At 49.4% G+C, this 69,410-nt stretch overlaps 3 protein-coding genes and 1 long non-coding RNA gene across 7 annotated transcripts in view; 2 read left to right on the forward strand and 2 right to left on the reverse strand.

The window, feature by feature from the left end:
• The first annotated feature begins 3,019 nt into the window (after positions 1 to 3,019).
• LOC111144582 lies at positions 3,020 to 6,734 on the forward strand. The gene is made up of 3 exons (XR_002640414.1): positions 3,020 to 3,157; positions 4,959 to 5,057; positions 6,028 to 6,734. It is a non-coding gene; the product is annotated as an uncharacterized LOC111144582 (long non-coding RNA).
• A 3,317-nt stretch (positions 6,735 to 10,051) lies between these two features.
• On the forward strand, positions 10,052 to 44,775 carry LOC111144426 (glycerol-3-phosphate acyltransferase 4). Of its 2 annotated transcripts, none has more exons than XM_022498722.1 (13): positions 10,052 to 10,132; positions 23,226 to 24,228; positions 33,059 to 33,128; positions 33,501 to 33,801; positions 34,617 to 34,691; positions 35,770 to 35,859; positions 36,037 to 36,130; positions 36,730 to 36,845; positions 37,661 to 37,716; positions 38,251 to 38,336; positions 41,692 to 41,820; positions 41,914 to 41,993; positions 43,739 to 44,775. In XM_022498722.1, the coding sequence occupies exons 2-13, from the start codon at positions 24,064 to 24,066 to the stop codon at positions 43,845 to 43,847; spliced, it is 1,371 nt and encodes a 456-aa protein (XP_022354430.1). In that variant the 5' UTR covers positions 10,052 to 10,132; positions 23,226 to 24,063; the 3' UTR covers positions 43,848 to 44,775. The 2 variants fall into 2 exon arrangements, with proteins under 2 accessions (XP_022354430.1, XP_022354429.1); XM_022498721.1 differs by having other exon boundaries at positions 42,680 to 43,806.
• A 16,589-nt stretch (positions 44,776 to 61,364) lies between these two features.
• On the reverse strand, positions 61,365 to 65,472 carry LOC111144379 (NK6 homeobox 3). The gene is made up of 3 exons (XM_022498655.1): positions 65,091 to 65,472; positions 62,961 to 63,130; positions 61,365 to 61,604 (listed from the first exon to the last, which is right to left on the reverse strand). The coding sequence occupies exons 1-3, from the start codon at positions 65,470 to 65,472 to the stop codon at positions 61,365 to 61,367; spliced, it is 792 nt and encodes a 263-aa protein (XP_022354363.1).
• Positions 65,473 to 69,309: 3,837 nt separating this feature from the next.
• Positions 69,310 to 69,410, reverse strand: part of LOC111144640 (ankyrin 1) — a 204,951-nt gene continuing 204,850 nt past the window's right edge. For all 3 annotated transcript variants that reach the window (XM_022499035.1, XM_022499038.1, XM_022499036.1), the window contains one exon: positions 69,310 to 69,410. This exon is cut by the window's right edge and continues 1,215 nt beyond it. The gene's annotated coding sequence lies outside the window, so the exon portion shown is untranslated.

Genomic DNA, 69,410 nt, shown 5'->3' on the forward strand with positions numbered 1-69,410 from the left:
TATGGTGGACCCTAATGCTAGAATACCATGCCCCATGGGTGAAAAATGAGCCACGTTTATAATACGAAATGATGTTCACTGCTGTATGTATTAAGTGTAAAATACATATTGACTTTATACATATTCATTCTGAGGCCATTTTTGTAAGAATAAAATCTCCAAACCCCTATATAATTAACAATTTTACCTCCTTGCTGTTTTTTTTTCTTTATTTTTAAAAGATTTTATTTATTTATTTGACACAGAGAGAGAGATCACAAGTAAGCAGAGAGGCAGGGGGGGTAGAGGAAGCAGGCTCCCTGCTGAGCAGAGAGCCTGATGTGGGGCTCGGTTCCAGGACCCTGAGACCATGACCTGAGCCGAAGGCAGAGATTTAACCCTCTGAGCCACCCCGGTGCCCCTTCTTTATTTTTTAAAAGATTTTATTTATTTGAGAGAGAGAAAAAGAGAGTGAGAGGGGAAGGGAGAAACAGGCTCCCCACTGAGCTGGGGCTCCAACCAAGACCCTAGGATTACAACCTGAGCCAAAGGCAGATGCTTAGATGCTGAACCACCCAGAGCGGCCCAGGTTTTTTTCCTTGAAATAAACCTTTGATTAATTGAAGACAAAATTACAAAGTGAACTCACCTGTGGTACCACCACCCAGGTCAAGAAGTAGAGCCATTATCTAGGAGTCTGGGGTGCAATGAGAGAAAGGTCTAATCTAGACCCAGATGTGCAAGTCAGCATATGAAAGTAATTGAATAATTGTCAAAATTGGATCAGGATCTCCAAGGAAAAGGTCTAAAGTGAAAAATTCAGAGTGCTGAGGACTTGGGGTACATTAAGATTGAAGGGATTGCGGGGCGCCTGGGTGGCTCAGTGGGTTAAAGTCTCTGCCTTCAGCTCAGGTCATGATCCTGGGTTCCTGGGATAGAGCCCCACATCTGCTCTCTGGTCAGCAGGGAGCCTGCTTCCCCCCCACCTCTGTCTGCCTCTCTGCCTACTTGTGATCTCTGTCTGTCAAGTAAATAAATAAAATCCTTGAAAAAAAAAAAAAGATTGAAGGGATGGAGAGAATACAGCGGTCGGCAGAGGAGGCTGGAGAAGGATGCCAGAAGTGAGAACACAGGGGAAGTTGTCCAGCCCCTGAGGCAATCTGATCTGATCATGTCTGGCACAGGTGTGCCATGCCTGCCTGCCTGGTGGGATTCCTTATAGAGGGACTTTGTAGCCTGTGACCCTGTCACTCGGGCCACAACTGACTGAACCAGAAATCCAAGCCCCAGGCCCTATAGGAGTGATATTGGTCAATGAGTGCCTCACCCAGTGACCTTCCTCTCTTCTTTAGATCACACCCACATACACACCAAGGGGTACAGAGTAATAAATCGTCGCAGAAACAGAAACACAGAAAGAAGGCAGTGGCGAGAGTGATTGGGAAGAAACCCTGAGGTGGAGAGAAGGGCAGCCAAAAAGTGGGCAACAGGTCACTGCACAGGGAAGCGTGGCAAAGCAGACTCTGTCAAGGGAAGAGGCAGAGAAAAGTCTGTCTTGTCTCCCTGGGGGAAACCAGACGCAGTGCGCTGGAAACCTCCTCCCTGGAAGCCTGGGCCCGTGTCCTCGCCCTGCCTCTCCTCGCCCTCGACCACAGCCATGGATAACCCCAGAGTGACCCCTCGGGCTGTCTGGTCAGGGGTGGAGTTCTGGCGGCCCCCGGCAAAGAGTCTGAGTCACACTCTCGTCACATCCTTTCGCTTCCCCAAGCGGTTCGGACGCGAAAGGCCTTTCTGATTGGCCGCCTCCAGGGGCCAGTGTCCCGCAGCGGCTGGCCGGCTGGGGGTCCGGAGCGCATAAGTACTTCCCGCTGGGGAGGGCGGTCCCAGACGTCTGGAGCTGCAGCTGCCGGGAGCCGCGGGGGGTAAGTGCTCCAGCCTTCGGGAACCGACGGGCTCCCCCGTGGCGCCCGGCCCACAGCCCACGCTTGCCTGTAACTTCCTTTTACCCAGTTTCATCAGACATTTGCGGGCAGGGGACACCAGGTAGGAGAAGTGCAGCGATGGGGCAGGGAAGAGGGGCAGGCTGGGCTCCCGTGGGGAATGCCAGGTCCTTCCCCCCCGTCCTCAGAATGTCCCTGCCTTCTTGTTGAAGGTTCCTAGTGCTGCCGGCCTGTCTTCTGTGCCTCGCCCCATGCACCTCTGCCTCGGCCACAGCCGGTCCCCGCAGCAGATCCCGCGATCCGGCCAAGCCCAGCTGCGGCCCCTGCGGCCCTCGCGCTCCTGCCTGGCACGACCTCCTAACCCCCAGGGCCCCAAGAAGCAGGTGGTGTTTGCAGACACCAAGGGGCTCTCGCTGACATCTGTGCACATGTTTGAGGACGCTGTGGGCAGAGACTCCGAGGAGGGCTCGTGTCACCCGTCCAACTTGCCGCGCCTCCCACCACCGCCATCCCCCTGCGCCCCCTGCCTCCCCGCACCTGGGCGGGACTCGGGGTTTCCGGGGACGCCCGCAGATCCGGAGAGGGTGCCCCGAGCTGAGCGCGGGGCAAGAGGGCTCCCTGCGAGGCACCCTGCGGGCGCGCACTCTGGCTTTTCAGAAGGCCATGCAGGTGCGCACCGCCTTTGATGCCCACGCCTCGTTCCAAGAAGCGCCGCGTTCACACCTCCCGTCCTTGCAAAGGCGAGACTGACAGCTTCGGCTTACAGATGTTGGGGCCACCTAGAGTCCCGCGCCCTGGGGACGCCATCCGGCTCTGCTCCTCTTTAGGGTGTGCTCAGCAGCTTTGCGTGGTGCGCAGCTCACAGTCCCGCTCCTCAGACTGAAACTGAACTGTCTTGAGGGCCCACCCGCTGCGCCCTGTGCAATGACTTTTTCTGCACAGGCAGAGCTTGATTTTCTTGCCCAGGTGGTGCGTGTTTCCTCTCTCTCCAGGAGCTTCACCCAGACTGTTTGTACCCGCGAATTCACACTAGGGTGGGGGGGGGGTCGGCTTGGAGGCAACTCCAGCCGCGCCCCTCTTCTCGGGCCCTTACCCTTGAATGCCTCGCGCTCTTCTTTCTAGGGGGACAGGCTCACTTCCCGACCGAATGGATGAGATTTCCTTCCGGAAGATGCTCGGAAGGGCACCCTTTACCCTTCGCAGGGAAGGAAGCCTTGGGAATGTGGAACAGAAAGACCGTAAATAAAGTTTTTACATGTAATTCTGTAAAAGGCCTGGCAGAGAGGGTCTCCCAGGGCGGGTGGGTGAGTGGGAGAGGTCGGGAGGAGTTCCTTACCTCGAAGATAAAGATGCAGCACAGAAATGTGCTCTTTTACCTTCCTCTCTATCCTGAAAGGGCTAGTTTTCTGGTAACTCAAAATCGTCTTGCCTCTTCAATGTGTGCCAATAAATAAATCACAAATAAATAAATTAAAGCATCTTCAGGAGTTCATCTTGTATCGTCTACCAACACCAGACCCAGTAAGAGTCTGGGAAAACTCTACCTTAAAATAAATGTACTTTACAAACAAGCATTTTTAACCGCTTAGAACATTCTTTGAAGTGTAATTTACCTAGACCCAGAAGCCAGACCTTGGTTCCTAGTTCCCTGTCCCTCCCCCACACACTTTCCCTCTTGTATTTATCCCCCATAAATACAATTATCTTGTATTAAACTGACTGAAACTGCTTATTGAACTGTTTGCTCCCCTAAGGCCCTGGGAAGCCTGGGACAGTCCCCACCATGTACATTGCTGGCCCACAGGCTGGCCACACCTGGGACACTCAAGACATTTGGGTTCAAATCATGCAGGAGTATTCAATATATAATATTCTGAGACCCTTGGTCTTTGGAAGAGTTTAACCTCTTTTCAGAGGTTGTTCATTCTCTCAGATTCTCGTTCATTAGATGACAAATTTTTAACATTAAGTGTTTTGTTTTGTTTTTTGAAATCTTTATCTCCTCCGATCCTTGACTTCTTGGGCTACATTTGTTGAGCAAGCAACATTTGCTTTATTTATTTATTTATTTTTGTCCCTTAGAGGGCCTACCCCTGGGTCACTCGCTCTGTGGTAAGACACTCAGGTGGTTAACAGGGCAAAGATAGGAGTCTACCATGCAAGCTTCCAGCTGCAGCTTCCTCATCTGATAAGGGATCCTACAGTACCTCCACTGTTTCCTCCCCATCCCCCACCTGGAGCTTCTAGTCTTGACTCCTTTTTTTTTTTTTTTAAGATTTTATTTATTTATTTGACATCGAGAGAGATCACAAGTAGGCAGAGGCAGGCAGAGAGAGAGAGAGAGAGAGAGCGACTCAGGCTCCCCGCTGAGCAGAGAGTCCCATGTGGGGCTCGATCCCAGGACCCTGAGATCAGGACCTGAGCAGAAGGCAGAGGCTTAACCCACTGAGCCATCCAGGCGTCCCTCTAGTCTTGACTCCTTAAGAGATGATCGAGAATAGGGTGGGCAGTCCCCACAGGGTATGCTGTTAGGATTGGGAGTCAGTCTCCGAAATTAAAGCTGGTAAGAATCAACAGAAAAAATGAGCAGTCAGTTGTAAAGTGACTTACCCCTAGGATATGTTGTGATACAGTTCTCATGAGACTAGGGTCTTCTGCAATCTCCCTGATGAGCTTTTCAGAAAACAAAGTTGAGGTCAGGGCCCACCACTGGAGATGGGAAGTCTTGGAAGACCATGTAGGACAGGTCTCACAGTTTAGGGGGGGTTGAGGAATCTAGACTTAAGATATTATCTCCAGCGAGTGCTCCTACAACCACAGAGAGAGCTAACAGGATTGAAAAGAGATGCTGCTCCTTAGTCAGCTTTGAATTCCACATGTTTCAATGCCAGATCACAAAGTATATCATTGAATTAATATTTGATATTTTTATAAAGACTTAGTTTATAAATAGCATAACAGTGTTTGTAAATTTTGGAAAGACACACATAAACTGTATGCCGCAGTTGTAATCCTCTAATTCTTTTTTCTCTTTTATAGTGATAATCTCGGAAAAACAAAAGTGGCCCAGGACTCTTGACCTCTCAAAAGTCAGACTAAGACAAGCTGGCTTAATTTATAACGACCTTTCCTATGCAGGTAATTTTTCCATTCTGTGACCCCTTTTACTGTCTTTCCCCCACACGCCCTGTATTGTCTACCAAATTTCATGCATTAGGTACTAGTTCATTCATGACTTTATTAAATACATGCATACTTTGTCAAGTTTCTGGTAGTCATCATGTAGTTTTAAGTCATTCAACAAATATTTTCTGAGCAACCATGATGTGCCAGACATCATGTTAACTGTTGGGGCTAGAAAGAGGAATAAAACAAAATTCACAGTCTGGTGAAAGGAGCCATACATATAGATGATAAAAATAATGTGAGAGACACATGGAAAGGAGAAAAAAAGGGGGGGGGGAAGAAGAAGAAAAACAATAGAGAATGAATGAGCACTTAAGAAGAAATCAGAGAAAATGTCTTATTGGAGTTGACCCCCTCCCCCCCCCCCGAAGTGAGTGCCTAAAAGATGAGTAGGTGTTTGCCAAAATTACATTTCAATTAGTTTAAGTAGACTTACTTATATATGTGATTTCCACAAGACTTGAATTGTTGTTACACTAATTAGAAACTTCCCTTTTCTTCCCCTGAGGATCCCAGAAAGGCAGCCATTGTGTTAATGGGGGTGATAATGGCAGGCAGGAGTGAATTTTGGAAAATAGAGAGCTGGGCAAAGAGGAGGGGATGGCCGTATTCATCCAAGAGGACATTCTGCTCAGCCAGATGTTTTTGGTTGTTTGGCAGGTAGAACCCCACACAAGCACAACTCCTGGGGTGTATCAAATTGCCAGATTCTTTAGAGTTAAATATTTCCTTTCCTTTCCTTCTCTTTCTTTCTTTCTTTCCTTTTTTTCTAATTTTATCATCAACGTATTGATATTGATTTGGCTTCCCAAGGAGACATTGCCATAAGGGTATGAACTGACTAACGGATTCTAGTATTCCAGTTAATTTTGCATTTTCAATTATCCACCTAATTTAATTTTTCAAAAGCCCCCTTTATCAGTGTCTCCTGCAGATTTGATTACTACAAATCAGTCCCCAGAAACAGAGAATCATCTTGCTGTGAATTGACAAATTTGGATCTGTGAATTTTCAAGTTGAGGACCACCGTGTGGATGCAGTCAGAAAACCTGCCTTCTTCAGTTTGCTCTCAACCACGTCTCTGCTTCTTAAGTCAGAGTGTGCTTGTATTGATCTGACCCAACACGTGTATCGGCCATATTCTGATGACTCTCAGATTTAAATCACTGGAGCTCTCCTCCCAACTTCAGACTCCTACATCAAAGAAGAGCATCACAAATGGTGGTTCCCCCAAAATTAAATACAGAATTACAACATGATCTGGCAATCCCACTTTGGGGAATAGATCCAAAAGAATTGAAGGCAGCAGCTCAGATATTTGCATATTCATGTTTGCAGCAGCATTATTCATAACAACCGACAGGTGGAAACAACTCCGATGCACATCGGGGGATGAGTGGGTAAAGTAAACATGGGTACACTTACAGCACAACATTATTCAGCCTTCAGGAGGAAGGAAATGCTGACGCCTTACCACATGGATGAACCTGGAAGGCATTAGGCTAAGTGAAATATACCAGCCCTGAAGAGACAAATATTCTATGATTTCACTAGATGAAAGAGGTATGAGTAATTAAACTCCAAAACAGAAGTAGAATGGTGGTTGCCTAGGGCTAGGGGAGAGGGAATGGGTAGTTTTTGTTTAATGGGTACAAGTTTTTGTTTTTCAAGATGAAAACTTGTAAAGATTGATCACATAATAATGTAAATATACTTAACACTACTGAACGGTACACTTAGAAATGGTTAAGATGGTAAATTTTATGTATATTTTGCCACAATTAAAAAAATTTTTATCAAGAACATGGCTTGGGATGCCTAGGTGGCTGTCAGTTAAGTATCTGCCTTCAGCTTGGGTCATGATCCCAGGGTCCTGGTATAGAGCCCCATCTAGAGCTCCCTGCTCAGTGGGGGTGTCTGCTTCTTCCTCTCCCTCTGTCCCTACCCCTGCTTGTACTCTCTGCCAAATAAATAAATAAAATCCTTAAAAAATAAAAATAAAATTAAAAGAATACACCTTTGCTTAATTTGTCTTTTTCTCTTGGTACTTAGAAATGAACATTGGTCTTGATAGTTGTTCAATAAATAGTTGTGGTTCACCTCTTAATGTCAAAGACTTTACACATGAAGAGATATCTGTGGAAGACAGGGAAGTTATGCAGCACACTTATGGGATTATTCTACTGGGGGAGGGAGTATCTTTTAAAAGGAGTATCTTCCCAGGTTCATAGCACCATTTGCCATACGCACAGCAAAAACAATGATTACAGGAAGCACATTTTGGGATATTAGCTCAAAGTGGGGGTTTGTCAACACTGTGATCCCCTTTTTACATTTATTTATTTATTTTAAAAGATTTATTTCTTTGAGAGAGAGTGTGTGCATGCACAGGGTTTGGTGGGGGAGGGGCAGAGGGAGAGAGAGAATCTCAAGCAGACTCCTGCTGATTGCAGTGCTCAGGCGGGGCTCCATCTCATGACCCGGAGATTATAACCTGAGCTCAGATCAAGAGCCAGACCCTTGACCGAATAAGCCAGCCAGGTGCCCCAAGATCCCCCTTTCTTAATCACTATCCTTCATCAGGTTTTTAAGATTACTCCCACAGTTTTTGTATTAAAAGAGCATTTTCATTCTAAAATGTGGGAATACCTCAACAACAATCTAAAGACAGTCCAAATTCAGAGTGACAAGGAATTTCACATTGAAGGTAAGACTAGTTGTGCTATATATAGGCAGTGGGCTATATAAACGTACTTTGTGTCTAACTTTTTAAGCATTACTTACTCATCTTCTCTCTCCTGTTTGTATTTCTCTGCCTAGAAGTGGATATGACACCGATGTGCCCAGATCATTGACCTTTGCAAACAAAATTCTGGAGCCAGAGGGAACCATTCTGGCTCCCTCTTCAAAAGGAAGTTCCATTGCCTTCCTGCACTAAAGAAGTTTAGAGAATGCATCAAGGAGTGTGCGTGTGTGTGTGTGTGTGTGTGTGTGTGTGTGTTTATACCCAACAACTGAGTCTACTATTTGGCTGGGCAAAGAATCAATTAGTGTCATTTGTGTTGAGTCTCTAAAATGTGTGAAACACTTTTTAATTTCAAAATTATCGTCCCGAAAGAATGGTAATATATGGTGAGAATTGTAAGAAAATGTAAACACGGGGAGCCTGGGTGGCTCAGGGGGTTAAGTCTCTGCCTTCGGCTCAGGTCATGATCTCTGGGTCCTGGGATCAAGCCCCACATCCAGCTCTCTGCTCAGCGGGAAGCCTGCCTCCTGCCCCCTCTCTGCCGACTTGAGATCTCTGTATGTCAAACAAATAAATAAATCTTAAAAAAGAAAAGAAAATGTAAACACGAATACACAAAAGCAGAGCAGCAGGAAAGGAGACCAGATATCCAAATCCAAAAAGCATTTAAGATGGTGGTGACCACTTCAAAACTCTAGCCCTAGCACTGAGTAGGACATAAAAATGTACGATGTCCACTTTCCTTTATGGAATTTAATCTAGTTGAAGATTTCCCATGGCCATGCATTATTCAACTTTGTATTGTCATTGGGACAATGGCAAAAACTGGCCACATGGGAAGGACTCCGTGAAGATTTGTTAAATGAATAGATAAATGATTGAGCTTAAAATATGGGGTAAGTCCCAAGCAGGTGTGGTGATGAGTAGGGATGAGTGGCCCAGTGCTCTGGAACAGAGCCATCATTCTTTTTTCTTTTTAAGATTTCATTTATGACACACAGAGAGGGATCATAAGTAGGCAGAGAAGCAGGCAGAGAGACAGGGAAGCAGGCTCCCTGCCCAGCAGAGAGCCCGATGTGGGGCTGGATCCCAGGCCCCTGAAATCAGGACCTGAGTTGAAGGCAGAAGCTTAACCCACTGAGCCACCCAGGCGCCCCCAGAGCCATCATTCTTATAGTTAGATTTTGAGGCCTAAGAATGTGGACCTTACCCTGAAGATTTATTATCAAGTTATTTAGCATGGAATGGCAATCTGACACTAGCACGCAGAATAAACTGGGGGTTGGGTGGGAAGGCTTGGTATTGGAGGTAAAAATGTCTTTTGAGAACAAGGGGAAGGGCTGATTTTTTTCCTAAGGAGAATCCATTTGAGGGAAGATGATAAACTTGGGTTCATGGGTTAGGCATTTGAAGTCTGAAGTGCTGGTGAGAAATACACAGGCAAACTCCGGCAGACACCAGCTGGACTTTAGCAGAGATCCCTTCCGAGTTGAGGTGGACATTGGAAAGTTCCAGCTGGGAGGGAACACGGAGGTACACAAACCCCTAGCACTCCCTGGCTTCATTAGCAAGACCAATGAGACTCGGGGATGGTGACGGTGGTGTCAGCGACGGTGATGTGATGGCAGCTAATGTTTCTTGAACGTGCCAGGCCTTGAGCTAGGTTCTTTACGTGCAGAACTGTATCTCACTGCGTACTCACAACTGCCCCAAGATGACAAGATAATTTAGGGACTCAAGCCTTTCTCGCTGATCCGGACTGATCTCACCCTCTCTAGAACCTACACGAGTGTACGCTGGAGGAAGTAACCAGTATTCGGGCCCGGGCACAGCTCAGAAACGTGGAGACCCCTCTTTAGGGAGCGCCCCCCTTATCAGAGCGGGAATCCCCGGGAACGCGCGCCACGGTGAGGGGCAGGGGCCCAGTGCCCTGGAAGCACAGTATCAGCCTCTGCGGCGCCCCGCCTACCCGAGGTAACGGCTCCTCGCCCGCCAGGGGGCGCCTCGGTCCGTCCTAGGCGCGTCCGACCGTGGGCAGGTGACGCAGCGCCCCGCCCCTCGGGGAGGAGGGGGGGGGGGTCCCCGCCCGGCGCGCGCCCGGCGCCGGGTGAAAGATTAAACGGCGGGAGGGGTGGGGATGGGACGCGAGGGGTCACGTCAAAGCGGCGTAGACAAAGGGCGGGCGCGCGCACGTCTTTACGCACGCCTCGGCCGGCGGCGGCGGCCAAGGGCGGGAGGGATTGTCCGCGGAGGGATTGGGAGATTCGAAGCCTCACGGCCGGTGAGTATGATCGGGTTCCCGCCGGCCTGAAGGTCACTGGCCCCAGGGAAGCCGACTGCGGGCCGGGGGGTTCGGGGCCAGGCACCCCGCGAGCGGCCTGCGGGCTGGGAACCCCCTCCCTACGCCGCTCCGGCGTCAGGAGACACCATCTCCGCTTCCCGGGGTTTCCCGGCCTGTCGGAGCGGTCCGCCCCTCGGCCGCAGTGGAACCGTCCGCGCCCCTCCCCGGCGAGCGTTAGCCGCTCCGCGCTCCGGTCCCGCTGCAGCGGCCGGAGCCCCGCGCCCCGCACTCCCGGAGGCCGGTGCCGGGCGGCTCCTGCCACTCCCTGCTCCGTCTGGCCCCGCGCCGGACGGGCCCCGCGCTTCTCTCGCATCCCGGGTGCTCCGCCGCCCGTCGTCCCCGAGCGTGGAGGCGGGGAGCTTCGGACGGCCGAGGGAGCACCGGAGATCACGAGGAGGTGCTTCACCTGTAATTAATTTCTGTCCTTCGGCTTCCCTGGGATGTAGATGGGCCTCGCTGCTTCTCCAGAGGAACCCATTTTTCTTTCTTGAATTTAACCCCGAAATCCTTCGCCTTCCCGTTTCGATACCGCGCCCTGCAAGGCGTCCTTCCAGAGGGTCTTGTTGATGTTCTCCCTTCTGGTTCATGTAGGGTTTTAACTTTCGCAGTTTCGAAGTTAGGGAAAATAGACTCCGCGGAACACATGGTATCGCTCTAGAAATAAGCTCCATACTGCACCGCTCCTGCCGGCAGGGCCACGGATCTTCCCAGCGATAACCTCCTTGAGAGCATTTCCTTTTTGGTTCATTTTCCTTAATTTTGACTGAACTCTGCGTGCCTCTGCTCAGTTTCATCTCCTGTAGACACTGTCTCAACCCAAGGGAAATGGTGGGAAAGCGGTTATCTCTGTGCCAGAGACTGTAGAAAGGAGTCCTGTCATAAATGCCAGTCTGGTATTCTCTTCTCACTTGATAGTGGGTTTTTTTTTCCCCCCCTTTCTGCCAACTGTGTATTATGGAGACTTTCAGATATACAAAAAGAGATAAAATAGTAAGCCAGCATGTAGCCAGCATCCAGCCTCAACGACTGATTTTCAGGTTAAGCCTGTCCCATCCATTTCCCCCTCTCCTAAGCTCTGGGATAAATCCTTCATGTCAACAGTTGCTTGAGATTCAAAATAAAAATCGTACTGTTCTATAAAGTCATAACGTACTTTTTTGGGACACGAATTTCTTTAAGAAATACGTAATAGCATTGGAGAAGGGCCAGAAGAGAGCACCTAAAATGATCAAGGTGCTGGAGGACAGGTTGAAAGAAAAAGTCTATCAGATGTGAATGAGAACTTGCAGGTCATCTTTCTTTTTCACTTTTGATGCACCCTCAGGGTCCTAATGGTTCGGTGACTTGTCCAGATCAACTAGGAGTAAGAGTCCAACTGAGGCTGGAAACCTTTCCCAACTCCACATTCAGTCTTCTTTCTCCTAATACTGCGTTTATGTTGTTTCTTTCAGGAAAGGGAAATGTGTGGAAGGGTTATAACAATGAAAGGTTTGGATGGGTTAATAGGAACTTTTCCATCAATTTCTGGAATAATGAAACTAGGGGAGATGTCTTAAAATATTTCTTATGTCAGATATGGGACAAATGAGAAATTCTAATCACAGTTTTAGTAAACATGGGAAAAGTGTGACCTTAGACGGGGAATACCAGCTGAGAATAATTACAAACTTTAAAAGATGTTGATAACATTCACAGCTATTTCAGAAGGAGCAGCTAAGGGAAACGAATGATTTGGCATATACTCCTGGTTTTGCTCTTGATAGCAGAACAATAGAACCTTTCTATGAAACATACTTTCTTGACATTAAAAGATAAAAATCCTCAGCTAGATGTAACATGGATTAGGTGTTTGCTTTCTTTTCTTTTTCTTTTTTTTGTTTTCGTTTTTAACAAAACTATAGTATGTATTTCTTAGCACACTTTGTGTTGTGAAGTTTCCTTATCTCAGGAAAGATGGGTAAATTCAGTACTTGTACCTCAGTCTTCACCCTTAAAATTGGAGAGGATATTTTACCTCCAAGGAATACTGTGAGCAAAGGAATCTCTGTATATAGAGTTCATTGAGTTTGCTTTTAAGTTGCGTTTATATGATGTGACATAGTGTTTATAAATTATTTTCAAGATTTACTTTTGTTAGCTTGTGATTTAAATACAGTGGTCGTCACATGCATTCAGCTTATGAAACTAAGTGCTGAGAGAACAGCGTCGGGGTGTCTTGGTAAATCATTACCCTAAAGATATGGATGCAGGGAGAACTTTTATGTTTTTGTGTGGGTTTTGTGGGGTTTTTGTTTTTATTTGTTTTTTTTAGAGAGGGAGGGTAGGGAGAGGGAAGAGGGAGGGGGAGGGAAAGAATCTTAAGCAGGCTCCACACAAAGTGCAGAGCCTTACAGTCAGGACCCTGAGATCATGACCTGAGCCAAAAATCAAGAGTCAGCACTTAACCGACTAAGTCACCCGGGTGCCCCTAGTGTGGGTTTGTGTGTGTGTTTGTGGTATCAGAAAGAGTGCAGTGGTTAGCTAGGATTCTAGCCTTGTAATTAGTTTCTGCTGAAGAATAAACCACTTTTCATACTGTATGAACATCACAAAATGTTACCTTTTATTAAAAATCTTTCTGGAGATAGAAGCCAGAGATTGTCTGATCCTGATTGAACTGTACTACAAAATTGTTTCTTCAAGTAAAGTAGAACCTCATTATGGCTTGGCATTTACTTCTTTCTTTCTTTCTTTCTTTCTTTTTTTAAGCTTTTATTTATTTATTTTAGAGAGAGATAGGAAGCATGATCAGGGAGAAGGGCAAAGGGAGAGGGGGAGAGAGAATCATAAGCAGACTCCGTACCAAATGTGGAGCCCGACATGGGGCTCGATCCCAGCACCCTGAGATCATGACCTGAGCCTAAATCAAGAGTCAGTCACTTAACTGACTGAGCTACCCAGGTGCCCCCATTTACTTCTTTCTATATCATTGTGCTCAAGGGAGGACTTGATCAAATATCATCAATTCCATGTATCACTAAACTACAGAATACTTAGGATAGCTTGAAGAACGCTTTTTTAAAAAAGCACTGAATTTTAGAATTTGTAGGAATGTTCTAAAGCTTGCAGTTTTTCCTAACTCCTTTAAGGGTACTCTCTCTCCTTTAAAATATGCATACCCATGCACCTGCCACCCAGTCACGGCCTTGTCTTGTTTCTTTGGGCACTCTTTGAGTGTGCATTGCACCTCCTTTTAAACTATAAGCCCAAGATCTGCAATATTAGAATGATACTTTGTAAAAAGGAGGAACATAATAAGTTTTTGTTGACCTTTTGAATTAAAATTCCAAAAAAACTCGTGAGGAAATTGAAACCCAGGGAAGCTGAATGACGTACAGACCAGGTAGTAACAAATTTGTGCTTGAGCTCTTAGCTGAGGAGACTCCTGAGTTCCAATTCTAAGCTCCTCTATGGGACCATTTTCTTGACACAGCAGAGGAATGGGGAGGGAAAAAATATTTATGTTTATGTTATTTATGCACATATTTTATTTTCAGGGTCTTCTTTAAACGTTTCAGATCTGGGGCGCCTGGGTGGCTTAGTTGGTTAAGCATCCGACTCTTGATCTCAGGATCCTGAGTTTGAACCCTGCATTGGTCTCTGCTCTGGGTGTGGAGCCTATTTAAATAAAAATAAATAGGGACGCCTGGGTGGCTCCATCTTTAAGCAGCTGCCTTCAGCTCAGGTCATGATCCCAGGGTCCTGGAATCGGAGCCCTGCATTGGGCTCTCTGCTCAGTGGGAAGCTTGCTTCTCCCTGTCCCGCTCCCCCTGCTTGTGTTCCCTCTCTCGCTGTGTCTCTCTGTCAAATAAATAAAATATTTAAAAATAAATAAATAAAAAATAAACATATTTGATTAGTGTTAACTAATAGAAATAGAGAACACATCGTATATATAATTTTACATTTTGTAATAGCTACTTTTTAAAAAAAATTTCTTTTCCTGAAAGATTTTATTTATTTGTCAGAGAGAGAGAGAGAGCACACGCAAGTGCTCGCATGGGCACAAGCAGAGGGAGTGGCAGGCAGAGAAAGAAGCCGGTTCCTTGCTGAGCAAGGAGCCTGATGGTGGGACTGGATCCCAGAATGGTGGGACCATGACCTGAGCTGAAGGCAGACGCTTAACCAGCTGAGCCACCCAGGCATCCCATGTAAGAGCCACTTTTAAAAAAGTGCAAAGAAACATGAAAATAATTTTAATCATGTATTTTATTTAACCCAAATTATCCAGAATGTCACTTAAACATGTAATCAAGATACAGATTATTAATGAGGTCTTTTACATTTAGTTTTTCATAGAACATTTAAATACAGTGTGTATCTTATTTACATTTACAACATATTTCAATTTGGACTACCCACATTTCAGGTGCTCAAGAGTTATATGTGATCAGTGGCTGCTGTGTTGGACAACACAGAATCACTGTCAGCTGAGCATAAAGATAAAGGAGGATTTTAGGTTCTTAGTAATACTCAATTCTGAGGTTAAAATAGTTTGTGGTTGTGATCATTGGTTTTTTTGTTTAATGTCTTAGTGATTTTTCGCTGCATAATTAGGATTGTTTCAAGTTTGTAGCAAGTTGAATAGAGAAGTCTGATGGTCCACAAATTTTGTACCTTTGTGATGAAATGCTTTCTTGTCCTTTTTTTTTTTTTTTTTTTTTTTTGGTCTGTGGGATCAATCTTCTCTCTCTCTCTCTCTCTTTTTAACCATCTTGACTATTTTAAAGTGTATAGGCCAGGAATAATGCTCTCTCATTTTAAAATAACACTATTTAGTTGGGGGTGGGTTGGGGAGCTTGATTTTTAAAAAACAGCCAGTGGCAAAACTAATAAAATAACCTAATAAAAAATGGGTAAAGATTTGAACGCTTGAATGATGGTACAACCCTTTAGAAAGCAGTTTGGCGGGATGCCTTGGAGGCTCCCTTAAGTCTGCCTTAGGCTCAGTTCACCACCCTGGGCTCCTTGCTCAACAGGAAGCCCACTTCTCCCTCTGCCTGCCACTCCCCTGGCTTCTGCTCTTTCTCTGACAGATATATAAAATCGTTAAAAGAAGGGAAGAAAGAAAAGAAATCAAGCAAGCAGTTTGGCAGGTAAGCATATACGTGCTTTAGACTCCATCAGTACACTCCTAGGTATTTATTTACCCAAGAGAAATTAAACTGTTTGTCCGTGTAAAGACTTGTGGATAGCAGCTTTATTGGTAACAGTTCCAAACCGAACAGTCCAGTTGTTGGTCAGTAGGTGAATGCGTAAGCGAATGTGGTGTGCGCATACATTGGACTCCCACTCAGCAGTAAAAAGGAATGAACTCGTGACATGTGCAGCAACATGAAGGACTCTCAGAATAATTATGCTGAGTGAAATAAGCCAGACATAAAAAAGTTAAAAAGTAAATAAATAAAAGTCCAGGAAGTTGCTTCCAATTACATATATGGAGCTCTCAGAGCAGCGCTCAGGTCAGGTAATGAAATGTCGTGAGTCCTAAAACTCCAGCAAGTCAAATTGTCCTTTCTTAGGCTGATTGACCCCAGATACCAAATATCCTGTGTCCTTTGTCTGTTTTTTTCTTTTCCAGCTCCAGAGACTTCATGTTGCTTTGGGGGATCTTGGTACCAGGTTTCTTATTACCCAGTTCCAAGTCGGGTTAGTTCTTTGTAGGCAAGGGGAAAGTTATGTAAGGTCAGTGACTTAGTTAAGACCAAGACCTCAGAACTGACCGTATTACTACTGTCTTCTTTCTGGTGAGTTGAGTTATCCTTTAGCTTACTGTATCTTGACTTGGTCTTGAACCATTTATTTTATCTAGGATCGATGTCAGTTCTGTCTTTAGTTTTGGTTTTTTTAGCACTTCAGATTCACTTCAGCCTAGTAGCTCTGAGTGCTGCCTTGTTCCCTTGGAAACACTGTATACTTCCCTCCGAAACAGAAAGCACGAGCTTTCCATTCAAGCAGATTTCTTCTTCTACACTACTCTGATACACTTGACATTCAGTTCACTCAGCACTGTTACCTATTCAAAATGGTAAACAAGATTTTAAAGGTAGCAAAAAGATAAAGTGCCCTCTCCCTTACACCCCTAGAGGCAGCAACTATAGCTGTTTTTTGTATCTTTCCAGAGATCTGTATCTTTGCAAATACATATAAACTGTATATATTTTTCCTTTTCCTCTCTCTCAGTTGGTATTTACTGGGGGCATTGTTTGGCATCTAACTGGTAGATTGTTTATCAGTGCACAAGTAAATGTCTTTTTTCATTTAACAGATGAATAGCATTCCATTGTATCTTCTGTTGATTGTGGCGGGTGATGTTTCCTTGGCTATTATAGACAGTGCTGCAGTCAGTAACTGCACACACATCATCTTGTATATGCATCGGTACAGGGTTTCTCAGTCTCAGCACCCTTGTCATTTGGGGCCGAGTAATTCTTCGCTGCCAGAGGTGACCTACGTATTACAGGATGTTTAGCAATATCCGTGTCGTCTTTGTACTCATTGCCGGTAGCTCCCCATCCCAAGTCCTGACAACTAAAAAGGTCTGCAGACATTGCCAAATGGTGGGGAGAGTGTTGAGGGAGAGGTTAGGGAGCAAATGGCCCCTGGTTGAAAACTACTGCTCTAATTTATGGGTTTTTTGGTTGGTTTCTTTGTTTTTTGTTTAGAGAGAGAGTATGCAAGCAGGAAGGGGCCTAGAGAGAAGGAGAGAGAGAATCTTAAGCAGGCTCCACGCCCATGGTGGAGATCATGACCCTGAGATCATGACCTGAGCCAAAATCAGGAGTTGAATGGTCAGCTGACTAAGCCATCCAGGCACCCAGCTAATTTATCTTTTTTTTATCTAATTTAAGATACATTTTTAGAGGTAGAATTGCTGGAGCTGAGGTTGTGTGCATTTAAAATTCTGATGGCCGAGGCACCTGGGTGGCTCAGTTGTTAAGCAGCTGCCTTTGGCTCAGGTCATGGTTGTCCCAGGGTTCTAGGATCCAGCACCTGCATTGGGCTTCCTGCTCAGTGGGAGGCCTGCTTCTCCCTCTCCCATTCCCCCTGCTTATGTTCCCTCTCTCACTGTCAAATAAATAAAATCTTAAAATAAAATTTAAAAATTCTGGTGGCCTTTACTGAGTTCTCTAAAGAGGTTGTACCATGTTTACACTCCAACCAGCAGGATTTGAGAATATTTTCTCATCATCACCATTATGGTGGTTCATAACATAATTTTTTTTTTTTTTTTTTTTGCCATCTCACTAGTTAAGTCACATTTCTGTGCCTTATAGCTAACCTTTTTATTGTTTTATTGAGCACCTAGTGCTTGTTAGGCATGTAGTATTTTTTGGTGGGTGAGTTTTATGACATACTTTGAAATGCTTTCCTCCCTCTCTTAAGATTTGGTATTTATAACTGAAGACAGGGGTGCCTGGGTGACTCAGTCAGTTAAGCAGCCCACTCTTGATTTTGGTTCAGGTCATGATCTCAGGGTCCTGGGATCGAGCCCCATGTTGGACTCTGGGCTCAGCAGAGAGCCTGCTTGGAGTTCTTTCACTCTCCCTCCCTCTCCCTCTGCCCTCCCCCCCAACTCACACATGTGCTCTTGCTCTCTCTAAAGTAAATAAATGCTCGTGTGCTCTCTCTAAATAAATCGTTAAAAAAAAAAAAAAACTTAAGACAATACCCTGGGTTTCTTCTGATCCTAATGGATTGATGGGACATACCATTTATTGAAATCTAATACGTGACAGACATTGTGCCTTGTGTGCTTAAAAAATGCATTATCCCTGTGTTGCCTAACTTTTATATTTAAGAAAATTGTGTATTTCCTTCCTTTGAGTTGGTATGTGGCATCTCTCTGATCATATTTTGGTAGTTTTGGTCTCCTGAAGTAGGGTGCATCTCAGAGAGGTAACAGAAGAAATGCAGTTGGCCCTTTAACAACATGGTTCTTAAAAACACCAACTCCCTATACAGTCGAAAATCTGCATGTAACTTTTAATCCTCCTAAAACTTAACAGCCTACTGACTGGAAGCTTTACTGATATAGTCGGTTAGATTAGCACATACTTTGTATATGTACCATATGCTGTGTTCTTATAAAAAAGGAAGCTAGAAAAAGAAAATGTTACTAAGAAAATCATAACGAGGGGAGCCTGGGTGGCTCATTTGGTTTGTTAAGTGTCCATCTTTTAGTTTCTTTTTTTTTTTTTTTTTAAGATTGTATTTATTTATTTGACAGAGGGAATACAAGCAGGGGGAGTGGGAGAAGGAGAAGCAGGCAGAAGGAGCAGGAGAAGGAGCCTGATGTGGGGCTTGATCCCAGGACCCTGGGATCATGACACAAGCCAAAGGCAGACACCCAATGACTGAGCCACCCAGGCACCCCACCGCCCGCCCCCAGCTCTTGGTTTACGCTTGCTCGGGTAATGATCTCAGGGTTGTAAGATCTAGCCTTGCTCTGGGCTCTACCCTGAGCATGGAGTCTGCTTGAGATTCTCTCCCTTTTCTTCTCCCTCCCCCTCTGCTCTCTCTCTTGCGTGTGCATGCACAGATTCTGTCTCACATAAATAACATTTTTAAAAAATCATAAGGAAGTTGGGGGGGGGTGCTCAGTGGGTTAAGCCTCTGCCTTTGGCTCAGGTCATGATCTCAGGGTCTTGGGATTGAGCCCTGCATCTGGGTCTCTGCTCAGCAGGGAGCCTGCTCCCTGCCCCACCCCCACCGCCTGCCTCTCTGTCTACTTGTGATCTCTCTGTCAAATAAATAAATAAAATCTTTAAAAAAAATCACAAGGAAGAGAAAATACATTTATGGCGCTATATTTTTCCAAAAAATCCATATGTAAGTGGACCTGCACAATTCAGACCTGTATTGCTGTTCAAGGGTCAGCTATATTTGGTTCTGTAGTTAGAATCGTAATAGTCCTTATCTTGTGATTGGGTCAGAACTGGTTTAAATGAGCTGATATAAATGAAGTTCCCTCTGTTATTTTCTCTTCCAGGATCCTCTTTTTCTTGCTAACAATCATCAAAGTGTGAAATTTTGCATATGCTTATTTGCTTAACACCTGTCTTTAGGCATATTTGTTCACCTCTAAATACCACCTGACCTAATGTGTGGCATAAATTATGTGCCCAGTGAATATATGTTGAATGAATGAACTTGTCACTCTGAGAACTGAGGAACACTGGAAATTGGGTCATTTGGCGGCCTAAAGGCCCCATTTGCCATTCAGTGGGCTAAAGAGTTTAGCTAGTGGTGGGTTGTGTCTTCTAAGAGGCTCATAACTACTTGGTTCTTAGGTTTTTCTCTGGACCCTTTGGGCCGTTAGGGGTACTTTGGTGCAAATAACTTTCTGTGAGTTTGGCTGAAAGCTGTGGAAATTAAGAGAAATGAGCAAATACTACCTCATGGTTATGGAGTCATAGTTATATTTAGTTGAAGCAAAGGGATATCCTTTCCTAAGTGAGATTATTCTCCTAAGTGAAATTATCCAGATAATTTATCCACAATTATCTGGAAATTGTGGCATGGTAGAGCTCTGCCATGACTCATTTTCTGATATTATTTCCAGATATCAAAGTTTGTGTTAAGGGGGCCTAAGACAGCAGTCTTCTGGTTTCAGTGGCTGCTCTGCTAATCCAGCAAGATGTTGGAAACTCTGTTTGATAACTGCAGTTTGCTTGCTTTTTCTCTTTACTTCTAAGAATTTATGTGAGGATTGTTCAGTGTGGGCCAGATAACTTGTTTGGCTAGGTGACTGTTCTCTTTGTTTTGTTCTGGAGTCTGGCACTACAAACATGAACTCAAGGGGTGGGGCAGGACCATAGAGGGGAGTTCAGTGCCCCTGGGTCAGGGGGAAAAGAGTGGCTGGGCCATGGGTTGGCAAACTGTAGGGTCAGATAGTAAGTATTTTAGGCTTTGCTGGCCATGGTCTCTGTCACAAATTATTCTTTGTTTTTTTACAATTCTTTGAGGATATAAAAACCATTCCTAGCTTGCAAGTCTTAGGAAAACAGGCCAAAGCCAGATTTGGCCCACAGGCCCTGGTTCTTCAGGGGTTCTCCAACCCCTGAACTAAGTGAAGAAATTAGTTTATTGCTAAATATGTTTAATGTTTGGGGACATGAACCAAGAATAACCTTGGGAATTGTCAGTTGATTGTGATTCAAAGAAAAGAGATCTAAACTCTTGGATGGGAAGTCACAGTGACCCCAGTGTCTGTCACCTTGTGTCCATGAAACTCAGGGTAATCATGGCCAGTGGGACTGAGGGATTTTGCTGCTGCTTTCCCAGGGGAATGCTGGACGAGGGAGACAGAGACCGAAGAGTGGAAGACATGTGGCCCTAGAATTAGGCAGGAATTAGGTTTAAAGAATACAGTGACTCAGCAAATTAATCAGGAATATTTCTAATTTCCTCAACCTCTGTTGGGTTGTTGTTAGAAATCTGGCATGTGGAGTCAGTTTGGCCAGTTTATATAAAAGAGCAGGTTTGTACCTGGGATTCTGAGAACACCAAATTCTGATACGTGAATCCAGATTGGCCTTGTGGTTTTTCCCTGACCACAGAAAGTTCTGTGCAGTCCTGGCACAAAGGAAGTGTTCATTTATTCCAGGGTAGTTTGGGAGCTAGGAGGGCATACCAGTTAAAGAGCATGGGCTGAGAGACAGATCCCCTGCTCCAGATTCCTGCTCTGCTACTTGGTAGCTGTGTCATTCTGGGTAACGTACTTAATCCTCTAAGCCTCAGTTTCGTGCTGTGTCAGATAGCAGTGGTAGTAAAACTCCACCATAGGGTTGTGAGACTTAGGTGAGGGTCAGATATGGAAAATGTTTGCCGTGTGAGCTCAGGCGCTGTCGTGTTGTTAGCATGCAGTAAAAGTTAGCAGTGGTGATGACCGTGTGAAAGTGGAAGAACTGGAGGATCCCAAAATAGGAACTACTGTTGGTGACTCAGTGCCACGAAATACCTTGTCCTTTGGATTTAATCATTAAATGTGTGGGAATGTAATGGGAGCAGTACTGGGTTAGGAGTCTGAAGAACTAGATCTGTCTCTCTCTGCCTTCATTTCCTAATTGGTAAAACGGAAATAATACCGTTGGCAGGTTATAAAAGAACCTATGAAAGGGCTCTAAGAGTTCTAAAAAGTCACTGGACAAAATTTAAGGTAAAGGTAGTAACCTGCTTATTTGTTCAATTTCTTGACCTTTTGAATGTGTAGGAACTGAGCCAGAAGATGAGTGGTGTGAAGCCGCAGTGTTTGCCAGAGATTTGAAAGGACTTTCCTAAGTGCAGGACTTGCATTGGTAACTTGTGGTTAGGGATAAGTAATATAAAATTGAAATGCTTTTGTAAGATATTTAAAATAGTGGAGTTCATAAGTGGCTGTATTAAGTGGAAAAAGCCAATCTGAAAATACAACTCCAATTTTAAGACATTCGGGAAAAGGCAAAACTACCCAGACAGTAAAAGAGCAGTGGTGGCCAGGGTAGGGCCTCAGGAAAGGGGGGAATGAATAATCAGAGCCCAGGGGATTTTTAGGGCAATGAAAATACTAAATGATACTATCATGGTGGATACATGTCATTATACTTTTGTCCAGACTTCTAAAATGTGCAGCACCAAGGGTGAGCCCTGATATAAGCTGTGGACTTTGGGTGACTCTGATGTGTCAGTGTAGGATTGTCAACACTTGTAACAAATGTACCCTTCTGGTGGGGCTCTTGATAATGGGGTGACTGTACATATGTTAGTCATGTTAGGGATGGGGGTATGTGGGAAATCTCTCTATCTTCCTTTTAGTTTTGCTGTGAACCCCAAACTGTTCTAAGGAAAATAGTCTTTAAAACAAAAAAGAGTGACCAGTGTGGGAGATAGACAGCTGGAGTTTAATCTACATGTAGAAAATGAGATAATATCTTCTAAAATTATAACTGTGTTTCCTTTTCCCCTGCAATTCCATTTCTAGGAATTTATCCTGAAAATATATTTATATTTCCATGTGCATTTTGTATGCTATCACATATGCACAGGGTTGTTCATTACATTACTTAAATAACAAAAAAGTGGAAACATTGGTGTCCAACCTCAGGAAACCAGTTAACTGACTTATGGTACAGTCTTTCTTCCTTCCTTCCTTTCTTTCTTTCTTTTTTTTTTTTTTAATTAATTTATTTGTTGGAGAGAGAGTAGAGTGCAGGCATGCATGCAAATGGGGAGGGTCAGAGGGAGAGAGACTCTTAAGCAGAATCCCTGCTAAGCGTGGACCCTGTCGCAAGGTTCAGTCCCACGACCCTAAGATCACAACCTGAGCCGAAACCAGGAGTTGGCCACTTAACTGACTGAGCCATCCACGTGCCCCTCTGGTATATATAGTCTTAAAGTTGAGAACTGTGCACCTGGAGAGAGTGAGGGAGCCCTGCATGTGCTTATGGCGTATTCGTCCAAGACACAGTAAGCTGAAGACACAAACCGAAACACGAGTTGAAGAACACTGTGCAGAATATGGCATCATTATTGTTGTCAGGGTGAGGGGTAAGCAGAAAAGGAAGTTATGATTTCCTCCTCAGCACAGAATACCTTGGGAAGAATATGAAGCTGGTAACATGGTTGCGTCTGCAGACAAGGACCCTGGGGAGCTGAGGACAAGTAGGAGGGCGGTCTCCTTCCGTAGTATAAATGAAACGTGGTGTATATCCATACATGGTGGATTTTTTGTCCAGACTTCTAAAAAGTGGCATATATCCATATATTTTTCTCTTCAGAAAGTTGGCCACAGATTATCTGTTGGAATTGAAAGCCATATGAAACCTCTCCATTTGCTTTCTGCATTTGCGTCTGCCACCTGTCGCTGTGCCTGCTCCCTTTGACCTTGATGACTCGAGAAGCTGGCACTGACTCTAGGCTTACTCTACAACAAGCCCCCCCCCCACCTCCAAAGCATATTGATGTTTCTCCTCTTGATTTGTGTGACTGATGGTGTTTCTGTTTCCACCCCCAGCTTTGGCAGCATGTAAGCAACTTCTTGCCAAGAACCCAGGTCACCGCTGAGAAGGTGGCCTTAGGGAGAAGAATATCCAGAGGAAACCAATGCCAGACACGTCTGGAGTTACACTCAACGCAGGCAGCATGAGACATTCTGTGCCAGCATCTGTGTCCTGCTGGCAAAGACTGTAGCTCTCCCAGTTGGAGGGTCCTGGAAGCAGCACGCACCAGGAGCCTCTTGAGAGGAAGAATGGGGCCAGATGTGAACTCTCTACAATGAACACAGTTCTCAGCTTATGAAGGAGTTTTAAGTAAAACAATTATTTAATTTCCACATATTCAAGTTCAGTAGCCTTCTGTGTGAAGAGCCAGCAGTCACCCCCCCCCCCCAAAAGTTATCAGGATTGTTCTGGCACCAAGTTGAACTCTTCTTGGTACTTCTGGCAATGACAGATCTTCAGGACAGATTTATCTGTTAAATGCTCTTGAGCAGGAAAGAAAAAGTAAAACTTCTGGAAGGAGCGGAAAGTAGCAGAGCAGAGGTCCCTCCCTTACTACTCACTTTCACAGAAACTCTGCCTGGACTCGGATGCTTGTACTGAAGATTGGTCCTGCCTCATTCACTTCCAAAGTCCATCAATTCTGGGGAGAGCTGGCATTTTCGGGCTGCCTCCTGTGGCCCTTTTTACTGTCCTTCTGCCTGCAGCAGGCAGTCGAATAATGTGACTTGGAACGGGGTTTGCTATCCTATGGGGACTCGCTTTCTTTCCCAGGCCGGTGCTGTCTGACGGGACCATCTGAAGACGGTGGTTTGTTCTTGGGGGCGGGCACTGGCCTTGCCTGGATCCTCCACCATGTTCCTGTTGCTGCCTTTTGATAGCCTGATTGTTAACCTTCTGGGCATCTCCCTGACTGTCCTCTTCACCCTCCTCCTTGTTTTCATCATAGTCCCTGCCATTTTTGGAGTCTCCTTTGGCATCCGAAAGCTCTACATGAAAACTTTGTTAAAAATCTTTGCGGTAAGTTATACTATTTACAAATGGTTGCTTCACGGAGGAGGGGAGAAATGCTGTTATTAGTAAAGAGTTTTTCTTTTCTTTTCTTTTTTTTTTTTCTTTAAGGTTATTTATTTATTTATTTATTTATTTTTTTAAGATTTTTATTTATTTATTTGACAGAGATCACAAGTAGACGGAGAGGCAGGCAGAGAGAGAGAGAGAGAGAGGGAAGCAGGCTCCCCGCTGAGCAGAGAGCCCGATGCGGGACTCGATCCCAGGACCCTGAGATCATGACCCGAGCCGAAGGCAGCAGCTTAACCCACTGAGCCACCCAGGCGCCCCTTATTTATCTTTTTGACGGAGAGAAAGAGGCACAAGTAGGCAGAGCAGCAGGCAGAGGGAGAGGGAGAAGCAGACTCACCACTGAGCAGGGACCCCCTCCCCCCCAATGTGGGGCTCGATCCCAGGACTCTGGGATCATGACCTGAGCCAGAGTAGATGCTTAATGGACTGAGCCACCCAGGTGCCCCAGTAAAGTTTTTTTCTTATTTGGAAGATTATCTCTTTATTGCATACAGAGAAATTTGGGAGAGTGGCAAGAAGCATTTTTAGTAAAAACTTCTCTAAATGTGTACCTGTGAAAGCATTTAACAGACCTTTTCTTTCCAAGCTAAGGTACTTGTATGTATGCTCGATTCTTCCAAGCAAAGGAACCTATTCCATAACTCCATACCTTCAAAGAGAGGGGCTTAGCATTTAAGAAAAAAATCACTGCTAGACTCTGCCTTATCTTATGTAGCAGGTAATGAAACACAGAGCTGCTGCTCATGTATTCCCTCACTAATAGGTTTGGGAGAGACTTTTTTCTCTTTTTAGACTTAAATAGGTTCTTGCATTTCAAATGAAAGATAACGGGGCAGGGCATTTAATGAATTGTTTGATTTTCTTAAAGATACAGGAGAAGGACAGTCAACTTCTTAACATATGTCAGAAGTAGCTAATAATACCCTGAACAAAACAGTCCACAGTGTAAAGGAACTATTTCTGGAAGTTGATCTTTGCTACAGGACTTTTAATATCTATCCAGAAAGTTGGTACTTTATTAGCAGTATCTGTTTTCAGTAGTCACCAAATCCTCAGGTATTCTTTTTCATAGCTGAGACCATATATAATTTGAGAAAACAAAAAATTTAAGAAGTTATTTGTTCATATAGTATCTTATGGTTCAGAATAAATTCATTCATTTTCCTTTGGTTCCTTATAATTCTTCAGTGGACAGGGTATCTGCATTTTGTCAGTGAGAAAACAGAGACTCTGAATGATTAAGTGAGCTCTAGAAATGTTACTTTATAATGGGAACTGTTTTTTATTGGGTATTATTGAATATTGGGTTTTGGTATTTAACATTCCTATAAGAGTGTTTTTGTCACATGTAAAAGTGGCATTTATTACATTCACAGTGTTGTACAGTCATCACCTCTGCTGAGTTCCCTGACACTTTCATCTCTGCCGGGGAAACCCCACACCCATGAAGCAGCTGTCCTCCATTGTCCCCTGCTCCAGCCACCATGAGTTTATGTTCCAGCTCCAGATTTGACTGTGCTGGACAGTCTGTATTCGTGGAGTTCTAGCAGATGTGCTCTCTTGTGGTTGCCTTCTTCCAGTTAGCGTCTTTTTGAGATTCATCCACATTATGATGTATTCCAGTACTACTTCTTTTTTAATGGCTGAATAATATTCCACTGTGTTTCTGTACCATGGTTTGTTTATCCATTCCTGCACCAGGGGAGGTGGCTGGGCCTGTTTGTACCTTCTGGCTGTTGTCAGTAGTGCTGCTAGAGTGTACGTGTTTGTGTCTGAGTACCTGTTTCCGATTGTATGATTTTTGAGCCCTGCAGATGGTCTCTGAGGTTATCTAGTTACTTGCTTCCTAGAGAGTAGTATGGATGCCAGCAGCTTGAGTTTCACCTAAGAGCAGGTTAGAAATGGAAGTCTCGGGCCCGCTCCACACCTGCTGAATTAGAATCTGCATTTCTGCAAGATCCAGGTGATGGATGTGCACGCTGAAGTTTGAGAAGTGGTGACCTAGTCGGTCTTCGGACCCGCTACTTTGCTTATGTGTAGTATTTGTTTTAATTAATCAGGAAATGTGATTTTCTTATATTTCAGTCCAAGAAAATCTTCATTAGAGCCCAGGATTCCTGTGGGCCATATAACTTAATACTCGTTTTGCCACTGTGGCCCTTTTGCCCACTGTGAAAAACCGTAGAGGGGAAGTAGAACAGCTGGTAAACTTTTCAGGAGACAACATTGAGTGATGGCTAGCTTTCATTCAAGTTTAGAAGCAAGTGGCTAACTCACAGATCTATGGAAATCTTTATTTTTAAAACATAGAAATCACAGCATTAGCCTTTGAGTTATTCCGCAGTGGCTAAAATTTTCTAACTTGCATCACTTTGGGCCACGGAAGGCCTGGCATCCATGATATTCTCTATTCTGTTTTGAATATGTCTCCTCAAGTTAATATTTTAAAGTTCAGTCAACTAAAATCCTTCTAATTATGACTGTATTTCTAAATGTATGTTCTTGTAACATTTAATATAGATTATAATTACATAGCTGAAATTCATTAAATATGTATGGGTGGGTCGATCCATGGGGTAGGTAATCTTGGGCCATCAGAGAATTTTCTTTGCTGATCATGTCTCGAAAATCGCTAGTTTAAGGCACAGTGATTTAGAAGTGATTTTGGCATATGTGTGTATATTTATGTATGTACCCATTTTTGACCTCAAGATTTAGGATTTCAAGAACTGGATTTGTACTTCTATTTCCTAGAGATGTGTATATCAGGCACTGAAAGGATTCTGGGTACTCTGGGTGCTGTCCTGTTGAGCTGCATGGATAATTACAACTTGGCGTATAAGCTAGAGTCGGGGTGGGCTAGAAAGGACTGATACCATTCCAGCAAGGTTATAGGTGCTCTGCAGGAATGTCTGGTCTTTTCTGACTCTGTTACTGTTCTGAGTTGACCTTAATGGACAGTTAAGAACTGAATGCTAGCAGGATTTGTATTAGACTCAAGTTGGATTTGGCCAAACTGGTTTTATTTTATTTTTTTAAAGTTGTTTTTTTTTTTAAGATTTTATTTATTTATTAGAGACAGCAAGGGAGGGAATACAAGCAGGGGGAGTGGGAGAGGGAGAAGCAGGCTTCCTGCGGAGCAGGGAGCCCCATGTGGGGCTCATTCCCAGAACCCTGGGATCATGATGTGAGCTGAAGGCAGACGCTTAAGAACTGAGCCACCCGGGCGCCCCTTATTTTAATTTTTTTTAGAAGATTTTATTTATCTGTCAGAAAGAGCACAAGCAGGAAGAGCGTCAGGCAGGGGGAGAATCAGGTACCTCCCTGCTGAGCAAGGAGCCCAATCAACTCAGTCCCGGGAGCCTGCTATCATGACCTGAGCTGAAAGCAGACGCTCAACCAACTGAGCCACCCAGGAGCCCCACTTGTGGGTGTTTTTTGTCCTGTTTTGTTTTGTTTTGTTTTAAATTCTAGCAATATTAATTCCATTTCCTTTACTATCCTTTGAATTATTATTGTCAAGCATTTTACTTCTACATATGTGGGTGTTTTTAATAGACTTATTTTACTTTTAGCCTCTTTATCCTTCCTAAATCAGACTGCTATGTATAATTTTGGAGCTGGAGGAAAGCTCAGAGAGCACCTTAATTCTGTGGGTATATCCCCCCACTGCCTATGAATTACCTGGGGAAGCATTTTAAAGTACTTATTTGGGAGCAGTAGAATCTCCCCAGATATCCTAACTTAATTGGTCTAGATGGGTATATTTTTAAAACTCCCCAGGTGATTCTGAGGTCTGCCATCGAAAGGTGGAGTGTGATTGACTTCCTCTTGAATAGGGGGTCCTGCTTTTTGACTTGATTCTAACAAACAGAACGTAGTGGACATGAATTATACTGTGAAATAGGTGAGATTAGGTTAGAAATGGCAGTATAACTTCTGTCTGTTGGGGTGCTTGCCCCTGGCACCCAGCCGCCGTGTTGTGAGGAAGCCCAGGCCACGTGTTCCGTATTCCATCTCACAGCCCCAGGAAGGCCCTGACAGCCAACATCGAGTGCTCCATGCAGGAGCGAGCAGTCTGCAGAGGACCCCAGTCCTTGGTCTTCCAGCCACCTAGCCGATGGCAAACTTCATGTAGTTTGCAGTTTCATGAGCAAAATAAGTGGTGGTGGTGTTTTAGGCCTCTGAGCTAGGGGGTAGTTTGTTACGTAGCAATAGAGAACCAGACAAATAATATAATGTTAAAGAATTTTAAACATTCATTCATGTTTACATAGCTTCTAATACCTTAACATTCTTGTACATGTTTTACCTTTCAGTATTTGACAACTGCATTCATTTTTAATGGTTATGTTAATAGTGTGTATATCTAATTTTGTATCTGTATTTTCTTTTGGGATTTTATTGGCCATTTTTAATAAGTAATCTTCATAATGCATATCCTGTTGGTCCATGCAGTACCTGGACTTGTGCTTTTGGCAGAACTAAGCAAGCCCTGGCTTAACAGCTAGTTTCCCATAATCAGCGCATCCTTGTATAAAAATGAATCCCGGTATCCCTGCCAAGGGGAGAAGGTAGGTGGGTCACTGTCTTCTCGGTTCCCTGTTCTGGAAGACTTAGTCGACTGAGTGTAGGTCCTGTCTGGTGCTGAGTTGCAGAAGGTTTTTGTGCGCAGAGCGCAGCAGTGTTCTTTACAAGTGTTGTTTTCTTAATGTTGGTGCTTCATATTTACCCTCAATATAGTAATGATGGTATTATTGGGGTACAAGTCCTGGAAGTGGCTTTCCATTGAGTTGAGAATGGTTTGGAGAGGGAGAAAGTAGGAAGCCTGGAAACAAAGAGATGGAAAGAAATGACCTGGGTGATTTTGCCTCATGGGCAAGGGCTTGATCAGGTCAGGTCAGAGACCATTGTAAACATTACAGCAGTTGTAAACATGAGATTCTAGAGCGGAAGTGGCTGATGGAGTCCTAGAAAGCCAGTGGTGGTTGTGAGGAAATTGAAGAGGGCTGTACAGTGGGAGTGTGTAGTGGGATGGGCATGAGTTTTTGAGTTAGTGGCCCTTAGCTTGAAATCCAGGGCTCTTTGATGAGCTCTGAAACTTGACCTAAGTTGTTAGACTTCCCATGTGCTGCTTCATCTGCAGAGTAGAAGCCATAACCCCTGCTTCATATGCTTCTAGTGAAAGCAGTCCTGTCAGTCAGGCATGTCCTCCCTACCCCAGTGAAAAGGGGTGACTTTGACATAACCCTGATGAGCTCAGAGGATGAACTGAAGAAGGTGAGAGTATGACTCTGGCAGGGAAGGTGATGGGAAGTAGTTGTAGGTTGTATCCTTTCCGCTCTTATCTTTTCACATGGAGACCTTGATGGAGAGAAACACTGGGAGTTCAAGGCAGCCCTTAGCGATGGCCTACTAAGTGCAAGACCCTCTCTCAGATTGCTGGAGTGAGAACACAGGTTGCTTCTGGCTCCTGTTCCTCAGGTTTTACAGTCTAGTAAGAAAGACAAGTATACGCATACATAACTAATTCACAGTTGGATGCTAATTCATATACACTGGGAAGGACGAGCGCCACAGGAATTGGGTAGATGATGTTTCATAGCAGAGTTGGCATTTGAACTGGAATCTTAAAAAGGAAAAGCCATTCTAGAAGTGCAGATAAGAAAGTACAGTCTTACTTAGAGACTGTACTTAAAGAGACTTACTTTAATTAGGGACTTACTTAATTAGAGGCTTAGAGACTGTACGTAGCTTAGTGGAGCAAAAACATTGGGTGCACAGAAGGGTGAGGTCAATTATAAAAGCAAATGTTTCTCTAGGCATTGAAAAGCCATTGAAGGTTTTTGAGCAAGGAAGTGACATCAGACTGGCAGCATGTGTCGGGTGGCTTGAAGGGAGGAAAGAGCCATTGAATTGCCATGGCATTAATACAGGCAAGAGAATAAGCTAGGGGGCGAACGTGATGCCATCGCCCAGGAGGCAGCTGGGAAAGAGTGCCTTTTCAGGGCAGGATCGATAGGACTTGGTGACAGATGGGAAACTCGAAAGCTTGGATGACCAGAGGGATAGTGATCCCACTGGCCCCAGGAGGTGGGCCAGAGGGAGGGGAGCACTTTCGGGGTTGGGAGGAGGTGTGCTGTCTTTAATTTGCAGCATGCTCGTGAGGGCTGGTTGGACTTGCATGGGGAGATGCCCAGCAGGCGATCGGGAGTGTGCGGTTGGCACTTCAGTGAAGTAAAGATTTGCACATTTGCTAGTAGCTACTTAGAGGTTACAGCTGAAGCAGGGAGAGAAGAGAGAGTTGTTAAAAGAGGTGGTGTTTGCAGGGGACTAGACGTGCTGGATGATGTGAGCCTGAATTTTCTAAGGGTCTTGCTCTTTGGGATATATATAGTTAGTTCATGGGACAGTGTAGCGGGGCTGACTGAAAAAGAGGTGGATTCTGCTGATATTAGGTTGCTAAGTCTGTGACTTATGGTTAATTCCTAAATTGTAGTGTTCAGTAGAATGAATAACTAGCAAAAGTACACCATTGCATCCTCTGCCTTTCTGGGAGCTGGGCCTGCCTTTCACCTGCCAAGGTCTGCCTTGGCTTTGATGTTACCTAAGAGTGCAGCATTGTTAATGCCCTTAAATGGTCTCTTCTTTGTCTGGGAGAGGCTGAGACTGGAGTAATTGAGTAATCTGATGCTCAGTAGCTCGGTAAATGGCATCTCACGTCAGGGGGAGGAGAGGAGGTTTATAGGAATGAGCTCTGAACCTAGGCTTCTCAGTTTTGTTCTGCATGTCTGAATGCTATAGCTCTGCAAGTGAGCACTCAGGGAAGCCGGCGGTGGAGTTACCAGACACTGCTCATGGGCGGCACCCCTTTCCTTCGGTCTTCTGCATCGGGCCGCGGCTTTCCGGTTCACCCATCAGCCGCTCCTCCTGAACAGGCTCTTCCCATCTAACAGCCAGGTCCCTCCAGCCCTGTGACTGGGCACTTCTCTCCTAAACACAGAAGCATTTTGTAACATACCTGAAGTGTGAAAAAGGGAGGGTAAGGTGATGTTGGTGACAGCTCTGTGATAGAGCTAGGAGATGGAGGGGCTCATTTAACCTATACCTTTCCAGGTCAAACACCACAGCCATCTTGAGTTTTGCAGAGTGAAGCAGTCCTCACAGACTTCAATTCTAGTGCTCAGAGGCTGGATGTCATATATGGCAGCCTCCTCTGAGTTTCAGAATTGTCAGTACGGAACCGGGTTTTTCTGGTTCTGACTGTGGTTGCAGACTTGGCCAGAGTGGAAACCCGCAAACCAGCTGAGAGGCCTGTGTCTGTATGTCACCTTGCTAGATCCTCTTGTCCCTGGTCACCAGTTCACCTCTTCCCTAGATGGAATTCCCAGGTGGAGTCTACCTTCCTCCATTGTAGGAGTTTTGTTTATATTTTCTTCTAGAAGAGATCATCCATGCGTAGAGCCAGAAAAATCAGCGCTAAATATCTGAAGTATAGAAAATGGGCTTTGGGTTTTCTTGCCTTAGACCCCTTCTGAGCGAGTGACTCTAAGCTGTGTTTTTCCTAGACAGTGGTGTCTGAAGAAATTTCCAGATGAGGTCAGATCACTGATGAAAAACTCACGTCCTGCTTTTGGCTCTGCCAGACCACCCAGAGCCATCTGCTGATACTTGAGGCTCTGCCAGCAGAGTATACACCAAATGCTTCGGGCTGTGTGGGTTTTGCTGCGTCACGGGATGACAGGGTTCTCTCTCACCTTGCATAACTGTAGAAACAAGTTTAAAAAGATGCCTTTTAAAATATCTGTTCTGTTTCTTCGACTTGCCATGGACTTCACTCTCTATACGGTGATAACATACTCCAGTTAGGGATAAGCGAGCGCGTTTTCACCTGTACTTATGGGGTAGTGGGTGAGACCCTGGCTCGCTTACCGCAGGTAGACAGATGGTAAGGAAGAGAGGCTTCTTTTCTAGATGTCTTGTAGAGGCCATCATTATTTCAGTCACAGTGAGGACAGTTAGGGCGTTTTACAGTTTCCCAAGTTCTGTCACATATATGGTCTCATTTGATCTTAAGCGACCCCATGAAGCAGGAAGTTGACATACTATCAGTCCTATTTTATAGATAGAAAAGATGAATTGGGATGAGTTGCTTAAGGGACTTAGCATTAGTGTCCAATTAGATTTTTTTGTTTGTTTTGAATCTCCAAATGGAGTTTTTGTGTATTTTTGTTTAACACTAAGCCCTTCTGTATCAGGTTGGGGGGTCCTTCTATTACAAGGCTGCTCAGAGCTGGATGGACAGTCTAGACATATATATTATTTAAATTGTTGCTTCTGGAGTAATTGGGGAGGTAGGCAGCATCAGGTGGTGGGCGGTTGCTTAAAGGATGCTTGGTTCTGCTGTTTGAGAACAGCTGCTGTTCAGCAGGGAGAGAAACACTAGAGGTCTGTGTGCTGCCAGCCTGTGGACTCCTTAGGTGCCCTGAAGACAGATGTAGGCGGAGAGAACCTAGGCCTGAGAAATATACCCAAATTTCTGGAGTCTCCAGGCCTCTACTCTAGGTGACTCATCTTCTGTTCCTTGTCATCAAGGAGGGAGATGGCTCTAGAAGGAGAAGCTTTGACTTTCCTTTTAGAGTGGGTGCTTTCTCAGCTACAGTGTGATCTCAGGTGACTGGGATTGAGGCTTTTCCCAGAATGGATATGGAGTCAGTTGCTGTATGAAGAAGGATCTCATTCTCTGTGTTGTCATTTCTCCCTACAGTGGGCCACCTTGAGGATGGAGAGAGGCGCCAAGGAGAAGAACCACCAACTTTACAAGCCCTACACCAATGGTAGGACTGGCTCTTTCTCCTTATCTCACAAAGTCCCTTTGACATATGTTCCTAAGTGCTTTTAATTCCACACATACTCTTCACTCTATCAAAGGGAGTATATGGACTCTATATATTTTAGAGACTTTTACTCATTTATTTATTTATTTACTTGAGAGACAGAGTGTGAGCAGGGGGAGGACCAGAGGGAGAGGGACAAGCAGACTCCATGCTGAGCACAGAGACTGACGAGGGATCCTGAAATCGTAACCTGAGCTGAAACCAAAGAGTTGGCTGCTTAACTCACGGAGCCACCAGGTGCCCCTGGACTCTGAATATTTTTAACATGTTTCCTCCCAGCATGCTGCGTGACACGGGTGTTCTGTGTTACAGGAATCATTGCAAAAGATCCCACTTCGCTAGAAGAAGAGATCAAAGAAATCCGTCGAAGTGGTAGTAGTAAGGCTCTGGATAACACTCCAGAATTTGAGCTTTCCGACATTTTCTACTTTTGCCGGAAGGGAATGGAGACCATCATGGATGATGAGGTGACAAAGAGGTTCTCAGCAGAGGAGTTGGAGTCCTGGAACCTGCTGAGCAGGACCAACTATAACTTCCAGTACATCAGCCTTCGGCTCACTGTCTTGTGGGGCTTAGGAGTGCTGATTCGCTATTGCTTCCTTCTGCCACTCAGGTGAGGGCAGGCCTGACAGGGACAAAAGGCTTGAGTGGCTGCTGCCTAAGCCTGAGGTGTGGCTGACCTCCCTGTGTCACTCTGCTTTGCTTTCCCTCTTCAGAAAGGAGCAGAGTTTGATTCTGTCACTGGCCAGTCTCTTGGGAGGGAGACCGTCCGACTCTTGGAAGGGTACACTGGGGGTGATCTTTTAAAGGCCCTTGGATTCTCTGCAAATCAGGCAGAAATCGTGGGGTTTCTTAAAATGCTCGTCTAGGTGGCCTAAACACAGGGACAGGGAACATGGTGTACTTTCTGGCCACTCCTCCCTGGACATGACCAAGTCTTTCCTGCAAGCTTGCCTCTCTAATACAGAGGCAATATTGAACTCTCAGGTTTTCTGTACCATGTGCTATTCTGAGTACGCCTTGCCAGCTGCCGGTACCTTCAGGCTCTACTTCCTGTTGCTCCACAGAGAAGCTCTGCTTTCGCCAGGGTGTGGAGCCAAAGGGAAGGTTAAGGCAGCAGGACAGCAGGTGCCTGGGGGCAGAGAGGCCAACAGCAGGCTTTTCCATCCTTCTGCTGGCTGCCTGATGTTGGGGGAGATAGTGTCCGCTGAGAGCCAAATCCATAGCCTACTGTCAGTTTGGAATTAAAATGATATCTGGGTATGCTAGGCCTGCTCTCATTTCTAGATGAAACTCTTACCTGGATCCTATGTGATCTGATGGTCTTGGGGGTGGTTTTCGTGATGTCCACTTTCATTGTCACACGTTCCAGTCTATCTGTAGTGCAAGGGTTTGTTTGCTGTGTTTTCACGTGTCTTCTTCTTACAGGATAGCTCTTGCTTTTACTGGGATTAGCCTTCTGGTGGTAGGCACGACCGTGGTGGGATACCTGCCAAATGGGAGGTGAGTTGTTTGCGAGAGTCCGTGTCTGGAGGGCACTTAGCTCCGCAGCTGTCACTCCAGCTGCACTACTCGTCGGAGCACAGCCAGACCTGCAGCATCTTAGGTAGATAAGATAACCCAGTGATAACAGTGGCATCAGCATTGTTATTTTTCACCAGTCTTGATCTGTGACTTTGCTCTTTACCCTCTAAAACTCACACTCTTATCCCTCTAAGACAAGGGAGGAACCTCCCAACTTTGGAGTCCAGGGCCAGCAGATTTAATGGCATGTCATTTAGTTTTGAGCATTCTACTGTGTTGATAAATTGGTAAAAGGAAAAGAAATATAGGTAGGGCTTTTTTGTGTTTGTTTTGTTTCTTTAAGATTTTATTTATTTATTTGACAGAGATCACAACTAGGCAGAGAGGCAGGCAGAGAAGGGGGGGAAGCAGGTTCCCTGCCGAGCAGAGAACCCGATGCGGGGCTTGATTCCAGGACCGGAGATCATGACCTGGGCCAAAAGCAGAGGCTTAACCCACTGAGCCACCCAGGTGCCCCTTCTTGTTGTTGTTGTTGTTTTTTAAGATTTTATTATTTATTTGACAGAGACCTGCCTACTTGAGGCACGCAGAGAGAGAGAGAGAGAGAGAGAGAGAGATGGAAGCAGGCTCCCCGTTGACCAGACAAAACCCTGTTGTTGTTTTTTAAGAGAAATTTGTTCCTTCTGGGAGTTCTGGGACTAGCTCTCTTCTTCCCTGGGCTGGTGAGGTTAGAGACTCTGTCCTTTGCCCTGCCTGTAGGCATTGACTGGAAGGAAAATAATCAAGGAGGCTCATATTTGCTGGATATTTGAGGGCTATATAAATTCTAAACCCAGTCACTTTGGTAAATTGAAGCAATTCTTGTCATTTCTGTTTCCTCATATGTAGGCATAAAGACACTCGTGCACTGTAGAGTTTTACCATATGCACTAATGTTTATAAAAATAGCCTGCAGTCCTAAAGGGCTGTAGGCAGGGATGGTTACATTGTTCCAGCCCATAACTTCTCCCGACTTCCTATGTGTAAAGTAAAAAAAATCTGTGTCCTGTCGTACCAGGTTTAAGGAGTTCCTGAGTAAACACGTTCACTTAATGTGTTACCGGATCTGCGTGCGAGCCCTGACAGCCATCATTACCTACCACGACAGGTGAGGGCACATTGTGTGACATGGGGAACTGGCACTGGCCAACCACGGCTCACCTGCACCTCGCCAGTGAGGGCTCTTCTGAGCTCCTGGAGCCCATGAGGTGGGTGAAGTAAGGGCTGAGTTCCAGATCACTTGTTTCACATGGATTTTATTGCTTTGCATTCTTTCTAAACACAGAGAAAACAGGCCCAGAAACGGTGGCATCTGCGTGGCCAATCACACCTCTCCAATCGACGTCATCATTTTGGCCAGCGATGGCTATTATGCCATGGTAAGACCTTTCTCTGTTGCTTTCTTGGGCAAGTAAGACCTTTAGCATGCTCAGGGCTGGGATGTTTCTGGACCCTTCAGAGAGCTCTTCCTGAAGAATATAAACATGGGAACATGTAAGACTGTCGCCTCTGTTTCTGTTGCTTTGAGAACTCCGTGGGACTTTGATAGGAGGTCTTCTGAGTAGGTTGATAACGAAGAGCGCGGTTGGAGGTTATCCTTTGGGTGTTGAGGCTGACCATGGAAAGGGGTGAAGGACAGGGAAGGGGGATTTGAAAGGACTGGGTTCAAGTGCATTAGAGAATCTGCCCAGGAAAATCACTTTTACACGAGGTATTACTCAGCTTCATTATTTCTTTTCGGGTTTTCAGCTATGTTTTTAATGTATCTTTGATATCACTGAATAAAAGGCAAAATTAAAGATTCAGAGTCTAATAATGGTTTCTTAATAGTGAGAAACTTACTCTTGTCAGTAAAATGTTAGAGGGTAAGAGGTTGGGATACTTTCCTTTTGGATTCTGGGGCTGTCTCCACATAGTGGGGATTGTGTGTGAGGGTGGCTTCACTCCCGGTTATGGTTATTCCTTTGTGTGAAATTAGGTGGGTCAAGTGCACGGGGGACTCATGGGTGTGATCCAGAGAGCCATGGTGAAGGCCTGCCCACACGTCTGGTTTGAACGCTCTGAAGTGAAAGATCGCCACCTGGTGGCTAAGAGGTAAATCCACAAAATGCCGGTTGCTCTCTGTGATCAGTTAGGATGTATGTGCTTTAGGGGTTGTTATCCCTCTGCGGTAGAATCATAGTGTCTTCTACACTGAGTCCTCACTGCTTTCATAATAGAACACTTTTTCCCTAAAATATGGAATAGAAGAAGTATAGAAATCTTGGTATTCTTTGTCAAGTTTGTAATCTCTCTTAACCTTTTTTATTCCTTGTACTCATTGTAATGAACCACATATGAACTTTTAATGCTATTTGAAATCTCGGGATGAATTCATTATCACAAATAAAAACAAACTTAAGGCAGCGGGAAAAAGGTAGAGCTGATGTACATAATGGCAAGAGCTTTGCAGGAAACTGAGAGGATGAAGGCTCAGTTGGGACCATCTTCTTCAGGGACAGATGAGCCTACCCCGGATTCCCTTTACTGCTTTTCTCAGGGACAGTATTAAGCCAGGTGGACTGCACGTTCAATCCAACGTGGCTGTCCGGAAGTCCAGTGACAAGTGCTTCTTGAGGGTGCTGTTAGCAAGGCCCTGGAGCAGTCACGTCCTTTAGGTTGTCCCAGGTCTGAGCAGTGTCCTCTACATAGACCTTAATACTTCACTGAACAGCTGTACGAGTTAAACTGCAGTCATCTGATTTTCCCTGTCTTTATATGTTTGGTCTTTATGAGATCCAGACTGGGGTTTGTCAGAGATCATCACATTTGTGGTTTGTGTGACCTCCATGTAGCATATTTACAAGTACATTTTGGTGATGATGGATGTAAAGCTGTCTGAGCCTCTGTGTTCTTTTTCCCTTCCAAAGACTGACTGAGCATGTGCAGGATAAAAGCAAGCTACCCATCCTCATCTTCCCAGAGGGTAAGAAGGGGTGGGGCCCTGCAGAGGGTTTCTGTATGGGAGGGTGGGGAGGCCATGCAGGATGGTGACTCTGCTGTTGCCTCAGAACCAAGTCCCTCAACCCTGGCTGGGGTTATCTGTTTTCACTGACTGATGTTCAGTCCCCCACTAAACTGGTTGTGGGACTTAAAAACTCTGGGAAGTGCAGCATTTGGACTGGGAGTGCCAAAGTGCGACCTTCCCAGTACAGGAATCCCTTCTGTGACATGCCACTGGGGTCTCAGCTTCTTCTAGAGTTCTTCCTGAGACCTCCCAGGTCCGCTCAGTGGCTCTGGCCTTTTATTGAGGCTGGGTGTGTTAATTGGGGAAAGTGATCTTGCAATAGCAGAATGAGAAACAGTACAGTGTTTTGCTTATCCCTGTTAAGAGTTCATTCCTAAGCTAGGGAGATTATCCTATTTGAAGAATTTCTCTTACTATATTTAGTTCTTAAACTCCTAATCTCTGAGGTGAAGGACCAAAAGAAAGCGCATTTTACTCTCTTCTGTGTTTTAGGAACCTGCATCAATAATACATCAGTGATGATGTTCAAAAAGGGAAGTTTTGAAATTGGAGCCACAGTTTACCCTGTTGCTATCAAGGTACGAGACCTCTGAGGGCGCGTGTGGTCATTGTTGCAGCTGCTGTGAATGGGATGCAGGAAGAGAAAGGGGAGGGAGAAGGTGGCATCACCAGTCAGCGGGTTGATCCTCCAGCGGGGCAGCTTGGGCCAGGATAGTGTAGGTAGAGTGTGCTAGAGGAAGAGAAGGGACATGTTCACGGTTCAGAACCCACTGGGCTAGAAGGGACAGGAGTGTCCGAATGAGGACCATCAACCAGATCACAAGCTTGCATGTTGTCCCCCACTTATGACCTCTCCGTAAGCCTCCCAGGCGGGGAAGGTACTCCGCTACAGAGGGCCATGCTGCGGGGAGCAGGGGTGTGGCCCTGCTGGATGTGTACGTTTGGTGGAGAGGTGAGCATGTGTGGCTGCAGATATGTCCTAATACTGAAGGAAGAAGCAGCCGCACAGCTTTGGGCTTTGGTATCACTGTAAATACCAGGAGCCGCTGATAAAGATGAAATACATCTTAAGAGCTTGTCTAGGCTGTCCCCCACTTTAGGAGCTTGTACTTCAAACTCACTGGGTAAATGGGATTCAGTCAGTCATTTTCCTCTTTTCTTCCTCTCTCCGCCTTTACATCCATCTGGTTTTATGAAGGCATACATCGTGCTGTTTCTAAAAGAGTGTTATTACTCACGTTATTACGTCTACACAGCACAGGCTGTTGTCGGTGTGTTTAGTGCTTAAGCTGAAATCGCAGCTAGGTAGAACAGCAAGGACGTGTGTGCTTGTTATACTTAGCATTTAGTGTCCATCCTCTCACGGGGTCTGCGTGCCATGTGCAGAGCTTTCTGTTGAATCAGTGTCACTTAGCTCGGCCAATGCAGGGGAGGCAGGGTGTTTCTCTTGGGAAAGCCAGTGCTTCCCATCCAGCGCTCCCCTCTACCAGGGAGGCAGAGCACTGGGGCAGGAGTGCCAGATGCATAGTGGCTGGAGGAGAACTGACTGATCCATAGGTCGCAGTCCCCAAGCCACCTGTCGAGGGTACTGTGTACCGGAACAGCAAGAAAGCAAGCAGTGTGGTAGCAATGTCTGCTGGGGGAGGAGAGCCTGGGGACTGCTGTCCGTGTCACCTGCATCCCGTCCTGCGTTCAGTATCCAGTGCTCCCCGCCCGTGTGCATTAAAAACATAACGAGAAGAGCCCTTCCTTAGTGTTCGCTCCAGAACATGAGTCCTTTGTAGCTGTATCGGTGTCACCTGTGGCGGGACTAGGAGAACGCAGACTGCTGGCTGTTTCTGAACTTGCGTTTCTGACCTGTTCCTGGGTGCTACGGATGGGCCGGTGGGAACCACACTTGGGGAGCCCTGCTGTGGAGCAGTGGGTCTTAAACTGTTTTGAGACATGGACTCTTAGGACAGTTATGGCTCCTCTCCAAACAGAAAGTCCCATCAGTTTTACATATAATTTCATTCTGTCCAGATTTATTAAAACCCATTCAGGATTAAGAACTTCTCTACAACAACTTTGCTAGTTTTTATAAAGCCTTCATTGGTAACCAAATTTAGATAACCTTAGCAGTTTCAAGGCTGTTATATTTCCACCAAAATTAAGCCATTATTTGATTTTGAGAAATTTATCACGATTTTGAGTTTTTGCCTCGTTTTTCTCTCTACACTATCAGCCCAGCGTGGAACAGAGATTCCGCTCTAAACACAGGGCTCTCACGTACGATGTCAGCTATTTTATACATATAGTGCTTTATCAAAGATAACACCACTTTCTTCAAAACATGGGCATTAGTTTCTATTTAAAACTCATTCTTCTCCCCGATTTCCCTTTGCTATTACAATGTAATAGTTGAATCTAAATTTCTTCATTTAGTCCGTAATTCAGTCTAAATGTCTTCGCTCCTGCGTAGTCAGGTCCACGGCTAGGCACAATTATCCAGTCTCTGTTCGAGAATCATAAAATCTAGGCTTGAGGAGCCTGCAAGGCCTGAGGTTTGCACCCAGCCCCGACCCCTCACGTTGGGCTCCCGCAGCGTCCCCTCTGGGGCTCCTCTCAGGCTGCTCCAGGGGGAGAGGGGCAGCCTGAGAGTCTCACCAAGCCTGTGAGCCTTTCTGACGCCAGTGGCAGCCTGCTTCTGCACCATCACTCTTGCCGTTCTTCTCTTCCCGTTTCCACACTCTGTCCTCCTCTTTGCATTACGGTCACAGCCTGAGGTCGTGTCTGTGGTGGCACCTCGGACATTTGCTGGCGGTTGCAGGACACTCCGTCCAGGTGTTGTCTTCCAGGACTCCGTTCCTTTTGTTGCTTCTTGTATAACTTCCTCTGGCACCTTTCTCCCCGTCTTGCTTACCTGCTACTTCAGCTTCCCTTCTATTGGGTGACACTGCAGGTCACAGCTTCAGCCACATTTCCCACAGAATGCCACTGACGTGCAGCCTCTGCTTCCATTAGAGTCACTGGCAAAGGACAGTGTAGTGGGTCTGCTGCTTGGCAGGAAGCGCGGCACCTGCGTGGCGGAGGCCTCGGGAGCTATTGTGCGCGCGTTTGCCAAGGAGGAATGCCAGCAACGCGATCAGAGCAGAGCCTCCTGCTCTCACGGTCAGCTTTGTTAGTGGTGTCGTCACAGAAGCTTCTCAGAAGCTTTGTCATTTTCTCCTTGGTCAGGGGCACCAGAAATACTAGCAAGTTGGTGTCTTTGGGTGAGGTACGTGTAGCAGTAGGGATGAGTGAGCGACGCGGTGTTGGCAATAGGCAAAGCCTGTGTGGTGGAATGTTCTAAAGGTTAAATCTGGGGAATGGAGGTATAAGAGTATCTTACCCTGTTCTCTTTGGTTTGGGATATGCTTGAACATGTTTTAAGGATTACATCTGTGGGGTGCCTGGGTGGCTCAGTGGGTTAAGCCACTGCCTTCGGCTCAGGTCATGATCTCAGGGTCCTGGGATCGAGTCCCGCATCGGGCTCTCTGCTCAGCAGGGAGCCTGCTTCCCTCTCTCTCTGCCTGCCCCTCTGTCTACTTGTGATCTCCCTCTGTAAAAAAAAAAAAAACTTTAAAAAAAAAAAAAAAAAAAGAATTACATCTGTGAGTGAGGAAGACGTGAAATGGGTCAAAGAGGGGGCTCACTTGTTTGAGAAAAGCAGGTAGGGGAGTCCTCCCTCGTGACCTAAAGCAAAATCTTGAGTCCATTTGGGGGCCTCATGTTGCTAGAGTTCAGAACTACGCGAGCATCGAATGGCTTCAAAAGTGTTCATGGAGGGGGTCTGGGAGCTGCTTTTTGGAACTGATACTGCCCCAGGTGAGCAGTCAACACCAGTTGCCGTCGACACCCACGTTATTTTAGAATTGCTGACTTATTACCATCCAGTTTTCCACTGCTTTTCAGTATGACCCTCAATTTGGTGACGCCTTCTGGAACAGCAGCAAATACGGGATGGTAACGTACCTGCTGCGAATGATGACCAGCTGGGCCATTGTCTGCAGCGTTTGGTACCTGCCTCCCATGACCAGAGAGGTAGGTCCTCGCCCCGACACCATGCACAGGTCTTGGCTTCCTTCTGTGGGATGCCAGCCCATACTGAGGGGTCTCATTTATGCTTTCTTACAGACCGATGAAGATGCCGTCCAGTTTGCCAATAGGGTGAAATCCGCCATTGCCAGGCAGGGGGGGCTTGTGGACCTGCTGTGGTGAGTCAGAGCCAGGTTTTATCAGCAGAGTCGAGCAGGATGTGAATTTCTGAAGTAGATGCTGAATTGTTGACTCCTTTTACAAAGAATCCTCCTCTCCCTGGTGTGGAAAATTAAGCTCATCAGCCTTGGAGAATGAGCAGTGTGACTGCTTTCTCCTAGTTCAGCTCAGAAGTGCCCCATGCTGCCTTGACCTTAGAGACACAGAGCCCAGAATGCTGGGCCCAAAGCAGTTGATTCTTCGAATCTTCCGGGGTTTGTACCCATCTGCCAGGGCACCCAGACAGTCCTTGTCTCTTTAGGTGGGGGTGACTGGATGCTGGTCTGGAAGCTGCATTAACTGGTCCCTCTGATCTTGAATATTTGGTAAAACTGGGCCATCCTTAGAAAGGCAGAAGTTTCATTTATTACATTTAGTTTGTTAACCTACTAGAGCAGGCATTGGCAGACTCTCTCTGTGAAGAGTCAGTAAATATTTTAGACTTTGTGTATCGTGTGGCCACTGTTGCAGCTGCTGCCTCCGGCACCCTTCGTTTTAAGTGCAAAGGTCAGCTCTGTTGGGCACTTGACTAAAGTGGGCATTTAGGGAAAAGGATATAGAGATTGAAATTTTAAACTGACGTGGGGATTCCTAGGTAATGGCATGTCCTCAGGTATGGCCTTTTAAAAATCTCACGTTCCTCCAGCTCTCGTTGTGAGCCAGGCTCCGTGTCGCTGGCGCCGGAGAGGACGGCCTCACTCGGCCCTCGCCGTGGACCCATGCGGGATGGGGATTGTCACTCCTGTTTCACATGTGAGACACCAGAGCTCAAAGAGGTCAGGTGACTGTTTTCCAGAGTCCCCGAGTAATCAGTGGACCAGATTCTGAGCTCAGGTCTGACAGGCTGCTCGAACTGGAGTGTCAGTCCACACTCCCTGGCCGCAGGGCTCCAGGAGGACAAGTGGGGCTCCCTTTAAAAGAGAGCCCTTGCTGTGGATTGTAAAGGGCATCACACATATAAGAGCGTTGGGTGTAAGGTCTGTCCAGCGATGGGGGCGGGCTTCATCATACCTCAAAGGGGAAGTCCGGGTGTAGCAGAAATCCTGAAAAGGGACTGGGGTTTCTGTTAGTCACTGAAGGTAGGTAATGCTAATTTTAGCATGAAGGTGAGTGGGACTTTGAGGAAACAAATCCCAGTGTGGGGATAGCAGAGGGAGGTCTCGCCGGGGCCATGAGCACAGGAGTATGGGCGTGACTTGGATTCCTCTCCAGCACCATCCCTCAAGCACAGAAGAAGTAAGGACTCGCAGTTCCCTTACGTTCATTGTTGGCATGAATCTCTGGGTCTGAATTTTACAGACCATTTCACAGATCAGATTTACAGATTCATTACAGTTTCAGTCGTTCTTAAAGCTGGCTCACCTTCCATGATGCCAGAATGCCTCCTTTATCTTCAGTAAGGTGAGGGTGAACGTTTGAGTAGAAAGCGTTGTAAACTCCTTGGTAGGTAGGTTTGAGCAATGACAAAAGTACCCTGAACGTGAGTACTGACTTATGACCCCAGGGCAGGAGTGAAAGATTTAAGGCAGAAGTGGTAAAATTGGGGAGGGCCAGGTCAGTATGTGAGGTCACCCTAGGAGGGAGAGAGCCATGGAGAGCTTTTGTTTCAGAAGGGTTCTTCTGGGGTTTTGAGCAGCGTGGTGCTGTGATCTAAGGGTGGATAGGAGGCCTTCTTTGCTGTGACAGCAGACTTTTCTCTCATCAGGGATGGTGGTCTGAAGAGGGAGAAGGTGAAAGACACGTTCAAAGAGGAGCAGCAGAAGCTGTACAGCAAGATGATTGTTGGGAACCACGAGGATAGGAGCCGGTCCTGAGCCCGCGCCTTGCGCTGGCGGGAGCCACCGCTCGCAGATCCTGACCCGCGAGCCAGCTGGAGTTGCTGCCGCCGCTGCCCCTGCTGCCCCCACTGCTGCATCCTTTCCAACTCCGGGGCTCTTCAGGCCGCTCTGGATCCCAGGACTCCAGCTGTTTCAGAACTGCCCCAGGGATCCCTGGGCGCACCGTCTGCAGTGGGCACTGCCGGGGGTTGCTGCCCAGGACGAGATGCCTTCTTGTTTCTTTTACACTAAGTCCATTGGAGGAATGCCATTAAAGTCAGCTCTCCACCTGTGCACGTGTGGGGCTGAGTGGTTGGGAAGCCTTGGCCACGTGCCTGTGTTCAGGACGTTAGGGTGTCAGTCTGTTACAGATGCCATATGCCAGGGACTTTGCTGAGGAAAGGCCCCTCCGCTTGTGAGGAGAGGCAGTGCCAAGGCAGTGTGACTTGCTTCAGCCCAAACAACACCGCCCTGAGCCTCGGAGCTCTGCAGAATGGGTGAAAGGAAAACTGTTGTCTGCGGGGGCTTTTGGCAAAATGAGGTTTTAAATCCTGTGCTCCTGCCCACAAGCAGTCACCAGAGGGGATGGCAGGAAGCACGGTGGACCAGTGACTAGGGCGTGGTGGGAACCAAGAGTCATTTTGTGTTCAGACTCCAGTGCTAATCCTGAACTCCCATGTGACTTGCTCTCTGTTAACTTGTGCCTCAGTTTCCCCATCTGTTACCTGGATCAGGAGGGGAAGGTGGTCATACCTACCTCACAGGGTTGTTGTGGGGATCGAAGTGCTACTTTGAAGGACAAGTTGCTCAGTGTTACAAGTATAGGTCCATGAAACGTGGCAGGAAAGGTCTGAACTCAGAGCTGCTGCAAAGGGCTTTGAGTTTGTTTTTGTGAGTAAATAAAATGTCTTTGATGGTCAATTAATTGAGGGGTTTTCCCTTCACTCTTTTCCCCTATAAGTAGCCCTAAGCAACATGCTTCATAGAGTTACAGTCCTCTGACTTGACCATAACCCCGAGACTGTCGGGAATCCATTTGGCTTCTGGAATGAGGAATAGTACCATTCAGAAGAAGCTACTCCCCCATCAGATGTTTGCCTATCTCTCTGATGCACTTAGAATTTCTAGCACAGACAGGTGTGGAGGTTTCCACCGATGGGTGCCTGGGATTAGAGGCGTGTGAAGAGGTGCCATTTGTTGGGGACAAGGGTAGGGCAGTCCAGATGTAAGGACTGTGGGAAGCAGCAAGGTAGGAACAGAGGCTCTGGAAGGGTTCGTGAGGGGACAGGATGGGCAGGTGGTGCACTGTGGGCTTCCACACAGCCGGAGGAAAGCTGGGAGCTTCCTGGGTCTCCTGTGCCCAGCTGCAGTCACTGTGAAGGCTGATCCCAAGCCAAACAACCCTCACCAGTTCTGGCTCTCAGGGTGTACCAGTTTCACGTCCCCCCCCCCGCCCATCTACCTATCCGTCCATCCCTTCACACTCCTGCTCCTGGCTCCAGCAAGGCATAGCTGTGACACCTGTCAGGATTTGCACCAGCCACCGTAAGCGTCGCCTCTCCCAGGCTGCCCTGGGGCTGTGCCTGGGGCTGAGGCAGGAGGGCAGCCCTGCTCCTGAGACGCTGACTTGATAGCACTTTGTCTTCCCCACCCTGACTGCTTCCTGTTCCTTTACCTCCCTTACTGGCCTCCCGTTTGCTCTCACCTGGCCTGTTGCTAACCAGTGAGAAATGGTTTTTCTTTCCAATAAAAACCTTGTTTTGACTGTTAAGGAACAGCCTCTTATGAACTGTTTTACAAAGAGTAAACAGTGGTTTTCAGCTTTTAGAGGAGACAATATAGTGTTTAAAAACCATCCAGAATAATCTTTAAAATCAGTTTTTGAGGCTCAAGTTCCCTTTTTTTAAAAGTTCTTTTTAAAAAAAGCTCTCTGTTGTTTAGTACATTTACATCATGATTTTCATAGGTATGCTGAAAAGAATGTGAAAAAACTAAAAACAGAATATTAAAAATATGCCTGTCAGTTACCTAGCAGAGTATTGCAAGAGTCTGGGTTAGAATCAACTACTGTGTAAAGAAATGTGCTTGTGGAAACTAAGCAAGGGTTATTGTACTATTTTACAAAGAGAAGAGATGTGAATTACGCCCCCCCACCAGAAAAGCAATTTCTAAAATTTTTATTTGGTTCTTGTTGAAAGTATGGAGACTCATCACACTACACCACCTTTTTAAATTGGGGACCTGCGGGCCCCCCATTACCCCTAAGTCAGATGCTTGGTTTGGGATAGCTGGACAGGTTTTGGGTGGTAAAGCCTTACAACACGTAGGAACAACCACAGAATCATGTAAAGCAAAGCCAAGTACAGAAGACTCAGGATCCTAGCAGCAGTGAGGATGGTTCTGGAATAAAACCAACGGCATCAGTTGGTGGGATGAGCCCTGGCCAACCTCTAATCCCACTTCTAAACCGGCTACTCACTTACTGTTTTGACTTTATTTCTCCATTCCCTGATCCACAATTAAGGACTTGGGCTAGATGGCCTCCAAACCTCTTTCCATGTCTGTAAGTTTAAAAACCATGGTTCTAACTTTAGCTCTCATTTCCCAAGTCAGGTGAAGGGGGGCCGGGTGGATTTGAATGTGGATCTCGGAAAGCTGTTTCCACTCAACCATGAGGTATCTTTGGTCCAGCTAGTTAGAGAAGGAATTTTCTTGAAAGGCTAGTGGGATTCCCCTGTCAGAGGAAGCTCGGTAGACGGCTATGGGCCAGGCCAGATCTCAGCAGCCTCGGCTTGATGGAGCAGTTGAAGATGATGGCCTTCCAACAGTAGAACCAGCTTTCGAACCTGATTCTGGACCGCATCAGCCCCGGCTCCCTGCTGCTGCCCTGCCCAGGTGAGAAGAGGCTAGCCGGGAGGGGGCAGGGAGTGCCCCACGGAGCCCTGCGTGCCCAGCCCTTGGGGGCAGCAGCCTGCCAACAGCAGCTGTCCTGCAGAACTGTTCTGGGTCTGGAGATCCCGCTGTTCCTTCTGGGAACTTCCCGAAAACACCGTGGCCTCTGGGATCGCTGCTTCCATGTCCGTGACACACCAGCGAGAGCGAGTCCACCGTGGTGCGTGTCCCCTGGGCCTGCTGTACCTCTCAGGCAGCCAGACACGATTTCTCCCATTGCACGCACGCCTTGTGGCCTGGGACCCGCAGGCCGGAAGGGCAGCTGCATGCACACTGGCTCTTGGACAGGCTAAGAGACGACCAAGCGGCCATCCATCTTCCGTGGCGCTAACACCCCCTCTCCCCCCAGTCAATATGTCTCTCTCCGATGGGAAAGTTAATAAATTTTGCTCTAGATTAAAAGTATTGATCATTTCATTTGTAAACGATAAATAAAAAGGGGGGACTTTTCATTGCAGCAGGGGTGGCGTCTGGTGTATTTTGCCGGTGCAGTTGCGCCAGCCGTCGGGGGGATGGGCTTCTCATATGCATTCCGGCCGGCCAGCTGCATTGATTTCCTATTAGTCTCCTCAGCACCACCCAGTAACACATCATTTCAGTACCTGCTATTAATGGTCTTTTGATAAATAATCACTTGTAAGTCAATAAATTTTTATTAAACAGTGTGGCTCTTTGATTTATTAAAATCCGACCGTGTTTGTCTGGGAGAAAAGGGATGCTGAATTGAAGTGGAGGCTTTCATACATCTTCCTGACGCCGAGCAGTCACTGCACACTCCAGAGAAAAACAATTGCATTTTAACAGAAACAAAACAGCCGACTTTGGAACTTGGGCCCGGGGAAACTTTATCTTCGTCAGTCCGATCCTTACCCTACAGGGAGCAGCCGCAGGCCGGAGGGTGCCGCGTCAAGAATTTTGCTTCTGAGAGCAGTGAGGTACCTTGGCCGGGCTGCATGCGCGCGCACCCAGCGGTGGCACAGAGCCTGCACGGTCCCACAGGCCACCCCACCCTCCAGCCCTTCTGATGGAGAGCTGCACCCCTGAGCAGACACCCCCGACAAGCCGGCACTGGGGACCCATGAGAAAAGTTGGATGACAGGACCCTTTAGCTTCTATCCCAGGTCTCCCAGGTCCCATCTTGTGGCAGGAAACACCAAGAGACCGTTTATATTTTACGTAGAGATCTGGCTGTATGGATGATTTTTTTAAAGTGGGCCAATCGCCGAAGACTGGAGGTCTTTTCTTGTGAGATTGGCATTGGCATAAAATTTGCTGTAAAGGGTCGACAACTTTTTGTTGAGACCAATAGGGCCCCACGCGGATTGTCATGTATACAGAGGCCCAAACACTGAATACAGAAGCAGAACTCCCAGCCCAGACAGAAGTAGGAGAAAGGGGGGGGAAATGTGGCTTGTGAAATGCTTTTATTAAAGCTCACAGTTGGAACTCTCTGACCCTGGCCCTATCCAGGATACTTCTGTGACTCCTTTTTCCTCCCTGTTCAGTGTGACAGGTGTTAACAGGAAGATGTACAAAGCAGGGAATGCTAGTAAGAAGTCCAGGTGAGGGCTTTAATGTTTTTAAACATTTTAGGTTATTTAATGTCTAATTCACGTTTTTAAATTCTTTTAAAATGTACTTTCTTAAACCCACTGCAAGGTTGCTTGGAGTTCCTATTAGGTCCTGGTCTTGGCGGGAAAAGCTTCAAGGGAACCTCAAAGGTGAACAGGAAGCTGGAGAGCAGAAAATAAATGTGTGACCATCCCACCAGGCAGGTGAGTATGAATGCGGGTTTTCAGGGCCGTGGCCCATTCTGCCTCCACACGCAGGAGGCTGGCCAAGGAGCCCAGATCCCCCTTCCAAGGAGCTCAGAGCCTGTGCCAAAGGCTTGAGCCTCACCCCAATCCCCGGGGAGGTGTAGTGGTGTTCCCCGGGCAGGAAAGCCACAGAGCAGCATGCACCTAGCTTTCTAGAACACGAGTAACATTAAGTATATTCTGTACCTTATGTGTGCAAGACTCAAGTCCACTTTCAAGGTAAAACAGGAGACCTGTGAAATGTGTCACTTAGGGGTTTTCCCTCTAGCCTTTGTTAATTGCCCCTCACTTCACTTCCCCTGTCCATGTTCTTTGGATTCTGTTTTTAGGACTCTGGTGGGGAAGTTGGGGAAGAATCATCTTAGGGCTTCTTGAAGTTCCATGAGTTTACTTCCAGTGATGTGGAATCCAGTACATTAAACTCCGGCCCAGGGTGACTCGCTGCTGGGCAGCTTCCATCGCAGCTGCTGGCTGGGGGCCGCGTGTGTGAGGCTGGCACAGAGGAGTCACAAGGGGCTTCTGGGCCATCATAACATACCTGCACACCTGTGGGTAGAGCCATGTGCAGTAGAGGCCTGGGGAGAGTGGAGGCTGGGCAAGAGGAAGGGGGGTAGACCTGAAGCTTCCAGATTGGAGGACTTGGTAATCCTAGAGAGCTATGACAACGGGTTTCCCTCCCTTGACCCCACAGCTCCCCAAATGCATATGCATTGCCTTTGAACCCCTCCACATAGCACAGACTCAGCTCTGACTGGCTGCAAGTGAGGTCCGGAGAAGGTTAGCAGGTGCCTTGCCATCTCCTCCCATCCAGAGTTCCAGGCCAAGATGGTCCTCGGCTCCCCATGCTCCCTTCTGCCCTGTTTTCCTCGCTAAGGAGTGGTTCTGAAGGAGCGAGTGGCTGGGGGAGGTGCCCAGCCTCCCGGGGTCTCCAGTTCCCACCGCTGCTGCGCCGGGCTTGGGGAAGGACCGCCTGCACTCAGATTGATCCACCAGCCGTGATTTGTCATTCCTGCGAGGCGGACGCTGTTTTCTCTTGCTTCAGGAGGCCCCTTCGACACCTGCTTTATTTTTCTTCCTGCGCTGACGTGACGGGAGACAGGTGTTAAACTACTTAATCACTTTAAAATTGTTTTAATTTTCTGTTTTTTATTGATCTCTCCAGCACCAATTAATCAGCTCACTGGACCAGGCAGTTAGTACATTAAAAATTGTCAGGGAGGCCGTGCATCTTGCAAAATGTCTAAAAAATATTCGGCTAGCAAATTTCGTTTTTCTTGGGCATGCAACAGTCCTTGGCCCCCAGGGCTCCCACCTGCAAAGGACTTTCTGCCTCGGAGGCCTGCGTCTGGGAGTATTCAGGGTACAAGAGAGAACCGGCCAGAGAGGCTTCCATGGGGGAAATGGAAGCAGGTGCCCTTTTCCGCACTGATCTGCCACCTTTCCTTCCACTTTTGTTTTCTGTTTCTCACACAGCTGGGTCTCCTTTCCCCAAGAGTGCTGGGCAATTTTGGTGGAAGGACGCACTGGCTCTGCGACCAAGTGTCCTGACCCTCACAAGGGCAGGAATTCATGGTCTGTAACTGTCCCTGCAGCTGGGCACCCAGCCCACAGCCAGATTTCCTCTCCCTGGGACGTCGGCGCCTTTGATGTGTCCTTCTGATGTTGCCAAAGCCACCTCCCTGGGACAGGGGGCCTGCTAAACTTGGAGAACTCTGTTGGCAGGTGGCTGTGTGTCACACTGTCTTGTCCCTCGCATCCTGGCGATGAACCTGAAGCCTTTCCACAGAATGTTCAGGACAGCTCCACCCCCACGGTCACCCGGTCCTGTGTTGCAAACCTCTGGCCATTTACCTTTCATCACCCCTCTTGAAAAGTATTAACTGCTTGGCTGTACTTTCTGAATTACATAAAAACATGGACGGAATAACCAGGGGCTCCAGTATCATTTCTTGGGGGGTAGAAATTTGGTTTCTGGTGTTCCCACTTTTGCCTGACTTTCTATCACTCTCCAGAAGCAAGCGCCTTTATGCGGCAAACGAAACATCCAGCAGCCCAAGCGCACGCTCTGAGCTGACTGGGCCTTCCCAGTGGTTGCCGCCCTCCTAAAGCGTCTCCAGGCCCTTCTTCCTTCCTTCTGCTCCCAGGACTAAAGGCTGCTCTTCCCACCCCACCCCCACACCGCACCCCGCACCACTCACACAAGCTCCCCCCACCCCGAACCTTTGGGTGAGGCCCCTTAGAACCAGGGCTGGCAGCCCCCACCTGAGGAGGAATAGGGCAGGAGCCCCAAGTTGCGGGGACTCTGGGGGCAGGCTCGGTCAGCCCCTGCATGCTGGCCAGCCGGACTTATCTCCCCCAAGCACCCAGCCCCACCCGCTCTGTATTAATTGGTATATGATTGGGCCAGGCATATAATCTAGTATTGATTTTCTCTCCGGACGCCACAGCTTTATTTGCTCACATCTGCCCTGTGTTTAATTGGCGCTTTGCTCTGGAAACGAGAGATCTTATCGGCTTGTTTGGTTTCTTTTCCTGGGGCACACAGGCACGCACACACCCTTGCACTCTCAACTTGGCCAGCCCAGCCTGGCCTCTCCCTGGCCCACCACCCCCCAACAGTGAGGCATTCCTGGGGATAGGAGGAACACAGAATGACCCCGAAGGCTTCCTCAGAGACTTCCTGTCATTACACTTGACCTCACCCGCAGAGGGCGGATCCTTCCTGGTGTGAAGGTCTGTGTGACCATTACTTGGGGGGAAACACTGCCTTCAGGGTCAGACCTAGGCTCAAATCCACCTCTTGCCTCTACGTGGCCTTGACGCAAACCTATTGGATTTTCTGGCCTGCAGTATCATCTCTGAGACAGGCAGGGTAACTTTTTGCAGGATTCCTAGAGAATCACTGTCAGTCACCACACACAGATCTGGCACTCAGTAGGTATTCAGTAAACAGCAGCTCCTGGACCAGTAACGCAGGCCCCATTCAGCCTGTGCAGCTACAATGCTGACTGCCTGTCATGAGAGATCACAGCCATGTGTACTGGAGACAAAACAGTCACCCGAGGCCACGTCTGTCCGTGCAGGGTGAGGGGTGCCTGTCTCCTTAAGGCTCACACTCCGGCGAGAATCTCTGGCCCCAAGGCACTGTGGTCACCACTCACCTTGTCTGAGGCTGGCAACATCTCCCACAGTCTCCCGGCACCAGAGAACCCCCAGCCAGGCCTCTTCTGTCACCTGGCCTCCCATCAAGCCTGGTCCCAGGCCAGCCCCTGGGCTGTGGGGTTTTCTTTTTCTTTCCTCTGACTTTGGTCCTGCATTTGGGCAGGTACGCCCTGGGCTTTTTGTAGCAAAGGGAAGACATAAAGGCCAGAGGTAAACACTCATTTCCTATTGACACAACATTAATTCTCTTGCTTGGACAGGTGAGTGTGCTTTCACTCACTTGGCCAAGATTAATGATGTTTGTTTGCCTGCTCAGAGAGGCCCTAATGAGGGGTTTCTGAATGGCATGACTTCTGGGTTGGCTGTGGAGGAAGAGGCTGGCAAACGGCTCTACACCGAGGAGAGCCAGCCTCTCCCCCCACTTCCAACGTCGTTGTCGTCCCTGTTCAGGCTCTGGGGACTTTCCTGGAAGAAACAGGGACGAAAGCATTATTGGTTAAAGAATGTGAGCTCAAAGAATGTGAGCTCTTTGGGTCCTGCCCCCATGGGGTTATTACTGACAAGGAGACCTTCTCAACACCCCAACACTGGGCTGCGGTTGGCCCTCCCCCACCTATCACCTGAAGCTCTCCCAGGGGGGCCTTGTCCCATCTGCACTGGGATGAGGGAGGGCCATCACTGGGGGGCGGGAGGGTGTCAAAGGTCCGGGCCTGAAGAGCAACAGTTGCGATTGGCCAGGCCAGCTTCTAAAGAGTCACCACTGGTGGACAAGCATAAGGACAAGGGAGTATGTCCCCCTCTGCCGCCAGGAGAGCGGACTCCTGTAACTGACATGGTCACTAGACGGGATCTGAGCTGCTTCTGTATGTGACTCTGCAGCCTCAGCGCAACCTAAATAGGGCAAGAAGGAGCCCGACGGCTTGATCCTTCTTGGGCAGGACAGCTAGGTGGATGGGGTGGGGACGGTGGTGGCGGGCTGTGGAGGAACCAAGGCCCTCCGAGGGGTCCAGGCTGCTGCAAATCCATGCACTATGGGGAGGGAAGTGTCTGCAGGGGGACTGCCTCACGGTGCCGGCTGCTGGGGTAGACCAGCCAGCTCTACCAAGGCAGCGTGGCCGCAGACCCTCGAGGAGCTCAAGTGTCATCCCCATGAGAGGTAGAGGTAGAGGGCTGCTCTCGTCAGGAATCTGAGCAGGGCTCAGAACTGACCAACACCGAGGAGGGGAGGAATCGCTTAATGCAGCCCCGTCCTGTCACTAAGGAGGGTCCATTCCCTCCAGCCTGGCCATCTGAGCTGAGGGGGCAGCCGGGAGTCAAGACAGGAAGAGGGGAGCCACCAGCGGTCGGTGTGGGTGGGAGGGAAGGAGCGCTGGGGAATTCTCACCAGGGCGGCCCCCTCTGTCAGTGTACCCCAGGTGCAGGCCCCCGGAAGGACCAGCCTGTAAGAAAACAACAGGGTGGTTCGTGTTCTTTCTGTTATAAATGACAGAAACCCAATTCGACCAGCCTCAAGACAAAAGGGTATTATCTCCTGAAAGGGCTGGGGCCGGGCTGGGGCCGGACTGGGCCCGGAGGAGTTTGGCCTGAAACGGCGGCCCTCGTTCAACCCTGCTCTCCCTCCGTCTCCAGCCCAGCTTCTCCCGGGTTGGCTCCCTGCTCGGGCGGGCGCAGCCTCCCCGTAGCCTGCCTGCGCCGCAACCGGAAGCGCGCCCCGTGGAGAGGTAGGACGGGGAGCCCCGAGCACAACCTCGGTCTTTGCTCATTGGCTGCGGCTGAGCCCCGGACCAATCCCAGAGCCAACCTAGCACGTGACCGGAGAGGTGGTCTCCGCTGTTTGGCTCAGGACAGTGTCACTCATGCATCCTGGGGGTGGGGTCAGCCCGCCCAAACTCAGTCCTTCGAGAAAGAGGCGGGAGGGTTGTTTTTCCCGAGGAGAATGAGGGTGGCCTTAGCCCAAGAAGGCAAGGGTCAGGGCCAGGCCAGCCCAAGCCGCAGATGTGCGCTGCGCGCTTTGACAACTCTCAGTGAGTGTAGACGCTGCCGTTTACGGAGCAAGGCGCAGTACTTCACAGTGACCCCGCACGTTGCCGACACACCCCGCTGGTTCCGGCTCCTTTCCCCGGGCGCGTGGTGGGCCCAGCGGAAGCCGTGCGGGACGGCAAGGCCGGCGTCGCTTTCTTTTCCAGGACACAGCGACAGGGGTTTACCCATCTGCAGAGCAGCGTCTCTCCCCGGAGCCCTTGAAGGACTGACTGTATTAGACCTTCTCGCAAGCATCACAGCCACAGAGCTGACTGGGCAGCAGGAGGCCCGGAGCGTCCCGCCGTCTCGCCCTCCCTCACTGGGAGGAGGACCCACAGCCCTTGCTGCTTTGCTTCCGTCGCGGCTGCCCTCCCTGTTTGAGTCCTGGTCAGCCGCGGAAGAAGAAACCCTACGGAACCCGATCCAGGCCCTTGTGAACAACTCCGAGCCCGGCAGGGAGAGCCAGAACTGTGGGTTTAAGTCAAGTCGGGCTTCTGAAGTCACTATTAGCCAAATTTGTCCACTCCGGTGCCCTGGGGCACTGTCCCGCTTGCCCAACGGAGCCCGCAGATCCGAGGGGCCCTGGGAACCCGTATGCCAGAGAAATCACAGGTCGGGCGAACTGGGGCAACTGCCTCTGAACATCTCCTCCGGCTGTGGCGTATCTGCTCCTTCCAGAGCCACCTGCCGTCAATGGCAAAGCAGCAGAGACCAGGCCGAGAAAAATGGAGTCGACTGTAGTTGTGCGCTACAACGCATTTGATCAGTGTGTTTTTGATTAGAGGACATCATCTGGTCTTCTCGTGTCCTCTGTACCTTTCAGGTCTCTACACGCCTGCGGAGGAGACGCAGCCCGGACTTCAAAGACAAGGAGTTTTGAACTTGCATAGATCTCAGTTTCCTCATACGCAAACTGGGGCCAAAATCTGATGGCCAGTCTATCGGAGGATCAAATGAAAGCATGTTGTGGAAGGGTATGGAATGCCGTAGTGAGGATGGTATGGCCGTTTCATAGGAGCTTTCAGGCATCGCTTTTCATACAAACTCTGTAAATTCCTTTTTTTTTTTTTAAGATTATTTATTGATTTGACAGAGAGGCAGTGAGAGAGGGAACATAAGCAGGGGGAGCAGCAGAGGGAGAGGGAGAAGCAGGCTTCCCGCCAAGCAAGGAGCCGGATGGGGGGGCTCGATTCCAGGACCCTGGGATCATGACCTGAGCTGAAGGCAGATGCTTAACGATTGAGCCACCCAGGCGCCCAGCAAATCCTATAAAGTCTAATGGTTAGGTCACATAGACACAGATTATTACTAATGAAAGTTACCTTTATTCTATAGTGCTCCTTCTTATAGGACGCAGGATATAACGCTTTTGTTGAGATGTGGTATCGCATGGATCCACAGGGAATTGCGTTTTTGTTAATGGACATTGCCATTCATTAAGGCCTCTCTAATTCTTAACCACTGCCTCCCGGGGATCCCTCTGTTCCTTGTGAAGACATTCCTTACAGCACCAATAGCATTGTGTTCCTGTTCTTTCTTGGCAGCTGGTCTCCTTCTAGACTGTGATCATCAGGAGGGTACGCAGCTTGTCCTCTGTTCAGATGCCCAGGAACAAGTACGGTGCCAGGCAGAAAGCAGACCCCAGATGTTGACAGCATGGATTTTAATTTATTGATCCATATAATCCTGATTTTCTTTTTAAACGTTCATAGTCCAGCCCTCATTCAATTGGTTCCTCTCTCTTTCCCCTTTTATGGTAGTTAGAAGCAGAAGCTCCAAAGTCAGATTGGTTGAGCTGTGTGATATAGGGCGAGTTACTTAACCTCTCTGTGTCCCAGTGTCCTTGGCTATAAAATGGGTATCATATTTGTGCTTATTTTATGTGGGATGTTTCTGAAAATGAAATGAGAGAAGCCTATGGAACTAGGCATGGCCCCGTGAGTGTTTAACGAATGTGTGTGAAAAGCAAGGAGAGGTGGTAGATGGGATCGGTGCAGTGAGTGGACAGCGTGACTTTGAAGTTGAGCAGAATCACTACTGAATATCCATGGACTTGGGGTCAGACTCATATCAGTTCATTTCTCTACCTCAGTTTCTTCATCTGGAAAATGGGGACACTAAATCCTATATGGCTTTTGGAAGACAAATGAGTGGGTGTGAGTAAAGCATTTGGAAGAAGTCACTTTCATAGAAGGTGCTGGATTCTTCTTGTGCCTTATAGGGAACAGACGAATGCCTCTTTGGCATTCTTGCCTGATGCCAGAGCTCTTGGCCTGGAGTCAAGGTGATCAGAGGGGTTCCCTTAGCCTCATTCCCATGACCTCTGCCTCCCGAATGACAGAAGTCCTTCCCACCACAGGTTTGTACTAAATTCCTCCATAAACTCCCAATGCATCCTCTGAACCAGGTTGAAATGACATGAACTGATAGAACAGCACATTTCTTTTTTTTGATACCGTTTCGTTTATCCGAGCATCATCAGAGAGTGAATTGTTCTAAGCAAAATAATTTCCCGGTGAAAAGCTTTCTAAAGTACGCTTTTTCGGCACCTTACGCAGAGGATGAAGGACAGGGTTTAATCTTTCTGAGACAATCTCTGGGACATCATTGTGAACACTAACCACAGTACTGTCTTCAAATACCTCTGACCTATGTTGGGTTTTCATTCCTGTTACCAAACGCCCGGAGAGGGCTATGCGCTGGGCTTCCTCTTTGTCCTTGCGGGCTGTTGCACACACTTTAGCTACCCTGCATCTAGGCTCTGGACCTCTTCCTCTGGTCTTGTACCCCAGGGCTTCTGGCCACCTGGGAGAGCAGTACGGGTAGCTGCTTTCTTGTCCTTGAGACTTTTAAAAATGTTTCTGTGGTCACAAACACTATGACTGTCCTTATGCTCAACGGTATCAGGTGAACGACGTTTTATTGAGGCCAGACTCTGTGCTCTGAGAGGAGAAGGGTTACCCACACACATTCACACAGCCAGACCCCCTCTGGCCCCTGTCACATGGTGAATGGTGAGCCTGAGAGCCAGATGGGGACCTGGTTAAAACGAAGATCTGGGCTGGGGCCCACGGGTCTGTGTTTCTAGTAAGTTCCCAGGTGAGGCCACTGCTGGGGCCCAAATCAGGTCCCAGAGTAGCAAGGCTTCCATGCAGAAGAGACAGATCCAGACGTCTCAGGGGAAGGCAGGCCAGGCAGCCTCGTGGAACCCAGGTAGGTGGAAGTGCCCTGGGAAGTTGTGGGAACACCTCACTGCCGCAGCTGACATTTCTATGGAAGCACAATCTGCCCCTGAAGAAACACATCTGCGGGCCACAGGCAGCCCTCCACGTCTGGTAGTGCCCAGAGTTACTGGGGGGATCCTGAGTCTCAGGCAGTTTGCAGGTTAAGGAACCTGGTCACACGTGCCAGTCCCTCCACAACTTCACGGAGAGCAGGTACACTGCTGGGGCCAAACCACTGATGGAGCCGGGAGCTGGTCCATGGCGGGTAAGAACCGTCTGGCTCTGACGCTCCCTGAGGGCAAGAACTTGAGGAGGGAGAGAGCAGAAGCATTCTCATATTTCAGTGCCCACGCAGGTCAGCTCACTCTAAGAGATTTCCTTTCACCTTTTCTGTCTTGCGGAGTGTGGTGTCAGGCCCATTTTACAGATGAGGAGACTGAATTTCAAGAGGTTAACTAGCTTGGTCACATAACCCAGCTACTAGTTGGCGACAGGAGGACTCACTCACAGCCTCAAAGCCGTCCTTGGATGATGCAACCGGTCGAGTGTTTCATTAGTTCTTTCTTTTTTTTTTTTTAATTTTTAAATTTTTTTATAAACATATAATGTATTTTTAGCCCCAGTGGTACAGGTCTGTGAATTGCCAGGTTTACACACTTCACAGCACTCACCATAGCACATACTCTCCCCAATGTCCATAACCCCACTGGTGTCTCATTAGTTCTAATCTGACCGAGCCCCCTTGAGGTCTGTGCAATTATTCCTGTCTCCCAGATGGGTATACTGAGGCTCTGCGGCAGAGCGACCAGCCCAAAGGGCAGTGGAGCCAGGATGGAACCAAACACCGTCCTCTATGTTGTGCGGCAGGAAAAGGGCTCGGGTCAACTGGTGTCCAGCTTCATCCCCTAGAGGGACCTGAGTAATGGGGAGGGGCTGCTGGAAGTGGAATTCCAATACCCTGTCTCCTCTTTAATGTCCCCATCAGGATGTGGCCATCCTCAATCTAGTAAGACACTGCCATGCCCAGACTCGCACCCAGCCCAGCTCGGACGTGTCTCGTGTCCTTCTAACACCAGCAGCCACGATAATGGGGCCTGTGGCAGAATCTGCGCCTGCCTGTCCGAGCCTACTGGGCTGCCCATCAGAGCAGGACTCTGTGGCTATTGGGAGCACAGGCTTTGATTTCTTCCCTCTTGTCTCATCCCTGAAAAGTTTGCGATTCGGCAGGAAAGGAGTCGCAAGAAGCACGGATTGCCAAAATAACTTGGATTTTTGCTGCACTCAGGATGTATAGGAAATCCCTTTGATAACCAGGCATAAAATGTCTAGGGCTTGTGATTTCTGTATGAGAGATGAAGGGCATAGCTTTGAGCTCTCCCCAGCAACACACAAGCACACGCACATGCACACAAGCACACAGGTGCACACACGCATACACACATGCACACAGGTGCCCATCTGCAGAGAACCAGTCTTGTTCCAATTACCCTCAGGAATCTGGACCATTCACCTCGGGCTCTTCCCCTGCAGTGGGTGCGGTGGGAGGCACCAACTCTGCCTGTGCTCAGGTGGTAGGGGGTGGGGGGAGGGGTGGAGTCTTGGAGCCAGAGGTCCCAATGGCAGATGTCCCAGAACTTTGAGACTGGAGAAGATTTTGTTTAGCTCAGCAAATGTCTCCCCAGGGAAAAACTTCCCCCGGGCTTGATTTAATACTAATCCCAAATGACTAGAATCAGACATGCAGGAATCACACACAGCTCTAAGAGAGCAGTTGGGATTATAATACACTTACAAAAGATGGAGACAAGCTCTGTTTGGGGGCGGTCACTGGCCTCCTCCTCTATACCTGCTTCCTGACTATACCTGATTATGTTAGCAGCCTCCTCCCAGCCCGCAGGTTCCATGCTCTCCTCCAAGTACTCGGGGAGACACCAGGCCACACCCGGCTCCCAGGGCCCACGGAGGTTTTTCATCTTGGGGGACTGTGTTGTGACTCCCCAGGAGCTCCCAGGCTGCTGTCCCACCTGCCCCAGCCTGGCTGAGCCCCCCTCCAGCCCCCCACCCCACCTCCCCGCAGGCCCCACATGTCAGCGGAGGGCTCCTCAATGCCGCCTGTGGCCAGGAGTTTCCAGAGATGATGCTCCATTCTTCCCAGCTGTCTTCTTGTCTCCTTCCTGTCTCCCACCTCACCTCCAGGGACACTGAGTGTGGCCATCGGTTTGGTTGAGGGTTAGAGCTTAAAAGCATACCATGTTTTCTTGTCTGTCACTCCTGTCCTCTGGGGACAGTTTGGTGCCTCGGTCTCCAAGAGGCACGAGCTGGGGTCTTCCTCCTGCCCTGTTCCCACTCCAGGCTGAAACCCCGGGGCCAAGTTCTCCCGCCCTGGGGGCCTAAGGGACGGACTGGAGGACCTGGAACAGCAAAAGGAACTCAGGCCATGCTGGTGTTTGCCAGGATCATTCAAGTTGAAAGGTTCTGAAATCACAGCTTGTTTTGCCTCTCATTTTACAGAAAAGGCTTTGAGGAGCTGCTTCTGGAGCAAGAAGACGTGAGAGCCTTGGAATCCGCTCTCAGCTTGGTCACCTTCCCACTTCTGGGACTTGGCTTAGGTACCTTCTGAGCCCTGGTTCCCTCATCTGGGCGACAAGCGTAATACCTACCTCTTAAAGTTCCTTGTGAGGTCAAGTAAGGTCATTCGGGCCTTCCACGTGGGAGAATTTAGTAGGGGTTGTTCAATTAACATTAGTGCTTCTATTCTGCCCCCCCCCAGTGTTCTTTATGGTACCTACTTCCCCAAATGGACCTTTTCCCCCACTAGGCTATTAATTCCTGGAGGTCAGGAACCCTGTTCCAGTCTTGGGTTTCTCAGCACCTATGACAGTGCCTGGCATTGAGCCATGAGATTTTAGCTTGACCAGTGTGATGCCAGGTTTCCAGACTCCCTGAGCTCGAGCTCAGACCCGCCTATCCTGGGAGTGGAGAAGCTTGCCCCGCCCCCCACCCTGCCAGGGCCCCTCATAGCCCCCATGGCTGGGATTCCTCAGCCAGTTTCACAGAAGCACAGCAGCCATGGGGAGGTTTCTGGGACTTTTATTTTTATTCTTTATATTGTCAAAGCCAGTAAAGATGGGCAAACGCTGCATCCCTTTTGGGCTGCCAGCCCCCACCCGCCTCCCTCACCCCTCCCACCTGCCGGCCACTATGAGTCACCTGGGCTAAAAAATGCCACCCAGCCAGTGTCCAGCACTGAACCACCCCCCACTGCCAGGCTGCGGGCAGTCTAAGGAAAGGAAGGCCCGGAGCAGGAGTCCATGCAGGCCCTGGGTGCAGCCCATCCCTGCAGGGTCCTCCCCTTTCCTGTGTGGGCCCCAGTTGGCAAAGCAGGGGGTTCTGAAGTCCCTTCCAGCCGTGCCAAGCTCCCCTCTTTCCAGGTGATCTTGTCCATTGTATCAGCACAGAGGGAACCCTAGGTGGGCGGCTCTGGGCGGGGGCAGCATCCGCCCCTCAGATTCTCTCATCTTTTCTCTGCCTCCTCTGCCTTTCTCAGCCCAACGGAGTGTGTGTGGGGGGGGGGGCTGTCTTGTCTCTTTCTGGGGAATCCCTGCTGAGGGCAGAATGGAGGGAGAAAGGGGTCCGGGAGGACTTGGCCCTGGGGTGGTGTGTGATCCTGGAGTTAGGGTGTCAGGAGCGTTTCTCCTTCGCTGGGACCCACTTCCCCTCCCTGAGGTGGATTTCCTCCAGCCCGGCTTCTGTCATTCGTTCTGGCCCCTCCAGGGGGATCCCTCCTACGCCAAGGTCGGAGGAGGGTACCTGGACATGCCCTCTTTTCTTCTGCGGTCAGCCAAGAGCCCACTCGGACCCAGCACCCTGGTCTCTCAGCTCCCAGACCAGAAGGGAGACCTCTGCCCCGGCCAACTGCCTCCGAGGGTGGGCCCCCTGCAGCAGCTGGATCCCAATGGCATGTCCGGAACCCCCAGCCACTTTCCCGGTGGCAGAACCCGGTCATTTGCATCTACCTGTGCACTCAACGCGTTTGCGGAGCGGGCAGGGCAAGGCCTGGGCCCCAGAGGAGCGGGATGGCCGGCCCGGTGGCGCGTCTTACGCGGCTTGGACCTCCCTCCCCGCTCCCTCCTCCCTCAGCGGGGCTGGCCCCACAGCCGCCGCCCCGGCCCGCGCCCCTTGGCCTCCTCCCTCTCGCCCTCCCGCTGCTTCCGCCTCCACCTCCTCCTCCTCCGTGGGGGGGGCCCCGGAGCCCCGTGCGGGGCAGCGGAGGGGCTGCAACCGGGGGACGGGGACCGGGACGGGGACCGGGAAGGGGGCGGGGACGGGGGCTGGCGTCAGACGCTGTGGGCGCCCAAGCTGAGCACCGAAAAGGCGGCGCGGTGCTTGCGGAGCAGCAGCCGGATCTTCTCGTCGTCGGAGTCGGGGTCCAGCGGCTTGTTGTACTCGTCGTCCTCGTTCTCCGAGGCGGCGCGCTCCCCGCCCGCTCCCGCGCCGCCCGGGGCCCGGGGCGTGGAGGACGACGGCTCCAGGGCGCTCTTCTTCCGCCACTTGGTCCTTCGGTTCTGGAACCACACCTGGGTGGAGAAGGAGGCTGAGGATAGTGCGCCCACAGCGCACGCGGGGACCCCCTTAAGGAGGGTGACCCCACCGGGCGGCAAGGACCGTCGATCCTTATTTTTATAGTAAAATAAATGGCTCAGTGATAGACCAGGTGGTAATATTCACGCCGTTTGTGCGGCGGGAGGTGGCGGGTAAAGTAAAAACGAACGCGGGTCAGTGCCGCAGCCCTTTCTGCTTAGCCAGACTCTCCTCGCGGTGGATCTTCTCTTTTGCCACCCCGGACACTGGGATGGAAGATGCCGGAATGCCCAGGTGGGGGCCTTCAGTAGGTGCTCAAGGGTGGTCCCTTCTTCAGCTCCATGGACCTTCCCTGAACTTCATGAGTAATTTCCCGTAATTATAAAAGTAACGTATTTTCATTGCTTAAGATAGTTGAAGAATGCAGAAAAGTACCTAAAGAAGCAGAAAAGTATAGAAGGGGTCCCTCGCTTCCCTCCACTCGGATTCGGCAGATCCGAAGTCTGCGGAGGCAGGTGGCTGGCGAGGCTGGCCCAGCCCAGAGGTGGTCCCAACCCGCCCTCATGCTTCCCTCTTCTACCCTTGAACCTGTCACCATGTCACAGAGCTGGGCAGTTCCGTCACAGCGTTCTTTTGGGAGGCCGCCCACCCAAAGTATCTCAGGAGAGATCTAGCGTCGCGGTGGCGTCTGGGAGCCTGGCGGGAGAGGCCCCGTCACTGACTTTAGGCTCCGTGGCTGTGGCGGGCTGTGTGAGCACGGCCCTTGCCTGCCGTGTGGAGGCTGCCTACCCCCTTACCCCATCCAAGCTTCATTTGGATGCACCTGAAAGGAGATGTTATCTCCACCTTATTGGCAAACCAAGGCCGGCCCTCCTGCCTGCTGGTGCAAGCCTGTAAATTCAGTTCCAACATGGCCCCGAGACTGACTCCTGATACAGGCCAGAGGCCGCCACCAGCCCTCGAAATTTCTGGTCAACGCTGTGCAGAGGAGGGGAAAGCATTAGGTGGATGTCGCAACTTTGAGCCCCAACTCTGCACTTACCAGCCTAGTGACCCTGAGTGATAAAAGACTCCCCACCTCCAGGTTGCTGGGAGGCTTTAAATGAGCTCCTGAATTCAAAGTTCTCCCAACACACAGATGGCAGTACTGACAGCCATCTTTTAGGTTATGGTCATTATTGCCATCTCTGGGGTGAGGTGGGCAGGCCGTGCCCAGACAGCAGGACAGCTTCCCACTGAGAGCCGGAGTCACCCCCGCAACCCTCCCCGCCGCTGCCAGAGAGCAAAGCTGCCTTTCCTCCACTGGCTGGCTGCTCCCTGGAGGGCAGACACCTTCTCCTGCAGAAACTCACCTTGACCTGTGACTCAGTCATCCCCAGTGAGTATGCCAGCCGTGCCCTCTCAGGGCCAGCCAAGTACTTGGTCTGCTCAAAGGTCTTCTCCAGGGCAAAGATCTGGTGGCCCGTGAAGGTGGGCCGGGTGTGCTTTTTCTTGTGGATGCTGTCGCTCAGGGGATCTGAGGCTGGCAGGAGGAGGAGAGTGTGTGGTTAGCAGGATGAGTAGGGTACAGCCCTATCCTGCATTTCCCACGAGGCCAGCTCCCTCCTACAGAGAAGCCACTGAGATTGTGGGGGCATTGTGACACCGCTAACAAGCAGCATTCCTGGCGTTCAGACAATAGTGACCATGACCTCTGCCCCGTCTGGATGGACAGGGACCCCCAAGAGGGCACCTGGCCCAGATAAGAGCTATTTAGGGGGAGACGGTGCTTGAAGACTGCCCTGGGCTCCTTCGCTCTGTAATGTTTTTCCTACTCAGTGATGCTGCCTTCTCTCCAGGGGCAACACCAGGAGGCTCTCCCGGTCTTCTCAGTTTTCTCACCAAGACACCAAGACAAGACACAGACCTTCCCCCAAGAGTCAGGGCCCCAGGGGGTCTGGGAATTCCTTCCCCGCCTAATCCCTTGTTCTTGGGGTCCCAATTTCCAGGTTCCTGGGAAAACCAGCCCTTTAAGCCCCAAGTTACTGCACTCCCTTGTCACCAGCCTAGAGGTCATGTGACCCCAACCACACAGAACTAGGACCCTGCCTCCTGCTTGGCTAGGACAGCCGCTCAGGCAGGAGCAGGGCTGGAGGGCAGCAGGGCTCCGGGAAGGCAGAAAGCCCACCTGTTGGGCCTTGTTCCGTGCAGCCCAGCAGCTCATGTTCTGTCTCCTCATGTTACAGAGAAGGAAACTGAGGCACTGGTTGGGGCAGAACCTTCCCAAAAGACTTTCCTCTGAGTCCTCTGTCCCTTTGTGTCAATTCAGCCACTGACTTAGATATTTTCCTGTGTGTGGCCGTGCACTTGGGATTGAAGAGTAGGAGTGTGGAGAGAGTATGTGTGGTGGGGGGAGGGGGAGATGGAGGTGAGAGAGACCAAGGCCCAGAGCACCCCCAAAACCAGTTCTCAGAGAGGAGGTCTTCACCTGCGTGGAAACTGCCATGCTTCAGGCTGAGTGAGGGGTGCGCTGTCAGGCAGTGTGACCACCCCGAGCAGCACAGCAGATGGGGAGGCAGGCGTGATTCGGGGTTTCCTTGGTGGGCCCCAAGCCCCTATTGCAGTGGGGCAGCCCCGAGGTCAGAGAGAAGCGGAAGTTCCCTCCGCCTCTGCCCTGGCTGGGCCTCCCTGGCACGGGGATGACTCCTGCAATTCCTGTCACCTCCCTGCCTCCCAGGTGAGCCTCACCTGCCCGTGCACGACCTGCCACCATCTCTGGGCCCTGCCTGGACCCCTGGGGTCCCCACACCCATTCTCTGAAAACAGATTTGGGCAAGGTAGGATAGGGTGACCCCCCACCTCCAACAGCTAGGACCAAGTCTGACTGGACTCAGCAGCTGCTCGTGGAGGCTGGGCGGTCATCACTGCTCCTGCTGCCATAAGCCACGAGGAGGATGGTGGGAAGCTGCCCCCTTGATGGCGGGCAGGACCAAGATGGAGTCGGCGTGCATGCCGTGGCCCTGAATGGTGTCAGGGCAGGAATGGGCTCTCTGGGAAGGTGACGCTGGGGCAGCTTCTCACAGGGGACAGCATTGGTCCACTTTGGGTGAAGATGTGACATGGGTTCTGGGTGGGAAAAGGAACCTGGGCGGCCGGGTGGACCCTACATAGGGCAAATGTGGGTTATGTGGTCTTCTCCAGCCCAGGAGACCCCCGGGTTTTCTGGGAAGGCAGCTGAGGCGGCCACTGGTAAGGGTAGGGAGTGAGGGGCAAGACACCTGTCCAGGTAGAGCTGGAGTGGGTCCGGGAGGGGAGAATTCAGTTGTGTGCCCCAGTGAGCCATGGATCCGGGTGGCTGAGGAGAGGTGGACGGCAGGTATGGACTGCCCTGTGAGCCTTCCCTTCGCTTCCCACACCTCCTCCTCCCCAGATCCTGTGGGTGGTGGTGGTGGGGGGGACCTGGGGGCCGGGGTGGGGGGTACGGAGCCTTGCCCTGTACTCACTGTTGCTGCACTGCCTCCCGCCTCGCCAGTCCTGGCCCGTGTCCGCCCAGCAGTTCCGGGTCCGGGTGGGGTACTCATTGCCAGCCTTGGGAAAATTCCCCACCTGGGGTCCATAGTAGACCCCCTGGGAGCTGAGTCCACCAAAGCCTGCCACGTGGGGGTAGCTGGAGAGGAGGCTGCTGTTCGGCGTGGCCACGGGCCTGCTCAGGATGTCCGTGATCCCGTGGGGGGTGCCGGCGGCCAGCTGGGGGCCCAGCCCCGGAGGGCTGAGCTTGTAGAAGGAGTTCTGCACGGAGTACTGGCACACGGGGGCCTTCATCTCCGAGAACTGAGCCAGTGGCGTGTTGTTCAGCAGGAACGTCCCCTGCAGGTTGGACTCCATGATCCTTGGGTCAGGGCGAGGGAAGGTCAGAAGCCCAAATCCAGGCCCCCTAAAGCCAGAGACCCCGAGCTCTGACCCAGAAGCCCATGGCAGGTTTGGAGGGTCAAAAGCGGCCCGAGCCCCAGACTGCCCTCCTACCTAAGGCATCCGGCCCGGCCCTGGCCCGGGGGACCAGCACCTACGTCAGCAGCTCGGAAGTCAGGTGCTCCTGGAGCAGGTGATAGGCCTCGCCGGCGCCCCTTGGCTCTGTCCCTGTCCCTCCTGGAGAAGGGTGGCTCCCCAAGCCTCAGCTCAGACCCCTCCTCTGCCTGTGAGTCTGGGGACCCTCCATGAGAAGTTTTAAGTTCAGGGAAGCAATATTTCCCTGATAAAGATATGGCCCATTAGAATACAGACCCGAGACTGGCTGAGCTGTGAGAGGCGCGGTGCCATTGGTCGAAACCCACACAGGCCTCACATTGGCTTTTCCAAGACAAATTGCACTTTGAAAGATTGACTGTAAAATCAGCCAGGGTGTGTGTGTGTGTGTGTGTGTGTGTGTGTGTGAGAGAGAGAGAGAGAGAGAGAGAGAGAGAAGGAAAGAGGGAGGGAGGAGAGAGAGGGTCTACTTGCTCCTGGTCCCCCAAGCACAGCATCTAGGGAACGGAGGGTACCTGGGGCCCCCAGAGGCTCCCGAGGCAGCTGGAAGTTACAGCTCCTGCAGCTGCTTCCCTGAGGGTGAGGAGGCCAGGCTCAGGAGGCACTGTCCCGGGGTGCCCAGACCCCTTTATGTGCAGTACCCAAGCCAGCGGAGGAGTATGGAGTCTGAGTGTGGATGCTTCTCTTCCTTTCTCTGAGCTGGGATGGGTAAGTGGGGAGGCTGGGCTTTGGCCCGGGGTGGTGAGGGGTGGGGATGTGAGTCTCTGCCCCTGGTCTGAGAGCCTGGGAGTGGGAGCCTGCCAGGAGACTGGGGCGGGGGAGGTGGGGTATGGTGGGGGAGTGGAGCCTGGCCCTGCTGGGCCTGTGCTCTTCCCACCTCTGCCTCTGAGCAGCTTTCCTGATTCCCTCTGTTCTTCCATCTAACTCCTCCGAGGAATCATGTGTGCCTCTGCTGGAGCCAGTGCCGTGTTCTGTCTGGCTTGGCACCTGGGTCGGAAAGCTCTGATGACTGCGACTGCTGTTGATTCAGTGGTGGGTCCCCCTGGCAGGCATTTGGTTGGTGCCCAGTCATTATTTGATGGTGGGACACCCATATGCCTTTCTTTCGAATGGATTTTTACAATATGCAATGTTCTACTGGGGGCCATCTTCCACTTTACAAACAGGGAAGCTGTGGGGAATACTCTGTTGTTTTTGTATGGGCAGTTCTTGTTTTTGTTTTTTAAAGTGGAAACCAGCATGCCCCTGGTCTGAACGTGTAAAATGACAGGACATTAGGGACTGTCAGGCAGACAGACTTCTGTCCCTCCTCTGCCGGGCAGTTCCAAAGCCTTTCCGGAGCAGGCTGTGGGCTCCTTGGCAGTCTCAACACGCCGTGGTCCCACTGTGGCAGGTGGGAGAAAAGAGGGGCCCTTCGCTGGCCTTCTCCTTGGCTTCTAGTTGGAGATCTGGACCCAGAACTTGGGGAGGGCTCCCCTCTCACACAGAGCCTGCCTCTCCCGATGCGGCTGGTATGTTCCTGGTGGAACAGGCTGCTCTGAGCCATGTTCTCTGTAGTGTACATGAGGTAGGTTAATGCAAGAAAGACCTTACACAGGCTGTAGAGATTATTTCTCTAGAAGTTTAGACTAAAAACGGGAAAAAGGGATCTTACCCCTCTGAGTTGGCTGGGCTACTAGGCTGCCCATCACAACTGTTTGGGAGACTTAATTCTGATTTGGCCACCTGACCCCACCCCCACCCCGCCCCAGGCAACTGTGATCCTGAAACTACGAATTTTGAAACCCCCTGGGCCATGCAGTTGAGGACCCTGCGACTGTGACTCAGTCAGCCCCTAAGGATGGGAACTTATGAGGAAGAAAATCTGCAGCAAATGATTTGATTCTTACTTAATGCCAAACTTGACAAAGGTATTCACATTTGGGAATCCCAGGATAAAATACAGAAGAGACTTTAGCAACTGTTTAATCCATTCCCGCATTTGACAGATGAGAAAACTTAGGCCATCTGGGTGACCGGCCTCATGAGGTGTTAGGAACTATGGAGGAACAGGGCAATCTTCTCAGAAGTTCTTGAACTTTGAATGACATTGAGTGCAGAGGCCGGACACCTTCATGAGGGGCGGGGACTGGGGGTGTCCCCCTTACTGTATACTGTGGGTTCAGCCATGCACCCTGGGATGTGCGGTGCCCCCCCTCCACCCACCTTGGACTTGCCCCCATCTCATGGTAATCCTTAGGAGACAGAAATCTGTCCTACCATCTACCCCCACCCCCCAGGCGATGCAGGCCTCCCTGCTGACTGATCCCACTTCCAGACTCCTTCAGGCCCCAACCCCAGCTTCACTCCTGCCCCAGCCACCACCACCCCCTCCCAAATTCCCCCAGGGCCGAGCCAGGAAGGAGAGATGGAGTCCTGTGCTGTGAGTCCATTTCTTTATTAATTTTGACATTTGTTCAGCTGGTGTAGGGAGAATGGTCTATACATCCGAGTGGGGTGGGGGGATTCCCTCCCGATAACAGAGCATTGGGGAGAGTCAAGAAAAGAGTCATTTTTCATAACAATTAAAAAAATCAAGGTAATTCCAAAACTTCTAAAAAGCGTCTAAGGTGCAGACTGCAGCATTCTCTAGGCATCGTGTGGAGACCCCAAACTCCTCCTCTAACAGCTCCTACTAGCAACTGGAGCGCGCAGCCATGCCGCCCAAGGCCTGGGGCTGGCGGGCCAAGCAGCCATGCCAGACGCAGCGGAAGGTGCCAAAGCATAGCCTGGAGCCGCGGGACCCCCGCGGGGGCTCTACGAGGGCTAGTGGGGTGGGCTGCGGCGGCGGCCTGGGGGGACGGCGCGGGGTGGAGGGGAGGAGGCGGGCCCTGCGCCTGTCTTCCCGCGGCGGGGCTCCCGAGCGCCGCGCCCGCGCCCCCGGCGCCCCACTCCCCGACCCCCAACCCCCGTCCGAGCTCGCCGGCTCCGGCAGATGCGCCTCTCCGACCCCGGCCCGACGCGGAGGAGCGCGGCACTAGGAAGCCCCGCCGCGGGTGCCGGGGCCGCAGCCCTGGGCGCCCCCTTGGCCTCCGCGCCCGGGCCTGCCCCTCGGAAGGCGGAGCGCCAGCCGCCCGGGCGCCCCGGCCGCCCCCGGGCGCCCCGGCCGCCCCCGGGCGCGCGGGGCCCGCGGCCTCCGCCGGGAGAGCAGTGCGCTGGTGACGGGCACCAGGGCCGCGGCGCGCGGTCGTGGGGGGGCTTCTGTGCTACTTGGAAGGTCTGATGTGTTTGCGGTCCCCTCCGCGGAGCGGCGGGGAGGAAGGCGGCAGGACGTCCACAAACAAAGGCTCTCACGAGCGACCCGAGCCCGCCGGTCTCTCTCCTGGCCCTAGAGGGCGCCCGCCGGGTCGGGCGGGGCGGATTGTGCTGATTCGGGCCTCGCTCTGCCGGAGGCGCCACTGTCACTTTAAGGCTGTCCCCTGGTGGCACCTAGGCGAGGAACAGAGGAACAGCCAGCCGCCGGCCTCCTTCCTGCCCTGACCGAGGGCCTGGCCTAGGAGGAGCTCCTTCCTCGCCCGGGCCTCCAGGTGGCCAGCTGCTCTCTTCTGCCCGGCTCGCCCCTCCCTGCGCTGTGGTCGGGAGTGGGGCCCTCGCCCGCCTCTCCGAGTAGGGCAGAGGGGCTTGGTCAGAGTGGGGCCACTGAGGCTGTCGGGCCTTGGCCCCTCATCCTGTGGGCTGCCTGGACTTAGAGCACCAAGTTGGCTCTGGGAGACCTTTTTTGGGGGGGGGGGGGGTTGGTGGCTGACTTCTAAGAACTGGCA

This window comes from Enhydra lutris, unplaced genomic scaffold, assembly GCF_002288905.1.
Source record: "Enhydra lutris kenyoni isolate GAN:26980312 unplaced genomic scaffold, ASM228890v2 scaffoldscaffold11, whole genome shotgun sequence".
Taxonomy (NCBI): Eukaryota; Metazoa; Chordata; class Mammalia; order Carnivora; family Mustelidae; genus Enhydra; species Enhydra lutris.

Coding starts and splice junctions, on each gene's coding strand:
- LOC111144426 (XM_022498721.1), top strand. CDS start 24,064: ATGTTCCTGTTGCTGCCTTTTGATAGCCTGATTGTTAACCTTCTGGGC. Junction 33,802..34,616: donor TGCTTCCTTCTGCCACTCAG/GTGAGGGCAGGC, acceptor TTCTTCTTACAG/GATAGCTCTTGCTTTTACTG. Junction 41,821..41,913: donor TGCCTCCCATGACCAGAGAG/GTAGGTCCTCGC, acceptor GCTTTCTTACAG/ACCGATGAAGATGCCGTCCA.
- LOC111144379 (XM_022498655.1), bottom strand. CDS start 65,472: ATGGAGTCCAACCTGCAGGGGACGTTCCTGCTGAACAACACGCCACTG. Junction 63,131..65,090: donor CGGGAGGCAGTGCAGCAACA/GTGAGTACAGGG, acceptor TCCTCCTGCCAG/CCTCAGATCCCCTGAGCGAC. Junction 61,605..62,960: donor TGACTGAGTCACAGGTCAAG/GTGAGTTTCTGC, acceptor TTCTCCACCCAG/GTGTGGTTCCAGAACCGAAG.